Raw genomic sequence first — 65,436 nt, 5'->3', positions numbered from 1 at the left:
CTTCATATTGCATCCAGGAGTCCAGACGTCATTCCTGCCGCTCTCCCAGAGAGTCGGCCGGCGAACGTGCATCCCCTTTGACAACTCTGTTGCCGTGCCTGTGGTCATGCTCTTATTAAAGTCAGCTTTGCAACCCAGTTTGGGGGTTTTTGGTTTTGGTTTTGGAAGCAAGTGGATGACACTGTTGCTGTTTGTGACATCAATTTGAAACGTGGTGTTGGAACTGCAGAGGTATTTGGTTTGTTTTTTTTCACAGCAGTTATGTAAAAGATGAGCGCTGTACCTCATCATCATCATCGGCGCGATCAAAAATACGTGCGTGCGGGCGAACACAGCGGCAACAAATCGTTACATTTCAACAGTTACAGCTTATTGAAACATCTGCGAAGTATCAAGCAACATCGTGAGTGAGCTGGAGTCCCATTTCTGTAAGAGACGAATATCTGCTTCACCTCTCTTTGGTCTCCTTCATGAATAAAGCTGCATTTAACGGTTTAAATGAACTGATAAAAGGTAATCGTTCCTTTTTCTTACCGGTTGGTTTTTGTTTTGTTTTGCTTCCTTGTTGTCTCTGGGTGTCTCTGCTGCCCACCAAGCTTTTACTCAGCTCCACCTTTGCCCCGCGGTCCACCTGTGCACTCTGACCTTTGTCTGTGGAGAAGAAAAGATGTCTTCTGTCATCTAACCCCGAGCTTTGTGTGTGTGTGTGTGTGTGTGTGTGTGTGTGTGTGTGTGTGTGCGCGCGGGGGCTCAGGTTAGTAATGACGTCACAACATCAACTATGTACGCTCTATTTTCATACAGCTGATCGGTGGAGAAGACGAAGAGCGTCACTGAAACCGAAACATTAAAATACGCTTCAAGCGGAATGAAAATATGTGTTTAAAAACAATTTTGAAGGAGACACCTACTTGGCAAGACTGAAAGGGAAATACCCTGACAGCTAAAGCCTGGTCCCGTGGGTCTTAAACCTCTGTGAAGCCTTAAACCTCAGGAGCTCTAAAACTGTCAAGCCGGCAGTGGAGTCAGGCAATGATATGAGAAATATGATCCATCTATGAGTTAGATAAAACCTTGTAAGAATGAAATGTCCTCGATAGAATGTGATACAGGGATTTACAATAGTCTACAATTAGAGATGAAAGCATCGATAACCTGGCGAATGACGTGATGAATAAAAGATGATAGCCCCGACCCCCCCCCCCCCCCAAAAATCCTATGAATTCAGAGACTGTTGGACATTGTTACTGTAATAGCGCTAAGACGGAGGGAGCTACGATTTCATGCTACGTAGCTGGGGGACTCTCTGAGACATCCATCACTTAAAATAAGTCTTACAGGGAGTAAGGCTGGCATCGTCACAGGAACAGCAACAACAACGACAACAAAAAAAGGCAGCATCATCCGCATAGAAAATTAGAGATAATGTCACGATTGCCCAGGCCTACATTTTGTCTCCCGCAGTGTAAATGAGCGTAAAAATGGAGACCTGGTGAACAAAGGTATGTTTTGAGTGTCACTGCTGCCTCTCTTTCACCGCTCACGTATGTCTCCCAGTTTCGGTCCGAAATGCAGACACCCTCTTGACCTTTAAGAGCAGACTAAAGACCTTCCTTTTTGATTAGGCTTATAGTTGGGGCTGCTTAGGCTGGCCCTTAGATATGCTGCTATAGGCTTAGGCTGCTGGGGATCTCCCATGGTGCACCGGGCTTCTCTCTCCTCCTCTCTTCCCTCTCTGTCCTCCTATATGTGTCATACATAAATCACACTCATACGTATTACTAACTCGTCTTCTTCTCCGGAGCCTTCGCGCTCCCCGCTTCCCAGATCCCAGGTGCTGCTGGAGGAGGCTGCAGACCTGAAGAGGCTCCAGCTGCCACCCGTAGCTCCACCTGCTCACGTCCCCGTCTGTCCATCAGTCTCTTCCCTTTCTCTCTCGCTTTATCTCTGTCCCACTCTTTCCTTCTGCATATCTGTCTTCCTCCATTATCTGTCTTTCTCTCTGCCCTGCTCTCCTGCTCTCCTTCCCCCCAACCGGTCAAAGCAGAAGGCCGTCCCCACTGATCCTGGATCTGCTCCACCTTCCTGCCCGTTAAAAGGAAGGTTTTCGTCTCCGCTGTTGCAGGATGTGCTTGCTGATGGAGAATTGTTGGGTGGAGGTTCATTGAAGGAGTGTGGTTCTAGACCTGCTCTACCTGTAAAGAGTCATGAGATAACTCTTGTAGTGATTTGGCGCCATACAAATAAAAGTGACTTGTATTCCATGTTGTTATTATTCATAATTCTTTATCTAGGTTGTCATTGATTATTTTGGATGTATTTATTTAAAAAGGGACAGCAAGAACATTTCAGCTTTTGCATCCATGTAGATATGAGAAGGTTAGCCAGAAGGCTAGTTTTCATCCGTAGCCCGTGAAGGTCGTTCCACCGTACGTAACGCAATACAGCGCACGCCAAAGAGTGGAGAGGGAAACCACACACGGGTGCACGCACCTGGTCAAGCTGTTGGTGACCTGTGGACGGTTCAAGACGCTGGACGCTGACGCTGCGCATCAAATCTCGCATGTCGTGCAACATATTAAAACAACACAATATCGCGCAAAAACATATCCCCAAACCTCTGCTTGTGTATGTGGAGCCTAGAAATGGGTTTCCTGTCAGAGAGCGCAAGTTCGTGTGAGCCGATAAAAGAGATTGTGTTAAATGGGCAGATGATGTCGTCTGATATCGATCGGTATCGATCCCCTGATCGTATCGCGACAGACTTTGTAACAGCTGTGTGTGTGTGTGTGTGTGTGTGTGTGTGTGTGTGTGTGTGTGTGTGTGTGTGTGTGTGTGTGTGTGTGTGGTTGGAGACCTTAACAGGACCTCTTGTCCTCATGGGGTCCAAAGATTAGTTGCTATCCAGAAAAACATCATTTGTGAGGTCATGGTTAAGTTGTGAATTGGTTCACACACGCGCGCGCGTGTGTGTGTGTGTGTGTATGTGTGTGTATGTGTGTGTGTGTATGTGTGTGTGTGCAGATTTTTAAACAGGCAATCATCACTCAGTGAGTAAACAGCTCTGGAGATTGGACTAATGTGTGCTTGGCTGTGGAGGTGAATACTAAAGACAGAGACGGACAGACTGAGACAGTAAAGACAAAGCAGGAACACAAGATGGAGAGTAAATAAACTCCATGCGTGCGCTCACATTAGAAGGCAGCCATCAGAGCTGCATGCATATTTGTGATTAGCCCACATTTGTGATATTTTTATCACCCAAATGCAACTCTTTGATCAAAGCCATGAGTCAGAGGAGGGAGAAACATCCTAAAGGACTTTATTTCTCTGAGTGTGTGTTAGAAACGCCTCCAGGCTTCTCTGGCTGATCTCTTTGGCCGCTTGCTCACACAAACACCCCCCCAGCTACTGGTCAGTGTGTTTGTCTGCTTCTTCATCTTGATTCCTCCTCTCCCTCCTCTTTAAAGGCAAACTTTGAAAGCAAAAAATAGATCAATAGTGGAGAGAAGTGTCAGATCCATAAATAAATCTGCTCTTTGTGCAACTTATTTGAGACCGGCTGGCAGGTATTAATACAATTTCTCGTGAGACAAAGATCGTACGTGTGGACGTGCATGTCTCTGCATATTTTGGGCATTTGATTTTTAAAGAGAAATAATAATAATAATAATAATTTATTATTATTATTATTAACAGTAATAATGATGAATGCTATTTGCAAAGCACAATTTCATCATCACGTCATTAGACGAATAAAAAATATTAAAAGCGTGGGTCTGTCGTGGGTTTTCACCCTGCGGCGTTCCTGACGGCCACGTTTTATTCTGTCTGGAATTCAAATGACGTCACCTGACTCACGACACACTTTATAGGCTCACGCAGTTCAACTGATACAGCTCCTCCAGGTGACACTCAACACTGGAGAAGTGTGTGTGGTAGCTCACATAATGTATGTTGTTGTTGTTGTTGTTGTTGTTAAAGGTGGGCTAAATATAGGCCGTGCTTGAGTGTCACGTCTCCTCTTCATCGCCACTCCATTTCTCTCCTTGGTTGATTTTATGAGGGGGCTCACTGGTAATTATCGACTCTTGTCAAACCTAGTAGACTCAGCAAGACGGCAGGTCACCTGTGAGCCTGATTGAGGTCCTGTGTCCCTCTGTCTCTCGTACACACACACACACACACACACACACACACACACACACACGCATGGATGGAGGCAGCAGCAGGTGAATGCATGGTGTTTCATTACACTTCTGATTTGGTCATTTATCACGTCACAGTGGGGTCACTGTGTGTCTCTGAGACTGTGTGTGTGTGTGTGTGTGTGTGTGTGTGTGTGTGTGTGTGTGTGTGTGTGTGTGTGTGTTGGCATGAACGAGTCAATGTTTTCCGTTGTTTCCTGTTGCTTTATTTATTCCGCTTTGACTGAGTGGACGTGGATACAAATCACAGCATTAATGAAATTACTCAGCATTTAATTACTTTCTTTCTTAAAGGGATAGTTCACAATACAAATCCACTCGTTGTCTTCTCACCTTCATGCTGATGGCAGATCAGGTGACGTTCACTGCTGGAGTTTCACAGGAAAAAGGAGATTCAGATTCAACTCCCAAACAACTGAAGTGAATGGAGACCAATTTTTATACTTGGGGAAAAAAATAAAAACTGAAAAATGCCTCCATACTGCTCATCCACAGTAATCGATGTATCCTGACGTCTGGACACAAGCAGAACAGACACCACGTTTTTATTCTCATTGAGAAAAAAACAAAACAAAAACAGAAAAAAAAGCAGCCACCATGAATGTTTGTCTTGTCCCTTTAACCGAACTTCCTTACATTTAGCAAGTGAACAAACAACGTTTGGCTGCAGTTTCCACTTTAAAGTGTTCGGCTGAAGATTGATGATAGATAAATGAAGAAGCCTGATAAAACTATCAGGGCTCAGTCAGACAAACAAATAAACATTTTAAAACCACAACAAGGTCACATGGTTTTGAAGCAGGTGAAACACCAAGGACTTCATTAAAAGATGTTTGCTCACAAATGTATTTTAATGTATGCACACCTCAGATGAATGTTAAGTGCGTTGCATTAATTCCCTCCCTTCTTGCTACGCTAATGTATGAATGGACTGTGTGTGGAGGTCCCTGTGTGGATATCGTGAGATGGCGATAGGATGTTTGCGCTAACACACACACACACACACACACACACACACACACACACACACACACACACACACACAGATCAAAGCTCTGCTCCAGCCTCAGTTCAGTAACCTCTGTGTTTCTGTGTCTGCTGCTCTATGTGGAAGACAGAAATAATCTCGACAGCAGTCACATGCTTGATGAGCTGCTCCGATATGTGTCGTCGTGATTCTCCTAAAGATCACCAGAGGAAACACACTAAAATGTCCGTTTATACACCCTCACGGTGAGTGCAGCTTCTTATTTAAAGTTGCAGCTTCTCCATCCAGTGACGCTGATGGTGGCTGGAACTTGCCTGAAGAGCTGTTGCTATAGTGCCTCCTAGTGGTTGATCCCAGTCATCACCATTTCCAGAGATATTGAGAATTAAGGATTTTAGGTGCATGAGACACGCAAAAGGCAAATATGATATATATTTTTTTGCTGGAAAAGATGAAAGAGGATGAAACTAAACCAACTAAAACAAGTTCATTATCTTTATCGTGCCGTCATTTCTATTTAGCCAGATATCCTAAGGTTGTTTAGGCTGCAAGGTGCAAAGAAATCAGTACCCCCCCCCCCCCAAAAAAAAACAAAAAACGCACGTGTCCTTGCAGTTAAACCAAGATACGGTCCCCTGAAAGTCCTCTGGTTTTCAGAAATGATTCTGAAGAGACACAACGCGCTTTGATTTAATCACTAATGAACTCCACTGTCATGCAGTCAGCCTAAAGCGATGAGAGCAGTTTTAAAGCTTTTCTGTGGTCGATGTTGAGCTGCCAGACAATCTCACCCGCTCTCCTTTCCTCCTCATCGCGTTGAGGAGTTCTAACTGTCAGTGCCCCTCGTAAAACCGTGTATCTTAATGCCATGAAACTGTGATATTTTTGGAACGATTGCCGCGGCGTTTTTTGCAAAAGTAAGACGGCGAGACGAGCCGCCACTGCTGACGCCGGGTGTCGAAGACTCCAACGCACAGATGTTGAAGTTTTGTAGAAAATGTCATTTAAGTTTGGTCTGATGTCAAACTCCGAAACGCTTCTTATAAAAACCAAATATCCTGTGCAAAGAAAATAAAAAATGAGTTTGGGTGAAAAATCGATGTTGAAAGATGTACCAGTACATTGGGTTTCGGTTCCTTCTCAACACACAACTTAAAACCAACAAATTATCGGCTGCGGTCGGTATTCTACATCACATTCGGGTAACGTGACATCACAACCTACATTCAATCACACATCGACATCTCAAACGCCGGCGTCTGCTGCTCTAATATCTCAACGCTGTGCAAATGCACCTCAGACGGTTGCGTCCGTCTACTAAATCTGTGCATGGTTTTTTTGTGAGGTGTAGCTTTTCGCGTCCGTACGGCAGCGCAGGAACCAAACTTTTTCTTAAGACAGTCATTTATTGAGGCACTTGACACAAGCCATGAAATGTACAAATCAAATACAACAAAGTTAAGGTATATTTCACATTCTTGCATCTGTAAACATGGTAAAGGTTATACATTCTGACAGTTAATTCACATTGTACTGCACCCCTGCACAGCGTACATCGTATGACAGCAGCTACACAGAGTGTACAAAACAGCGACGGAGCACCAAATACAAAAACTATAATCCAACCCCTGTAAACTCTTTCATTTAAAAACAAAAACAAAACAAAACATCATGTTGTAGTTCATGTGCTCACATTTGATCCAGTTATTTCACATAATGTAAGAGGTAAGTAAACAGAAAAGGATGCATCTAAGTCTATTTTGCAGCACAAGAACACTTTTTGACTTAAGAAAACTCATTATTGAACGTATTCATTTTATAAATACAGTATATTAGCAGGCATGTGCACAGTCCAAGAAGGCTTTGGCTCATTTACATGTAAAAGTTTATAGACAGAATACGTGTATATAGATTTTTTAAAACTTGATAATAACCAGTTAAATCACAAAAACAAAAATCATTCAGGGTTTCAGTCGCGGCCCCGGCTCTGGAGGTGCCCGTGCACATGCCTGCTTTGTAGAAACTAAGGCCAAAAAAACAAACGATCTCAGGTGTATGTCGGCGGGTAAGGCTGCTGTTGCGCTACGCTCCGTTAAAAGAATGAGGTTTGAAGGTGAAAGCTACAGGTTTCATACCCTGTCGTCCTCTTGCGCAGTGATTCCACCGCCTGCTGCACTTTTTTTTTGTTTTTTTTTTTGCCCGCATGACGTATGACTGTAGAAACCGGGCCTCTTACCACTTAAATGAACAGTATCGCCTTATAGTCTTAGAACTTTCGGATAGTTTTTAAAGTTTGCAAGTGCAGGCACACAATAAAATCTATGACAAGACAAATTATATCATGGTAGAATGTAAAATATTAAAAATAAGTCTTAAAATGTGTTTCGCTTTCCCATTTGGTGACCTCCAGAAATGAATCCCCGTAGTGGTCCTGAACCTCACGTTGAGAACCGCTGCTCCAGTTGAGCTGACAAAACTAAACATCTGGCTCAGCTGGTGCTCAGGGGTCGATGACAAAAAAGGAATATGCCAAAAAAATACAATGTTCAGGGTATTGAACGAGATTGTGCGCATGTTCCAAATGCTAAATATGTCAAAAACACGGTTGAAGCCTTTGAAGAAGACTGCGCGTGGTGCTGAGCACACGCAGCTGCAGGGTCAAAGCAGCAGCTGAGAAAGTCAAGGTCATGTTTTAATGACCTGAGGAATAGTTAACATTTTTTTACAGCTACATGCACGTGGTTGTCCTCCGTCTACAGGATAACAGCTGTTTTGCGTCTGCTACAGCATTTTAAGCACTCAGATCAGAGTTATTTAATGTAGAAACAAAATAAATGAATTAAAAAAAAAGTTATTTGTAGCGGTGCGTTCAACTCGAGGGCGCTCGTGTTATGGGTGTTGGTAAAATCCTGACTTTGGTTAATCGTAGTTGAGCACAACAACATGCTATAACGACAAACTCTGCAGAGACTCAGCTTGTACAACAGCCCCCATCTCTTCAAGCATGCAATCAGTAGATGTCTGATACTTGAAACATGAGATTTTGTCGACGTATTCCTTTGAAGAGCGGAAGTCGTCTCGTGCTCGGCCTGCTCCGAAGCATCAATCATATCTGGAGCGTCCCAGACTGACTGTTTATCTCTGAGTTATCTATTTATGTCGTGGCCTGGTGGTGAGAACGGGGGCATATTAACACAGAGAAGATAAACACTGCGACTTTTCTTTTTTTAACCCCCCATCTATGCTCCGGGTTGGTTTTTAATCTCAATATTACATCAGCACGTAGGAAAAAAATCTCACTCCACCTTACCTGGATAGACACATCCAGGCCACTCAGATTTAAAACCCTGTCCTGTTCTACCTGTGCAGGTGAAGCCCACTAGCCTGTCCCGTTCTGTGGAGTGAGGCTTTCCCAGGGGCAGATGATCTCTTTGGCTCCCACTCCCCCCCGGGAGGCCGCTCGGTTCTCCTCCTCCTCATCCTCAGATTCTATGGGGTAGATTCGGCACTCGGGAGGAATATCCACTTTGATCTGGAAAAAACTGGTAATGGTTGTAGAAAGAACTGCATGAAACACCAAGCTGGCGTCAGTATTACAGTAGGATAAGATGGTTTTCATTTTGTTAAGCCAGCACATTGGATTAGAGTTAGAGAAAGTATGACTGAAATACACAAACCTTCCCATAATGACTACAGTTAAAAGAAGATGCTCAATTAATTGGCTTCATCAGTTTTTGCTTTGGGGGCAGCTGGAAACATGCACCGATGTCCGTGTCTACAAGAACAATGCTTTGAAAGATGCTAACAGAGTAGCATTAGCATTGTTGAACTTCTGGTTCCCTCGTACGGTGGCTAACACTAGTTTAAGATGAGTTAATGTTTTTAACACCATAAATTACATCAGTAAATACCATACTTGGGAATTTGAAAAATGGCCATTGCTAACACGTGGCTAAATGAGACGACACACCCTTGAATGTTCATGTTTGTTCTTAGCGTAACGTTAGCTTTGTACTTGTAACGATAGCATTTATGCTTCAGAAGTCCATCCATCGTCATCTTCCGCTTATTCCTACACATTAAGTGTCGCAGGGGGGCTGGAGCCTATCCCAGCGTCAACGGGCGAGAGGCGGGGTTCACCCTGGACACCCATCACAGGGCCAACACAGAGAGACGAACAACCATTCACACTCACATTCATACCTACAGTCAATTTAGAGTATTCAATCAGCCTCGTCCCCATTTGCATGTTTTTGGATGGTGGGAGGAAGCCGGAGTACCCAGAAAGAACCCACGCAGACACGGGGAGAACATGGAGACTCCACACAGAAAGATCCCGTGCCCGAGCCGGGACTCGAACCCGGAACCTTCTTGCTGTGAGGCCACAGTGCTGACCACTGCACCACCGTGCACTTGTGGTGATTATCTTTCTGAACAAAATGTGACAGCGTCATCAAATTTTGTTGGCAACAGATCTTATTTTCTGCAGTAATTCAAAATCTAGGAAAAATCCCATTCCAAATTGCCACATTCAGGCTGAAAAAAAAGTAAATGGAGGGAAAATGAGACTTCAGTTTTAGGCGGGTCTGTTGTGCTCATACTCACTTTCCAATCCGCCTGGGTGGAGCCTGGCTGGGTTGATCAGGGCTGATTGGCTGAATGCGGCTACTTGTCCCTGCAGATGAGTGGCATTTAGGTGACAGGCTGGCAAACATGGTGGAGGGAGTACAGCCCCTCTTCAGTAGACGCCGCAGGGAGAGAGCCATTCGTGACTTGGACACATTTCCTATGGCAACTCGAGCCTCAGGGTTCCCCTCGCGCTCCCCTTCAGCTGTTTCCACCCGCCGCTCGGCGGCAGAGTTGCTGTCTAAGGCCACGCTGATGGGGGACGGACAGGCTGGGGTGTGGGCCAGGAAAGGGAGAGAGGACGAGGCAATGGCAGAAGGGGATTCAGTGATGCCGGAGTAGACGGCGAGGTGGGGGACGGGAGTGGTGAAGCGGCACAGCTGTGAGGTTCAAGGGCAGGAGATACAAATCAGCAAGAGAGGGGTCTGAGATGTCTGCAGCAGGAGACACATTTAAAGAACCAGTGTGTTGGATTTAGTGGCACCTAGTGGTGAGATTGTGGAATGCACCTTAATACCTTGCTATTTGCTGTCTAGTGATCTACAGTCCTGGGTCTCTTAGACCAGGGGTTGCCAGTCTTTTCCAACTCATGATGCCCTATGATGTCAGCAGAGAAAAGCTCGGTCTACTCCATTCAAGAAACAAAAACCCAATTTTTTTTGTCGTTGATGGCCCTACTTTCTTGAAGTTGGCGTCATAATATTGTCACTTCTGAATTATTTATTAATTTCAAAATGTGGTAGCCATTCAGACGCACTTCCCGAATACGTGACCAATGCACTTTATGAATGTTTCATCCAGTGTCCAAGTGTTTAGTTATTTGGACTCATTTTTGACTTCGCAACACCAAATTAAAGCCTCAACCACACAACGGAAAAGGCCTTCAGTAGAGTCAGGGATTTGTTTGTCCTCTCTGGGCTGCTGTAGAAACGTGACGACATGGAGGAGTCCATGTCTGTGTATGCTCATTCTAACATGATGCTCATTTTCAGGTGATTACTAACCAAACAAAGGCACAGTTCTGAATATTGTGTTCAAAAATAAGGAAACCCCCTTAATCTTACACACAGTTCCTTTAATTCAGACCCCACACCTATAATAAACTATGTTCTACTGCACATGCATTCAGTGGGAGAGGTAACGATATATTTAATGACGTCTACATTTACCAGGTTTCTCATAATCACTGCTGTTCCTGAAAAGCTGCATGATGCTTTCCAGAAGTAGAATGAATAACGATTAGGACTCAATGAGAGCTTTTTGTCTACTCAAAGAAAAAGTTTCTTGAGGCGATGAGACAGACCTGACATGACCGTCGTGTGGAGATCGCTTACTACGTGAGAAGTGGCAACAAAAAGAGAAAAGTGAATCACGCACTTCTGTAAAGAAACAGAGCTGCCCAGGCCCCCTGAATGAAAAAGCTGGAGGAGGCGAGCGTGTGGCGTGATGTTGCGGGTGAAAACAATGAGTGAACATTCAGGACAAACGGATAAACATGAGATGGTTTGAGGATGTTTTATTAACTCATGACTGATGACACAGAACAGGGACAGTACAGCTGATGCATCATGGGAAACAACAGACAACGAGTCACAGCGTGTAAGGACGGAGGTGAAGTGTAGTTTGCTCTGTACAACCCAGTCACCTCAATCTCCCTCTCATTGCACTAAATATGGACTTTTTTCACCACATATCTGCAATAAACTCCCAGACAGTTGCATTGCTTTTAAAACATGGCTGACCGTGTTTGTGTTTGCCGCTGCTTTTTGGAAAACCTGTTTTGAGGCTTTTGATTAAAATATTGCACTCATGCTTTTTAACCCCAACCCCCCCCCCCCCCATTTTTTTTAAAAATGTAATATCGCTTAGTGTTTCTTTTACATTTCTGTCTCGATGCCTTTTGCGTGAAGCGCTGTTACACGGTTGGTGGAATTTTGGTGCACGAATAAAAGCTTCAAAGATCAAAAACGTTCTGTTCCTTGGGGAAAATGGTCTTTCTGAACAAAACATTTCAAGTATGAAGTTTCCCTCACGATATTGCAGTTCTGTCAGGACCGTCGCGTTATCAGTTGTGCACCTTGTTGTTATCTAAGACTTTAACTTTTGGACTTTCAGTTTGCATTTTTATGGACTCCTTTGTTCAGATATTTCCATTATGTTTGCGTTTAAGATCTTCGCTTCTGTTAGTTCCTGTTTTCAAGAGCGAAGTGTACTTCCTGTCTTTGACAGCTTGCAGCCTTATTGAACCTTCCACCTGCGTCTCGTAGGTTAATCAGTCCTCCTCAGTCACAGCCCTGCTCCCGGTGGCTCTCACCCAATCGGCTCCTTCGCTGCTCTGGTGTTCTCCCACCTGATTCTTGTTGCCTCATTGGTAGAGTTTGTATTTACACCTTGTTTCTCATTTTATGTGTTTCCACATCTTCGCGCCACCGCGTCTGCTTTGTTTTAGTCAGGTCGCGCCTAGAAAGCCGTTCAGAAATGTCGTCGCCTCTTTGTGAAAGGAACCTGTAGCACTGGGACTTCTGTGCTGGCCCACAAAAGCACTTTATTCAGCTGCGTCTGATTTCTTTGGCCCTAAAAGCTTCGAAAAAAATTAGTGCACCTCTCAAAATCAGAGCAAATATAACCATGAAGACTGTGCGGGGAAAATAAAACACTGCAACTAAGATGGATGTACACGAAACATACACAGATCTGTCAAACTTAATCGGGCCTCTGACTTGATTGTCAGTATTGCACACCTCTGTTCTGATCGCTCCACTTTCTCTAGCGGAGAGAAACTAACTTACTGATCATGTTGTAGCAACAAAAGCTCCAGTTTGACGCTAAAGCTGTCAAGAGTTTTGTCTTCTGAATGTTGTATTGGATCTTAATTCTTCAACACTGGCCCATGCACGTGTCTGTAAATCTCTGAATGTGACAAAACCTGCGATATCAGAGATTTACGCCGCTTGTGGGTTGCAGTAAAAAGCTGGAAACACAGCAGGCAGTTGGTTATTTATGGGAAGGAATGCTAGGATTCATCTGGAGCTCTGGACTCTTTCCGGTCCAATTATTTCCTCTCCTTTTGGCCCTTTAGCTTTAGTTTTTCTCTCTCTCTCTCACTTAAGCTGCTAAATGCTCCACAGTGTCACTACACGCTACAATGACAGTTCATGTTATTATAAAAATGACAACTGCCAAATAATTCAGATCAGAACACTGGTGAAATCACGTCTTAGGTGGAGGAGCCACCTCCTTGCCCTGCTTGCTGAGTTTGCTCATGACCTGTGTGATGTCGACGGGGGCGCTGGCGGCCATCTTGGCCCGGTGCTCTTGCTCCTGCTGCCGGAGGACGATGGGACTGAGACTTGGCCGTCGGTTCTTTGCGTTCTGCTCCAACTGGGCATCACTGGGAGGCCATTGGGGTGTAAGAAACAGACAGGAAGGTAAAAGGGAAGGAAGGAGACGTTAAGGTGCCTGGATGAGGGAGTTTCAGCGAGCTATAGAATGTGACTCTGGCGTGCAAATAATGTTCAGTTCAAACGTCATCTATTTTAATCAAAAGCATGAAATGGAAGATGCCTACGTGAACTTTTGCTCCTCAGGACAGATGGCCTTCTTCAGCGTATCCTTAAACACTGGAGATTTCATGTATCGGCCGTAAGAGTCCTGTGATTAAAGTACACAAAAATCATTACTACACTTTGCTTCCACACACACAAGGCCTGTAAATCTGCTAATTGGATTTTGATGAGTAGCTCCTGGTCCAGAATTCACCTCGATTGCACAAAGGAAATCAAACTCCTGTTGCAGAGTTTGGATTGTGGACCGCATGCTAGCCAAAACAAGCTAACAGGCTACAAGGAAGGCTATCTCTGCAGCTGCGTCTGAAGAGATCACTAATCACTGGGTGTTTCTTTTATCCACCGGGATCCAAAGCAAACATCCGCATGTGGAATCGAGTTGTGAGTCTGTGCTGTTTTCACGACGGCAGGATTTGACATTAACTTGTGAATACTGGTGTGGTTACTGGCCTTCTTCATCAGCATGTAGATGTGAGTTTGGGCTGCGTCCAGGACGTATCTGTGTGGGTGTTTCAGGCCGTTCACCGTGATCTCCATCGTCTTCCCATCAATGTTAATCCAGCGGGGAGCTCCACGGGCCAGAAATGTCCTGCGATCGGGAAATTGGCAGAGGAACCACTGGTTATTAAAGTCAAACGAAAAAAGGCAGAGAGATATTTTTCAGAGACAAAATTCATGTCTGCATTTGTAACATGCGGCTAAATTAGTTAAACTCTCCTCAGCCAGAGACATTTATTCGTACTGACGTTCTACACAGAGAAATAACAATTACTTGTAGATCTGTTCGGCTTTCTCTCTCATTGTCGCCGCTGTGCCCCACTTCAGATCCTCACAACTTTCCCAGAATGCCAAGTTTTCCCCTAACATGGTAGATAATGATAAAAAAAAAATGAGCATCTGCACACAGCGCAACACTTTTGCACTCGATGAGGGTCGTTGCAGGGCGACATAAAAACGATCATACCACTGAATTCTTTCTTCAGGAAGAGTCTGAAATCATCTCGCCCTCGAGGGTCTGAGAGCAGCTCCCCGAAGCTGAAGGTCCACCTCTCCACACGCATTTTAGAAGGTGTTTCAACACTGGGCCCGAATAGAAATAACCACAGTTATAGTCAGACACTCCATGATATCACTTAGCTATCCTCCTCAGCTGACTGACTTGGGCATGTTCAAGGTCCAGTACATGACATCATCAGTGAGCCAGGGGTTGCTGGGAAGACAACTGGAGAGGAAAGGGTCGTGGCTGCTGTAGGTGGCACAGTATTTTACCATCCTGCAATGAAGGGGAGAAGGAAATTCGTCAGCTGAATTACAATCCATCCATCCATCCATCGTCATCTTCCACTTAGTCCTTACTAGTAAGGGTCGTGGGGGGGCTGGAGCCTATCCCAGCATCTACGGGCGAGAGGCGGGGTTCACCCTGGACAGGTCGCCAGTCCATCGCAGGGCCACCACATAGAGACAGACAACCATTCACACTCACATTCATACCTACGGTCAATTTAGAGAATCCAATCAGCCTAGTCCCCTCTTGATGTCTTTGGATGATGGGAGGAAGCTGGAGTACCAGAGAGAACCCACGCAATAACAGGGAGAACATGCAGACTCACACAGAAAGATCCCGCGCCCGAGCCGGGACTCGAACCCGGAACCTTCTTGCTGTGAGGCCACAGTGCTGACCACTGCACCACCGTGCAGCCCCTGAATCACAATCACTTCTTTATATCATTATTTGTCTTGTTTTTTTTTAAAGAAGAAATCCATGATGTCAATAAAGGCAGCATTTCTAACATGAGTCACTCACCACCCGCCAAGGACATTGGAAGATGAATGCACTCTCAGCACAAGAATTTACTGGAATGTAAGGCTGTGGGTCAGGAAATTAGCTTGTCAGTGCTCGCAGAGTTCCTTTATATTTTAGCTTATTTTCCTCATGACCCACATTTTCCATCACTAAAGGGCACTTGGAGAGTGCATAACTCCACCAAAGTGATATTACTAATGTTGCTGACAGACGCTTGGAGACTATAAACCTCAGCCGAACCCGTTTCCTACAATGATGAATGGATCTAAGCCAAAATCTCTGGGTTCAGGATGTAAAGATCTCATTCATATTCCACGTCGGAGGGTTGATGATCAGCCATAACGTCCACCCTCCACCATCGACCAGGTCCTGTGACGATCTGCTTCTCAAGTTTATCGGACAACAACGCTGTTTTAAGAAATTTAGAGAGGATTACCACACTACCCACAATCCTGCAGTGAATCGGCTGTGTTTCTGACACTATAGGTGGTGCATAGCGTCACCGTGGAAGTGTTTACTGAACTTTCATGAGTTCCCGTGATTGTTTGAGAGGAAATTGGCAAGAGAAAAATGATTTCTCTTTGTGGTGAGAAACGCTGAATATTTTCATAAATAAATATTAACTGAAATAAGCAACTCGTTCATTAACTGCAAAACTGGTCCAGAAATGAAGGTATTTAAAAGAAACGAAATGTTGGGTCTGATGTGCTGTTTGTAATGCGGGTGGTTTCTTGACTCTTAAGAAGAAGATGATGTACATGCGTTAACGTGCATATGTCTTCAACATTCGCCTTTCTCTCTGTTTTCCTTTCACGTTTTTGCACTGAATCAAATATTTTATGCTCATGTTTCAGCCTGTTTGCTGGCTGGCTTTATTCTAGGCTTTTAAACTCTTTCTATCAGGATTCTGTGAAACATCAATGGAGGAATTCAAGGGGAAATAAACTTCCAGAGCAGCTCTTGAATCGGGCGGTTGCTGTTAAGCTCTGGTTCCAGTTATCTGTCCGAGTTTGCTGGCAGGCTGATGAGATGTCGAAACCTTCGGGGCATCATGTTTAGATCCTGTTTTTCCATCTAACTTCCACCTGTCTGACAGCCAGGGTGTGGTGATGAACATCTATTTTGAGAGGTTATGTGATGCAACCGCCTGTCAGACACAAGCAAGGTAGAAATATGCAGCACAAGCTTACGCGCCAATGGACACCGATGACTTCACTCTGGGCCTCATGATGGACTGCTGGGTAAAGATCATCTACAGGAAGCAGACAATGAGACACGGCAGCTATAAAAATATCACCGTGGCACAACAGGATGAGGGAAAACATTTGGAATGTTGGAGAAGGACTCACAATTCTCTCGTAGAAGTCGGGCGTTTTTGGCTGAGGGAGGAAACGTATCAAATGTTGCATGTCACAGGTCACAGCGCGGGTTTACAAATCTACGTGCTGTTAATTTGCAGAGAGACTCGATGGTTGTGCTGTGTGAATTTGTCTTTTGTGGAACATTTTACGTTTGAGACCATGAGAGTGAATGCATTTTTTGGAAGGCGAGGATAGTTTAACTTTGATGACATTAGTTTTGGGGTTAAAGTTGTGATTGTTGAGGTTTTAGGCGAGAAAGCCTCGACCCGGTTCGAAAAGCGAACCTTCCATCAGTGCGTGACGTCAACACTCATCAGACATGCACGGTTACATGGAGATATTATTGCCTTTTTCTTTCGTGTAACTGTGGAGCAATTTCTTTCAGTTGAATTCCCAGTTTTATTACTACTCGACAGCTTGACTCCCCTCGCCGTCCTTCTTCCTCTGTGTGGCATTTTAAAGTTTTTCCGGGCCTTTTATGATTGTGGTTGTCGGTATCGACTCCAGCATAAATCCCCATAAGAAACCTCAACAAACATCTAAACACACCCAAAACCTCCCAAAAATCTGATTAATATGAAATTAACAGTAATGCAAATATATTTTCAGGCGGTTTAAAAAACTAAACTGAAAATCCAAGAAACGTGTGTGTGTGTGTGTTTGTGTGTGTGTGAGTGAGAGATGGACACAGTGTTCATAACCAGTTTTAAAATCTGGATTCAAACAAAGAGCTGTGGGAAAAGCCTGAAGAGAAGAGAGGAGAAGAGAAGAGGAGAGTTAATTTAGTTAGAATAACGACTGAAACAGCAGAGGGAGAAATGAGCGCCTGTATTTAAATCCTCTTATTGAATATAAGCTGATTGAAAGGAATTATATTCACACACACACACTCACCTGTTACCTCGTCTTCATTGGGATCTATCCGTCGATCCAGTCCATAGTCCATGGCACTCACTGTCCCCGGCTACACACACACACACACACACACACACACACACACCAGCTAAAATACATAATAAACTGTGTGTTTAGTGAAGGACTAATTAATTAAATCAGATGGCTGTTTTATAATATTATTCAATAGCTGCTATTGTGTCCCGTGTTTCCAGATAGCTACAACACGAGGCTCATCACAAGGAAAACGTGATTTTTTTATCAATTCAAACTCTGATGTTATACAAGCGTTGGTAACACTTTACAATAAGGATTCATAAAAGAAGGACTCAGTCGTGCATGAGAGTGAAATACTAGGTGATGATCATAATGATGTACTTTTACTGTACAGTGTTAACAAATTTAGAGTAATCTGTCTCCAACTGGGTTTTTAAAAATCCCAACCCCTCGTTTTAAGTTTACATGTGTTTGAATTTCTCCGTTTCCTCTTTGCGCTTCACGACGAGGAGGAGCCCCCACACAGAACCCGGATCTTACGGGACCCACAACGCCATCCGTCAAAGAGTTGGTTGCCAGTCAGTTTCACCCCGGTGGTGAAACTTTTAGACTCATGATTCAACAGCCACTGCATTGCATTTTCCTCTGCAGCGTGAAATATTAATCAGCCCTGCCCTTTTCTACCGACTGGACATGTAATGGTAATGAGGCATCATGGGTAGCGATAATGAGATACCCTGGGAAGTGTAGAGGTGGAGTGCAATTTATTTTCCCTCCTCTCTGTCTGCTGGCAATCCTTCGATATCTACATGAAGCTGCATCCTGTGTTCTCAGTGCAAATCTGATATGCGTGTGTGTGTGTGTGTGTGTGTGTGTGTGTGTGTGTGTGTGTGTGTAGTCTGACTGCAGCCACTTTCAGGCACACAAACCAGACTTAACACCAGTTGATTGGGGACAAAACCCAAGCTTCCAAATGGTAAAACGCTGATTTTTGGTGGAGTGGTTAAGGGCGGGGCTAGGCGGGTCTGGATCTACCACATGGACAATCTGGGCAGTTGGTGCAGTGTCATAACTCAATACAACAACACATCACTATCACTTTTCATGATACTGTATGATATTCCAGGTCCGAGTCTAGTTAGTTGTTTTTTGTTTTTTCCCAAACCTCCGCTCCTGTAGGTGTCGCTGCACGGCTAATTGCCTCGCCTCACCTCCATGGAGGTGGCACTGCTCCAGTCTGAAGACAGACTCTCATGGCGGACATCATGAGAGCAATGCCTTCCCCTTTAAAAGCCGACAATTGGGTATACTTTGGTTTTAAAGGTAAACCAGGAACGAATGACTTTGATGGTACAAATGTGACATCAGCTGTTGCAACGAGTCGTATTTTCATCTCTATTTTGGATTTTTCAGTAAATGATGTCATGTGTCGTGGTATGCATGTCTCGTCTGTATATCCTGATACGTATCGTAGTGTGAGGCCTAAACCCAGCCTGAGCGCTTCCATGGCAGGAGGGAGAAAAATGTAAGTTGTCACGTCGCACAAAAATAAAATAAACAAGGCTAATTGACCCTTATTAATGAAATATGGAGGTTTACACCTAACAGCATTGCTATCCAATCAGAATAATATACAAGCTGTTCGCGAGAGCTTGAAGTGTCATGATGGTCCGTGATATTTGTCAGTTTGACGGCTGGTTACGTTCGGTTGTACCAAAAAGTGTGTGGGGAGAATGGACGTTGCCAAAGCAACTAGAGGCCAAGTAGAGCTGCCAGAGGAAAGAAAAGAATGGGATGTAGCGCTAGTTAATGGTAGCCCAGAAACATTAGCCTCAGCTAGATGGCTCGGGTGTGTGTGTGTGTGTGTGTGTGTGTGTGTGTGTGTGTGTTCTAACCGGAGGCCGGTGAACCACCCAGTAGGCTCTCTCCTGGCAGTCGAAAACCACGCGGTCCGGTTTCTTCCTTTCCTTTGCGGCCCTGAAAACGCACACGAAATAGTAGCACCTTCCTGATCCGAAAAAACCGAGCGACATCGCTGAGCTTCCCTCACACCAACCTGTACTGCTCTTTAGCTTGCATCACTATGAAATCCCATTTGTGATTCATCCACTTGTGAAGACGGTTATACTGCTCCTGAAGACATCAAATAACACCTCAGCAAATGCCAGCAGAAAACATAAAACGATACTGTCTCCGTCTCATCCTCACCTGCTCGTGCAGCTCCAGGATTCCTTTCTTTCGTATGTTTCTTTTCGCCAGATAGATTGCTTCAGTTGAGAAAAGCAGCATTAGCCAAGTGTCGGTAACAAAGCAGGAGGTCAAATGTACACAGCTATAGGCACTCTCACCATAATCTGTGTCCTCCACGGGCCACTGCTGTGTAGGCCAGAAATACGGAGTCTGGAAGCACAAATGACAGATACAAGTGCTAGATATTGGAAATAAACTGGAAACCAATAACAGTGCTGCAAGAATAAAAAGCAGATTAACAAATGAAGAACAAATTACAGAAATTATGTTCGTTGCCCCCCACCCCCAAATTGCTCTTTACAGTCTTAATTTTACTGACATTCCTCAACTGGTTTGACATCAAACAACCCAAACACGTTGAATTCCTTTTTCTTGAATTCCTTTTACTACCACGACCAAACGGCAACAGCAAGATAATTTGGAAGACAGAAATGCTAACAAAACTTCCGTTGCTTTGTCAAATATAAACTGCATGTGGGTTGTAAAACACCCTGCCAAAAGGATTAGCCTCCTGCTAGCACTGAGGACGCCTGTACCCGGTTAGCATATAGCAAGCCTGCTAATTTAAAGCTTTATAAAGTACACAACACATTTTTGGTGAAACACAACCAACAGATAAGCAAGAAATAACAAATAATGTCACTGCTAACTGTTATTTGCGGATTCAAATGACTTCAGGGAGCAAAGAAGAATTCCTTTGGAGAGTAAGCATTAGCTTGAGTCCAGTCTGGTCTAGCTGTCAATGGTCCTGTTATAATTGTCTTCCCCAAAGCAAAATACCTATAAATCTACTATTCTGACAAAGTGGGCCTTCTGAATGAGTAGAAGTAATGCAACCGAAGGATACAGAAACCTGAGGGGGAGAAACTGTGGGGCTTTTTTAAAAAACAAACAACAGCAAAACAAAAGAGCTGCCATCATTTTGGACTGAACGTGTCAACGGAAACGGCTACAGAACGACAGCCAAAATGGCTGAGAAGAAAGCGCGGCGTCATGATTTGTCTGCAGTACATTCAAGTCACTGCACATTTAAATATCAGCTGTCCGTCAAATTACTTGTGAAAGTACGGGTCTAACCAGTAACGTGCATCCCGAATTTAAAAATGTTGGCCAATGACCTGAAATGTGGCGTTTACCTGGAAGCGATAGAGGGATGCGTCTGGCTTGACCACCAGGCGTTTGTGGTCTTGTAGAGGGTAGATGTATCCTAACGCCACCAGCATAGAGCCAAAACTCCTGGCCTCTAAAGACAACATTCACACACACACGTGCAGCATTTAGGAGCCGCAGCACCATTTCACTTTTTATTAAACTAAATAATTAAGGACTAAACTCCAGGGACAGCCAGCGAACTGCCTCGTCTCTCACCTTGTGTGTCTATTTGGAATCTGTCCGCTAGCCAGGCAATTATATCTTCACCTGAGGAGAAAATATGCAAATGACATCTCCAAAAAGTAAACACTTGAGACAAAAGCAGCCCAGACGGCACAGAAAAACCAACGAGTGCTGTCTGTGTGTGTGAACTGGTAGGTGGGTGTCATCTTCTAATCGCTACACCCTCTCTGATACACCGCTTTTGTATTGACTGTCTAAGAGCTTGGAGAAGGAAGGAAAAGACAGAAAAGGAAAGGAAGGAAGAAAACACCAAGGGGGGAGAGAGGAGTTTCTGCCTGAAACCAGCGCCCACAGATGACGTAGAAGTCTGGGTCCCCTCTCCTCGTCTGCTCCTCCGCCGCCGCCGCCGCCTCGCTCTGTGTCTGTTTTTCTCTGTTACTTGCTATTTTCTTCTCACCCGCTCAATCATCCTCCTCCTTCACCTCCTACTTTTTCCCTCACTTTGACTTCGAGACTGGGGTTGTCATGGAGATGGAATCTGTAGCTCTCAATTTTGAGCCCGGAGCTCTGGTATCCTCCAGTGAGACTACACGGGCACAGTCAGTCAACCAGCTGCTGAATAACATCAGATCTGAACTGTATATGCATTCATCATTGCGCGCGCGTGTGTGTGTGTGTGTGTGTGGGGGGGGGGGGGGGTCTTCTCCTCACCAGTGATAGCATGTGGTATTGTTGTGATTACCAGTCGCTGTGGCTGGGATTTGACTCCTGATTTGGGATCCTGCATCTCCAACAGCACCGTTTCTGCCTGCAAGGAGGGTGAGAAGGAGTTAGTCCATCATCAGCCGATGTGGCGCAGCAGAGGGCAAAGGTCACCATGCCCACCAGTTGCTGTGACAACCACTTGTGAGGGTAGAATTGATTAAGTCAACTAGAAATACAACACTGCAGTTGTTTTGCCCCCGGGATGCGTGCCTGTAGCATCACAAATCATTTCACCTGATCCTTGAGTTCCAGTGGGTGCTTGAACTCTTTGTGAGGAAATCCACTCAAAAAAGTTCTGAAATAATGTTCACGTGAACGTACAGAATCCAGGAAAAGGCCGTTGTTGCAAAAAAAAATAAAATCGATAAACACAATTTAGCATTTCCTGAAGAGAATGTAATGCGAATGTAAAGCTGGAAACTGCTGAAATAAACTGAAACGTGGACATCAAAACTGCTTTTTTAATCAAAAACCGTAAGTCTTGTCACAATCGGGATGACACAAGCTGACAGATGACGGCGGCCTCTGTTTTTCGTTTGTATAAACTGTCTATAAAGGTTGGAAATTGTGGGACGTTGTTAGATTTCAGGGCTGTCTTCTAGCTTGTGATGTAGCAATAAAATCCCATTAGCCAGCCCGTAAAACTCCTGTTGGTATGGCTGTCCTCAGCTTCCGTAGAATCTTTTCAGTTCATCCTCCAGTCCCAGTGGACGTTGGCGCCAAATTTGAAGAAATTCCCTAAAGATGTTCTCCAGCTTTCACGCGAACAAGAAAGGGACAAATATGCACGTGAGGTGGTAGCCTTGACCTTTGACCCGCAAAATCTTTTCAGTGTCATCCTTTTCATCCCAGTTTATGCCTGACTGACCTCAAACTGCTTTAAAAACTCAGTCAGCGGTACCATCGTCGTTAAAGTGCGGCTGATTTAGAGATTGTAATTAAAAAAAAAAAACAAAACCCTCAACATTCCGATTGATCTTTTTTAATGCACGAGCTGACACTGCAGCTGCAAACTCTGCAGAAACCTTACTGCTGCTACCGACCATGGCGGAAGGTGAGCTGAGGAGGCGTTGGATTCCCTGATTGTGTATGTTTGGCCTGTGTGGGAGGTTTGCGGTGGTGACTCACGGCCCTACACTGTTTCTTAGTTAATAAATCATCAGATGCCACCGTTCCCATGTCTCAGGTGTGTACCGGAAAGCAAGAAATCATACAGCTTATTAGTTATGTGTGTGTGTGTCTTTTTGTGTGTGTGTGTGTGTGTGTGTGTGTGTGTGTGTGTGTGTGCAGCCAATTCCTGAGCCCGTTTGAAGTGGCTTTGTGCTTTGAAGTCATCCTGGAGAGGCTATAAGCCCCAAGCAGAGCTGGACCAGAGCAGGCTTTCACAGACCAAAACACAAAGTTCTCGTGTAAATGAGTTCTCTGTCAGTGTTCTGAAAGCTGGAGATGAGAGGTCCTCAAGTGGTTTCAGGTTCTGGACCCCCTTGTTGACTCCAGATAAACCATGGACGCTCACTTTTAAGAGATTTTGCTAATCAGGGACCCTCACAAATTGAGAGTGGCCGTCTAGCAACCGAAGAGTCGCTGGTTCGATCCTCACTCCCCCCGGTGACCATGTTCAAGTGTCCTTGAGCGAGATAATGAACCCCTGATTGCTCCTGATGACCCTGCGATGGACTGGTGACCCGTCCAGGGTGAACCCCGCCTCTCACCAAATGTCAGCTGGGATAGGCTCCAGCCGCCCCCGCGACCCTTCACGGATAAGAGATATAGAAGATGGATGGATGGATGGATGGATGGATGTGTGGATACACGCTGAGATTTTGGTCGATGTTCAGACGCTCTTCATAGGTATTTAAAAACAAGAAACTTGATCCAGTATCACTGATGTTACACTTAACTAGATTGATTCATATATAATTATAATACAATTTTGTGGCATCTTTTATTGATGTTTCAAGTTTCCCACCAATTCTTTTGTAACTCAGTAACCACGTAAGCGTGAATCCGGCTGTATCTTTAATCGTTTTTGCTCGTCATGCTAATCCTGAATTTGGTCAAAAACATGGACTGATCAGAAGTAAATTAGCAAGGAAATGACGCCAATGCCCACAAAATGGCCGAGAGAATACCAGATTTTTTTTTTAAATAAGAGGAAAACTGTGTTTCTATTTAATTAATTTAAATACCAAGGTAATTACCTGTTTGAAGGTTAGTAAAAGATGGATGTTACTTTGCCAGTTCTTTAATAATTCATTATCATTTTCATGATTTGCTTATCATCTCCTTCATGGAAACATGACCACGAGTAAAGCAGAGCCAGAGACTTCAAATGTAGTGATAAAACAGCAAAAAGTTAAAAGAAAATGACCAGGAAAACAATACCATTAGTTTAAATGTTTGTTTTTTTTTCTTTTACAAGACTTTCATTAAAATTAAATTAAACTATTTCTAATTTTGCTGAGGATCGCTGGAAGACCATCATGGACCTCCAGTGGTCCCTGGACTCCACTTCGAGAACTCACTCTCTCGGTTCCTGTCACGCCATTGACAAGAGAACGTTCTTCAGGATCACATCTTACACAACTTTATCATTTCCACCCAGTAATTAAAAGCAGCTCCTGACATGAATGAGTGTGAGATGATGAATCAAGCTCCACTTGTTGTCCACACACACACACACACACACACACACACACACACACACACACACACTGTCTGGATTAACTTCTTTAGGAGGCTGGTCGGTGTGGATGGAAGCACTGATACTGATCCAGGCTTAATGCTTATTAAACCGAATGACCTTATTACAGTGAAAAGGTTGCAACATAGCAGTTTAATGAGAAACACACTAAAACCAATTTACCTCAGATATTCTGCATTTTAATGTCTTGTTGCATGTGTCTCTACATGCTTCTGCAGTGTGTGGTGGTTTTTTTTTTTTTTTATTTCACAGATTGGGTGATTGATATTCAAATGCACTGACTGAAGCAAAATGGTACTTGTGCTCATTTACAAAGATGTATAACAAAAAGAAATTGAACAAAATAGGGATGAGGAAACCAGGCTCCACTGAAGAGCTGTGGGGGATACGGATGGTTTTTGAGGGCTAAAATTGGTTTTAATTGCAGACGCCGACACAGACAGGGTTTACGAGGTTACAGCAGACCACCACAGTGCGTTGCGTTTAGGTAATCCATAGCACTGACCTATGTATCGGTGCGTCTGCAGGTATTGCAGCTTGAGCGGGACTGTAACGTATACAAGGAATCGCATACCTTTTTAAGACAAGCCATCCGTGGTCGATATCTCTGTCCATGATCCCGGAGGGTGTTTCTAATTGTCATGATGCCAGATGCTGTCCACTCCCTCACACAACCAATGCAACTGTCGCCTGTGAGCCCTGTGTCGTGTAGGGATGCTGGAGGGAAAGCGGAATGATCGATAGGGATGCTGCGTTCAAATGCTCAGTATCCGCTGGTACTTAGAAACTCTGAATGTATGGTTGTCGCCGGTAGTCTCGCTTGAATTAAAAAAAAAAAAAAGAAAATATGATAAATGTAATGTTATGGATATTTTATTTCAAGGAAAATATCTATAATATCAACGAGTGTAAAATCATATTATATAATTCGTCTTTCAAATCGTGACTGACAGAAGAGCGGGGTCACAATCATTTTATCGATCTGTGCGTTGATTTTTTAAAACTTTTATTTCCGAGGGTGCGTGGAGGCAACATACCTACAGCCCAGAAAGGGACTGACCAATCACGGCGCGACCTTTTTCTGCCCAGTCAATTGTTACGCAATGACCAGAATGAGCCACCAGAGGGAGACATGGCACCGCCGATCGATGCGATGCACCGCTGCATTTTATTTCAACTGAATTCAAGAACCAAACGTTTATTTTTGTACGTTAAAACTTCCAAAGAGTGTTACACACGCCGAATGAACTCGGCCTTTGTCGTTTCCATGTTTCGGGTGACAACGTTAAGACTGCCGTATTTCTTTTTGAAGCTAGGTGTCAACTGACATGTGCTAACACCATAAAAGTATTCATCGAGGTCTGTGAATACAAAGATGGGGGTTTTGCCGGATTACACGATAAGCTAAACACGAAGTGACCTCAGATGTATTGTAAACAGTCAACAGCAGTACTTCCTGAGTTTAGGGAAGGGGCTTGGTCCCGTGCCTGCGCCCCGCGACCGCGCACCAAATTAGCATCGATGAAGTTTGAGCGAACATGGCGGACTTCCTGCCGACCAGGTCCGTGTTAAAAGTTTGCCTGCCCGTTTGCCTGCTGAACAGCGGCGAGGTAGAACAGGTTAGGAAGTCCAAGGAGATCGACAGATGCCTCTCCCGGGAGAAAACGTACGTGAAACGGCTGGTAAAGATCCTGCTGCTGGGCGCTGGCGAGAGCGGCAAGTCTACTTTCCTCAAACAAATGCGGATCATCCACGGGCAGGATTTCGACCAGCAAGCCAGGGAGGACTTCAGAGCCACGATTTACAGCAACGTTATCAAAGGTAACCTCTCCGGTTCTCTACGAGTGAGGGGATATGCGTTTGTTTTTTTGTTTGTGTGTGTGTTGTTTTACAGCGGGCTGAAAGGCCCCCGGAGAGGCGTACGAGAGGGATGGGAAAGTTTCCACATCTGTTTCAGGGGCTGCGTGAGAGGACACGAGCTGTAACCTACATCTGCCATCGACACACCCAACACCAACCGTGATTACATCTCACATGGAGCCCTTTTGATTCCCCGTAGACACACTTGACCTCTTTTTTTTTTGTTTTTAGTTTTTAAATGCGACTTTCGCAGTGCGTGCGTCGACCAGCTACAGGCGAGTTGCCCAGCTGCTAATCCTCGAGATGAGGCTAATGGAGGGCTAGCTGCTGTACTGTAGTGAGGCTTGTTCTTTTTCAACTTCAGTCGTGCGCTTACAGACGTGTGGGCAGGCAATTAAAATAAAAAGTGACATTTTAACTATAATTTCAAGCCATAAAAAAAACCATCTAATTTACAGGCTTGAATCAGCAGCCGGGGTGATCATGCAGTGATAAAGTCACAGTAGCAGGTTTTTAACAGGGTTCTTGGCGAATGTGCTCTACCGTGTCCACCAGCCAGGGGAATATGATTCAATATTGAATGCAGGATTTTGTTTCTGCTGATTGCTGTGATTATAACATCCAGCAGGTTTGTTGGGGTGTTCTTTTTTTTTTAATAAAAAAAAAGGAAAAGTCATGAAATTCGTAAATGGGGCAGCTTCCAGGCTTTAATCTGTGTTTCTGTTGTATAAAATCATGTTGCTTGTCATTCCTTTTTTAGTGGAGGGTTTTTTTTTTCAGGTTGAATTTCATGCGGGAGCAGACATCTCAGGGAATGTATGGTCGTGAAATTTCCCTCTGTGGTGTTGAAATGATTTGGTAAGAGCGTGCATGAACCTTGGAACCTGTCAGGTTTGAAGACAACAGTTCAAAGTCTTGAAAAGTTTGGAAAATGTCTGAGTTTTGCTGGGCTGTGTCACCCGGGTTCAGAGGAGGGGTTTCAGTTCGGGTGCATGCCTGAGAGGTGCCCCATGTTCGGTGTAACGCTGTGTTTCAGCTCTGGATGGACCAGCGTTGTTTTTAAAGGTTGATATCAGTTAATAGGAAGAGCCCATGACTGGTACTTGTTACCGACGTTTAGTGGCAGTAAATCTTCACTTTTAGTCCCGAAATTTACAGCAGGTCACATTTCAACTCAAGGCTGGTTTAGATTAATGCCTTTTAATTTTGTTTTTAACTCTGGAACAAAAGAAGCAGCATGAATTATTCATCCAAGGTGTCTATACTGCTTATCTGTGAAGGTTTGCTTGAGGGGGGTGGAGCCTATCCCAGAGGCGAGGTTCACCCTGGACGGGTCACCAGTCTGTCACAGGGCCATCAGGAGTAATTAGGGGTTCAGTATCTTGCTCAAGGACACTTGGACATGGCCACCGGGGGAAGTGAGGATCAAACCAGCGACCCTTATGTTGCTCAACGCCCACTCTCCCTCCAGCCACGGCGCCCCTATGTTGATAAAATAACTCCTAAAAGGTTTTTTTGGACGAACATTAAAGTGTCGACAGACGCCAGTAGCTGTGCGTGGGAAGTGAAACTGTCAACCATGACGCTAAAGCCTTTTAGAAATTCTCGTATTGCTTGAATGACTCCCTGGACGTCTGAATGAATTCTGCACTAAACACTTCCCCTCATCTCCTGGCCAGGTATCCGTGTGTTAGTGGACGCTCGGGAGAAGCTGCACATCCCCTGGGGGGACCCTGACAACCAGCCTCATGGGGACAAGCTGATGGCGTTTGACACCCACTCAGCTAAGATGGTCAGTGGGCAGCTGGAGACCTCCGTCTTCCTGCGGTACCTTCCCTCCATCAAAGCTCTGTGGGCGGACTCGGGTATACAGAACGCTTACGATCGTCGCAGAGAGTTTCAGCTGGTACGTGGATGCGCTTACACACACACACACACACACACAGAAGAATCTTTACTGAATGATTTTTGTCCTGGTAATCCTCATCGTGTTACGCCCAAATCTCCTCTGGAGTTTGCTTCTTCCTGTCTGTCCTCTGTCCCTGTACCTCTCGCTCTGGTTCTTGTTTCTCTGAGTGGTCAGACATGTGATTTAGTCAGCTTCCTGTTTACGCCTCCCTCCGTGTCTCTTGGCTGTCAGCATGCACATTTTAACACACTGACATTTACCCCAGAATCGAGCCGTGTTCACACGTGCCTCCCTGGGCATTGTGCTGCCTCCATAGTGTTTAAATTTTCATACGTGCTGTCTGGTCATGTGACATGTTTAGGGCGTCCCATTGAAAACAGGAAACACTTTTCCAAGGTGTTTTCAGCAATGAGACTGAAGTGTAAATTCAACGGTTGCACAAGCCCGCGCTGCTGCTCTCAATGGTGTTTTGTTGGCCGGTCGTGCACTCGGTGTGTTGCCGTGAGCCGGTTGTGCAGACAGCCGGGGGAATAAGAGTGATCAGAGCTGGAATGTTGATCTGTAGTTAAACAGCTTTATGCTTACAAACAGAGCCCCCGCGCCCCCACCCACCCACCTGGCCTTATTTGCACACAAACATTAAGTGTCACACACCTCAAGTTACACAAGGACACATAAATTGTGTGTGTAAAGAGCTGAGCTGGGTTATGTGGCTCTGCTGTGGATTTCATATCCAGAAAGTGATAAGCGTTTCTGTGCATTTGTGGAACAAATACAGTTGAAAAAGTGTGTGACTCATTGTTCTATGGTTAACCACAGACACCCCCCCCCCTTTTTCCTTTTTTTTATTCCCCGTCTGAGCTTTCGTCATCTCCCTCTGTTCTGTTTGATGTGGCGTGCAGGTGGTAAGAGAGGTCAGAGCAGTCGTGGTCATCAGTAAATATCAGTCGCCTGATCTGCGCCGGACTGTCCACGCTGCGACGCAAGCGCCTCCTTCTCTCTTGAGGTGGTTCTCCTCCGTTCCTCGCCACGTTCCTCTCCTCCACATTTTCTGTGTTGCCTTCGCACTCGCACACGTCCTACATGGAAGAACGTAGAGAAACACTGTTGGAAAAAGACACAGTAAAATGCAGCCCAACAACATGAAGACAATAGTTGTTGTTTTTTAACGCGATCTTTGTCTTCACCTGCCGTTAATGCTGCGTTAGCGCCGTTACCTCACCAATATTATACACAGGAAATCACGCGTTTTGGAACACTGAAGAAACGTCAACAGATTATTACGTGAACATTACGTGGACCGAGCTTGCAGAACGAAGGTGATGTAGCAACAGTTTAGACTGGAACACCTGGCTAGTAAAACACGCGCAGTATCGAGGCGAAATCTAGCTTGGAGGGGCAGCCGTTGAAGTAGAAACAGAATCCTGCGACGTTTATCTGTTGATCTTTCTCAACCTGAGCCAGGTCACGCAAGCGTGGTCGACCCCGTCCTCACGGCTTCAGGTGCGTAGACGACTTTTAAACGCCACTGTTTCCCGGTGGTGAAGGTGACGATTATTCTGGCCCTTACACGGGGAAAAAAAAAAAAAACGAAGAAGAAATATACTAAGATAAAAAGAATGTTTGTTGTAATTCATGTTGGTGCTGGAACTTTTTGTAAATTCAACACAACAATTAATGATTGTTCGGTGATGGTGCTTCCAGGAGAGGTGACTCCAAAAGCAGGTTCAGGTTGTATCACTTGAACCATTATTGTTGTTGTTGTTGTTATTCCTCTGGATCCATGTCGGGCTTTAGATGTATTATATAAACTGTATTCATTTACTTTCATAGGCTCAGTGTGTAGAAATACTTCACGTTTGTGGCTCCTAGCCTGACACATCAGAAGGTTTTGCTGCTTTCTTAAATTTGTTGTTTTTAGGGTTTTGGTTTAATATCAAAAGTCAGTCAGTCTTCTTCTTGAAATGTGTTCAAGACCCATTTGGCCCGTTTTAACATCACCGTTTTACCTCCGTTTCACTGTCACAAGCACGTGACAACGTTTCAGCGTTGTCTCATTGAAGCTACTTTCTAAACACAATGCTGTGGGTCTTGTCTTGGTACAGCAGTGCATGTCACACGTGACCTAACGTCAGAGAAAAGTTTTCATATCGTGCACTTGAACATTTGCGTGGATTCGTTCCGTCGCCGGCTTAGAACACACGGGAACACATCGATAGCAGTACTTTGTTAATGTTCTCCATTTGAGGACTCGTCTGTGGAGCCTCACTACGAGCTGTGAGTTGGACTTAAACAGACCCCCGAGGGCGCCGGCGTCAAACCCAGCAGCAGCAGGAGAGTTGCTGTGTTGGAGGCGCTTCAGTCCGCCGGCTCTCGTTACAGACGACTCATTTGCGTCTCTGGCGTCATTCTGTTTGTCACTGTGGCCTCAGCCATTTGCATGACAACTGACACGTGCCCTCAAGCTTCCTGGTAACTATCATCAAAAACACGAACACGCCACAATCCCACGTGGCTCGTCTTCTCGCTCGACGCCGTGTAAAGGAGGTGTGCCCCGACGGTTGGTGATATTTAAAGAACAGGCTCGCCACTGTGTTTGTGTTCTAATGTCATGAATTATTCCTCCTTAAGCGGCATGGAAGACACAATCCACATTTTGAAAAACATCAGCTGCCAACCTGGTTACTCCTCCCTCCACCTGCACTCTACTGCATTACTCCACCTGTGCTTCCTGCGACGTGCCAGCTCCTGCTGCCCATGTAGTATCTGACTTCGACCCCTTGCACACTGCACACACCCGTGCAGGCACAGGTTTTTCTGGCCTGGGGAAACCCGCCTGTAAAACTGATTGATCCTGTTCTCACTATGAGGAGATGGCGTTTCCTATCTGTGTTTAGTTGTTTCTTTCTCCCCCCGAGCGCTTCACATTCAACATCCTGATCGTAGTTACCTGCTGTAACAGAAGTGATTGGTGTCAGAACTGCGCCCGAGCGTCGAGTCTTGGGCTTGTGCATCATCTGCAGTAGCTGCGGTGAAAGCACCACGAGGGACAGCGGAGGGAGGTGCTGGAAGTCGGCCGCAAATTTCCGCGCCCACCCTCATTTTCTGCCCCCATCAGAGCCAAGCCGATAAATGCCCCTGTCCACTGCCGGATCATGTGACCGAACGCATGTCGGTAAAGCTGTTCCCACCGCAGAGGAAAAACCCAGGTGTTGTTGAGGGTTTGATTGGCCAGTGGGATGGGGCTACGCTGTCACCTGTGCTGCTGCGCCCTACCATTGCTGCTGCTCTCCTGCCTCGGACGGGAACAAATAACCCTCCCCCAGCCTGTCACCTCTGAACGAGCTGAGCCCAGTCACAAGCTAACCAGTGACATTGCTGTGTAATGTCATGTTTCAGTTTTGCTTTTACAGCATAAGTGTGTATTTTAGTTGTCAGGGATCAGAAGAAGCTCAGAGATTCTTCTTGTTTCGCTTCCCCTTTTTTTTCCTTTTTTTTTTTATTACCCGACTGATACTTGATGATTTCGAAAGCATCAGATTTGAGCGTCTTCACTGGGGCAAAGTCATCTGTGTGGTCAGAATTCGAACATTGTCTGTTTGCCTGTCTCAACCACAGCGGAAGGCCATTCTGCTCCTCCCTGGTGTAACCTCAGACTTGCACACGTTTTCTATCGGCGCACACAGGTTTTTCAGGTCAGGTTGGTATTTTTCAAAAAAAGATCATAAGGTGCAGACAGAAGCTGACACGAGGGGAAACGAGAGGCATGCAGCAAAGACGCGCCGAATTAAAGCCCAGTCTGACTCAGAAAATTAGAATATGAGGGCAAGAGAGCAGGTTTGTGGTGTCGTTGGTGTCAAGAGCCTGGAAGAACAACCTCCACCCAAGTGCTGTGTGGTTCAGGAGAGACGCTGAGGGGGAGAAAAGATGACAAGCAAAATCTGTTGTCTTTTGGGTTTTTTTGGACATTTTTGGTTGAGAACAGGATACACACACACACACACACACACACACACACTGATAAAGGAATGCTTCTCAGTCTTGGCAGCCGCATGTCCGGGCTTGCAATAATTGCACGCAAGCAGCACCAGAACGATGGAGAAAAAAACACCCCCTTACACACACACGCACACACACACACACTCTCAGACCTCACTGCACATCTGCACACATCAAAGACAAACTTAGTGCACACACACGTGATCATTGTAATATGTGATACTTTGCATCCTGCTCCATCTACTCAGGGCAGACGCCGCGATCAGGTGGAAGTTTGGATCAAGATAAAAACCAGATATTTGTTCTGAAACCTCACAATGAGGAAATGCCGCCCGGTGTCACAGAGCAGCATCAAGATTTGAGTTGGATTCGGTTTGTTTGTTTGTTTGTTTGGGTTTTTTTTTTTTTTTTGTGGCGGTGATCAAAGTGAGGGGGGAGGAATGCATTATTGTCCCTGATCACTGCAACCGTGTGGCAGCTGAAGGGGGACTTTGTCTCGGACCGGCTCTCTTTCTCCACAGCAGCCATAAATCCACGATGTGTTGAACGTGTGTGTACAGTTTTGCAGTTCTGTCGAATTTCACTTGCGAGCACTAACTGGAGCTTGTCCTCTGTCCTGTCGCAGGGTGAGTCAGTGAAGTATTTCTTGGATAATCTGGATAAGCTTGGCGAGCCGGTAAGTTGTTTCTGCTTGCACTGATTGTTAGAATCGGGCCCGCAGATGTTATAGTTCATATTGCGACATGTCTAGACAACGTGAGGGCGAAGCGGCGCTCATTAACTGACCGCTTTCACATCAGAAAGCTGTCGTAGCGGATGTGGAAAGTTGGGTTCACAGGAAACCAGCGGATATTATGTTAGATTTAAAAATAAAATCCTGTATTTTCATCAGATTAAACCTTTTTTTTTCCTGGAGGATATGTTGACTTTATTTTTGAAAGAGTAACAGGTACGGTTTATCATCTGACATTTACAATCATCTTTATATAAAATGACATTTATGAAATACAGCTAAAAAAAATTTCAGTAAAAAAAAAAACTTAAGCAAGTTGACAAATAACTTTTTAGAGTAGAAAATTCCCAACATCAGGATGTGAAGGTTCCATCATTTATTAAAAAAAAATAAATAAATAAATGTAGTGAAATTCCAGTTTAATACCAGGTTTCATGTCTCCTTGGCAAGGAAAAGCACATCTGTCATATGTTTTATTTTTTTGTCAATTTAAAGTCCAGGTTCAAAGTGTGTATTTACAAGCCAAATTGTAGGTATCGTGAATTTAAGATGTTTTCCAAGCGGGTGATGACAGCGTTGCTGTTGTTAAAGTCTGAATCCTGCAGGTCGTGCTGGTGTTAACTGTTCGTCTCGGAGCGTCAACACACGCTTCCTTCCAAACGCCAGTGGAAATTTCCTCCCTCACAGCTTCCGAGCTCCCCCTTTAGATTCCGAGTGTATAAAATAAGGATGTTAAACCTTCAACGCCTCCCAAAGTGTGTTTGTCTTTTATTTCTCGCCAAAGGTGAATGTGGGAGCCGATTTTGCTTTGTTAGGAACGAACAAAAAGGGCTTCCTTGAACTTTCCTGTGATTTCCACACGCATAAATGTGTCATCGTAAACTTTTGTAAGCCCTTTTCCTGATTGGAGAGAGAGAAAGTCAAACGTTCCCATATTGGATTAAAACAAGATGGTGTGCATCAAACATGCCTGTAATTTTGATTTTAATTTTTTAATCTAAAAATATTAATTCTTTCCTGGAATGCTGGAGGAGAGTTTTAATTAGACAGCTACTGATTCTATGCTCAAGAAACGCTCTGCTATCACTTGGTTCTGGTTTCTTTTCTTCCTCTACATGTTCAGTTCCTCCATTTCTGTAGAGAAAGTACAGATTCAGAGGCCATGGCGTGGTCCTGAGGTGTGTGTCATCAAACATGAGTGGACATTGGTGGTGTGGACATCAAGCGGTTGTGTGTATCTGTCTCTGCACCAGAACTATCTCCCCAGCCAGCAGGACATCCTTCTGGCCCGAAAACCAACCAAGGGAATCCACGAGTATGACTTCGAGATCAAGAACGTCCCCTTCAAGATGGTGGACGTGGGGGGTCAGAGGTCAGAGCGGAGGCGCTGGTTTGAGTGTTTTGACTCCGTCACCTCCATCCTCTTCATCGTCTCCTCCTCCGAATACGACCAGGTGAAAACTGGCCAGCCGTGCCGAGCGATAGCCATCTCATTTCCACACACACGCACACACACAATACCAGCTGATAAGTGGCACATTAATCAGGTTGTTCTAGCAGATAGTGTTTGGTGACTTTTTGATAATAAGCCTGCTTGTGTCTATTTGTCCACTCTTCATTCCGTGGACTTTCTCTGTGTAAATAAGCACAATAACCGCCGCCGGTTCACCAGATTACACATCATCTTTATAAGACGCCGTGACACGCAGCGCTTCCTCTCTCGAGGGGTGAACATGTAATATTCAAACAGGGTTTTTTTGCTGTCTTTGAAAAGAAGCTGTGACGTCAGGCAAACTCGGGTTATGCCGTCTCAAATAGATCAGCGTGTTTTGAGTTTCTGGCGCCGCACCCAGCTGGTGAAACGACGGCGCTACGTTGTCCTCTGATGCGCCTGTCTTCGCTCAGCCTGCACACTCAGGGCGGCTTCCTCCAGCTGGGGTTTCTCCTTCCATCCCAGACAACAATTCCAGCGTGTTTGAGCGATCCGATCATGGCTGGACAGGCCGAAAGCATCCAGGAACATGCGGAGGGGCGCGCTGTGACCTCATCCGTGTTGACGTGAGCCCACTTGGTGCTCAAATCTCGTTAACTGGGTTTCTACTGACAGCCTTGACAATTTTGAAAAGCCGGATAGGAACCGATGCACTCGGAGCTGTCCACATGTTATCAGGTCATCTAAGACAGCGGGTCCCACACGAGTAGGCCTCTCCCGTTGGCCTGCTACTCAAAGGAAGTATAACAACGATGAAGCAGGTCTATCATGGTGCCTCTTCAGTTCAGGCACGGTATGATTCACTCCTGGTCACGGCGGATGGATTCGTCTGTGCCTTCGGGGCTGGTTTTGGCTAGGCTAGCACTGCTAACGTTAATGCTGGCTCTGTCAGAACCGTACTGGAGGCCCCGGAGCAGATGGTTTTATCAGGACTCTGTTTTCAAATGATTTACTGCATCCTGCAACAGTCTCTGATGCTCCCATTGGTGTTGGGGGAGGGTGTTTCTACCATCTATCCATATTTGAGTAACTTGGGCAGCATATCGATGCTAAAAGTCCCATTCTGCCTAAGCCAGTAGGACGTGGACATGCTGTGGTTGTATCCCATCAACAGGCCAGATTCAGGGGGTTGCGCCCCCCCTAACATAACTGTGTGGACCCCTGGGGAAACCCCAGTTTGGAAACATGGATCTAAGACACAATGCTAGTACAATAATACTGTAGTAATACTAGAAGTAGCACAAGTAATTGACTTCTCCACTCTGTTGTCTCCGTCAGGTGTTGATGGAAGACCGGCAGACCAACCGGCTGCGTGAATCCCTCAACATCTTTGAGACCATCGTCAACAACCGCGTCTTCATCAACGTTTCAATCATCCTCTTCCTCAACAAGACAGACCTGCTGGAGGAGAAAGTGAAGAGCGTCCCGCTCAAGGACTATTTCCCCGACTACACCGGCCCCGAGCACAGCCTGCCGGACGTCCAGGCGTTTATGGTGGAGTGTTTCCGGGCCAAGAGACGCGATGCCACTCAGAAACCGCTGTACCACCACTTCACCACAGCCATCAACACGGAGAACATCAGGCTGGTGTTCCGGGACGTCAAGGACACCATTCTCCATGACAACCTCAAACAGCTGATGCTCCAATGACCCCTGTCAACCTGTGAAAGTAGAGGACCTGAATGGGGACAAACCACCCCCTCGCTCCTGAAGAGGACTTGGGAGAGACCAGTCTCAGAAGACATAACTCAGCATTCTTCATCAGCTGTTTTTATATTAGTTTTTACTGTCCTCTTTTGAAGAGTTCTTGTTCGTTCATGGTTTGGTAGGGGAACAAGTCAGTAGTGCAGATGGTTTGTGGTTACCAAGAGACAAGTGGCTGGTTTAGGAAGTTGGATAAGATCTGATGCTTGCAGCTTTGTCTGGAGACTCTCGCCTCTGGTCTGAGAGCTGCGCTCGAGCTCAAGACACGCTGGGCTTTCCGCTCACGAGTTGCCCGTGCTGGCACTGATGCTGGTGTTCGGCTACGGAGACCAGCAAAACTTTCTCAACCGGATATACGTCTTAACAAAGAAATGGCTAGAAAATAACCACCTGCTAAGTGAAAGGGTCAGTTGTATCACGACCGTCTGCGCCCACACATCCTGCTGGCATTGTGAGAGTTTTTTGCCGGTCTGTGTCCGAGCGCCGGGCTCATCAAGTTTAAATTCACTCCATTATATGTGTTGCACTGCTGCTTTGTGAGTACCTGTAGTTTATAGACGATACGGCAGCACAGCCCCTCCCTCCTCCATCCCCAGATGCTCCTTTATCCCAGCTCAAGGCCCAGAAGCTTCCTCCTGGGACAAGGACCGATTCCTAAACGATGAAAATGTTCAGAACGGTTGGGAGTGGAAACTGACGCCAGCGCTGGCACCTTGTCCGTCGAGCCAAGTGTGAATGAACCTGCGACGCCATTCCACAAAGCGTCTTCATAGAGACCAAATTACCGTTTCTCTCCTGCTCTTGTGCCAGGGTATCTAGAGATTCCAAGTTGATCTCAGTGTCCTCAAAACGTTTCTGTGCCAGTTGTCATGTCTTCGGTCATTCACGGGGTAAAATGACCTTCACCGGCATGTTTGGCAGGTGTGCCAACAAGTGAACCTGCAGTCCACTGTTTTCTCAGGGTTGAATCCGAAACCGGCATTAATGATGGTGTCACTGTTGGTGAAGTAAACCGATTAACATTCATCAAGGTGGCAAAGGGTCGAGACTCATCCAGGCAATTTCTGGGCGCCGTCTTCGTTTCTCTGCCAAATCACCACGCGCTTCCTACGAACCGTTCACGTCAGCAGTGTGTTGTTGTTCTGCAAGTATAAATCCTGTGATCCTCACTCGGCTTTCAATCCTGGCTTTGTATATACTGTAATCTGTTGCCGTGTAAATAATATTCAGGTTTATCTCCGTATATGTAAATGGTTGTAGAAATGGCATATTTTTTTTCCCCACTCTGAATGTGTTTCAAATCACTGCTTTTCCAATGAAGATGCCTTAGATGTATTTTTGTGTAATTTTTTTTTTCCACCACCAAATTCATTCCTGTGTCAATCTTCATGCCACTCTAACCTTATCAATAAAATATACTTTTCTAATGAAAGAATTTTGTTTTATTGCTACATCTTGGAAAAAAATAACAGCCGCTTAAAACAAAAATACACTTTGTTGCAAAGATTACAACAGAAGAACTGTTTTTTTTGTTCAAGCACCGATATTAATTCAGATGTATGTATTACATCAATTCAGATATGTACAGGGGTAAAGGGTCTTTACTTAAAAATGTTGGTAGCTATCATCCCAATATTAATAAATACAAAAATTAATCTTAGTCTTTGGCCTGTAAACCCTGCTACATCATAAAAACATCATACATGGGCAAAGTTACAGGATGGAACTGAAAGTTCTGCATTCATCAACGAAGTGGACTCTGTTTTGTTTATTTGTTTTTTCCAAACAAAAACTGGTTTGAGCTTGCACGAGGTAACGTAGAGACTGAAACCACATCTGCTCCTGAAAAATCCCCCACAAATCGGTTTCCTGTTGGCCCAGGTGCTTTAAACGACTAACCTGCTAATGCTCTCAAATTAGATCACAATCGCGACTCTCAAGCAAACACGCAGCTCACTCAAATGTAAAGGATTTTAGCTCCAGATAAATCTCCGAAATTGCCGCGTCCGTTCCGATAAAGACGACAAACGCGAAGCCGGAAGTAAGCGGCAGAGACACATCCCGACTCGCCGGAGACCGTGAAGGCGGCGGGCCGCACCCACTGACAACTGCACATGTTGGACGTTAATGAACCGCCAGAGACAACTGAATAATAAGTAATCCTTTATTTGTGTTGTTTTTGAACCCCATCATTAACATATCAGGTATTAATTTTATTTATGTGATTGTAATTTACACACAGGCTCTTAACGCGTCACCTAAAGGGTCTTTCCTTGTTCAAGAAGCTAGTACGACCGCTGCGACCGTTGGCCCCCGTTTGACGGGGCTTCAACCTGACAACAGAGCCTGAAATGGACTTATTAGTGACACAAGAGCGACTTCACTCTTTCCCCGTATACAACAACCCACTCTACCTAATTTAATTTTTATTTGTCTTTGCTTTCCAGACGCGTCCACCATGAGCTCCGGCGGTAAGTGTCACAAAATAGTTCCGTCATCAGAGCGAGACGTCACGTCACGCACACATCCCCTCACACACACACACACACACACACACACACACAGAATAACGGTGCAGTTATAACAAATTTTAACCCCTAATGGACGGTTGATGTTGTGTATGTAACGTATGAAGTGAAATGGACACAGCTAAGCAGGCATCATCCATGATGTTGGTTCACTAATTCTCTCAGTTACTTACTTGTGAGCATATAAGGTCTCACTGTCCTGAATGCATTGCAGTGTGTAACCATATTAAATCAGATACTTCAACTTGGGAGGTTTTTTTTTTCCCTCCCCCCACAGAGGTGTGTCCATTCTGTGGGAAAACCTACAAAAGACTGAAGAGCCACCTGTCCCACTGCAAGGCAGCTGCCACTTCTAAAACGCCTTCAACTGGACACGATGCCAGTCAAACGCCAGGTCAGGTGATCTCAGGCCTGTCCAAAACAAAAGGGAGGAAGTCAGCAGCTGTAACAACGGGGCCCCTTGCGACAAGGAAGGTGTCGGCGGCGTCATTAGGACTGTTACCGCCGGAGGAGAGCGTTACGTCACAGCCAGCATCAACAAAGAAGAAGAAACCAAAGCTGTCTGAGCAAAACAAAACAACCAGCTTGCTCTCCTCTGCCAACCCTCCCCTCATCTCCACCCCGTCCTCATCTCCCTCTAAGCTGAAAAAGACGAGTCTACATGCTTCGATAGAAGCCGCAAAGTCCGACCAGGTTTCGGAGGGATCGACTCCACAGGGCCGGCTCTCAGATTTAACTCTACAAAGTCCAGAAACAGGTCCCCGAAGATCCAGTCTAAACAAAAACACAGTGAAAGGAACTGTCCTTCCCAAAGGTGTCTCTCAGAAGTCACCCGCTAAAACTAAAAATACCTCTCCGCACTTGAAGGTCAGTGAAAATGGTGCCAAAGATGGTCACACAGAGGATTTTTCTGGGGATGAGTTGTCATGGAACACAGGAAGTAGCGGTCATCAGCCGAAAATCACACTCCAGGACGTTAGGGCCACATTGGCCCGATCCACAAAAGGCAGGCCACGCCTCCTGGGCCTGATTGAAGCTGCTCAGGACCTAAATGGCAAAACCAGTCCAGTTATAGCAGGAGATCAGAAAGATGGTAGACTGGACAAGACTGAAACTCTGGGGGACCAGCCGACCAGCACTAATTCACAACAGAGGGTTCCGACGCTTGTTCAGACAAAGCAGCCCGAACAAGCGTCTTCAGTCCCCCCGAAATGGGACGATTCCCTTGAGTCCAAACGAACCTCCCCCGCAACACTGCTGTCGTCCCCGGCGAGCCAGACCTCCCTCCAGCACAGGGGCAGCACTCACGGGGGTCCGATGGGGGGCCGTCAGTCCTGTCCTCTCCCTCCTCTTCCTGTGAGGGTGGAAAGAGCTGATGGTGAAGTGATGAAGGAACGCCAGCTCGGGAAAGAGAACGCTGCCGGTCAGTATTCACTGGTGAAAAGCAGGTTCTGGTGACGAAGCACCGACCATCTGCCATCATACCTTTTTATTAGTTTTCTGTCACAAATAAGATGTGACCTCATCACTACGCGTCCTGCAAACTAGATCTGTTGCATTCTTGTGTCACTTCAGATTAAGTGCTCACTACCACGTTTGACCAGAGGGGTCGCCAAAGTCAACCCAAACTGAAAGTGTGCAGAGCTGCTTCAGACCGTTATTTGACGTTTGAGTTTGTTTTCACCTGCATTTTTTCATTTGAATTTTAAAGGGAGATTTTGTAAAAACAAAAACAAAAAAAAACTTACATCTGAGGGAGGTCTTCTAAAGAAAGCTTTGGCTATGTTTACATTCTTAATGAATTTACATTGTTATAATTAATAAGAAAATATTTCATTCATGTTCCTGTGTGCATGCTACAAGCCGAGTCCCGCTAACGAGAGAAGATGCACATCAATATTCGCTTTCAGAATTTGACCTGAAACCATTTCCATCGTGGCGTCGGCGGTGTGTTCTGAGTCTTTTCTGCTCAGTCAAGTTAGTAACACCAGATGGACGCTGGAGCTGCGTTGTGAAGCAGACTGAATGCCGTTAAGCGTTCTCTAACGCTGCAAAATCTCTGGTTGGGCTTCATCGTGGGATCAAGGTGTAAAGATGTCTCCAGCGCAGCTAAAATTGAAATATCCCACTTGTTTTAAATTGACAGCTCCCAGCATGAATTTCTACTGGTGAAGGAAATGCGTTTTAGCTGTCACTCCATGTGAATGTCCTTTGAAACACTTTATGGTCTGTGTCTGGAATCGGAAGTGAGCCAGTACCCAGGATCACGTCTCGCTATCAGCAGCTTGACTGACTGTCATGAATCGCAGGTGATCTGGCGCAGCAGAGGCTTGGCCAGGTGAGACTGAGGGAGCTACATGAGTGGCTGGCCAGCAGGACGACCACCCAACCCAAAGACGTGGTGGAAAGCATACGAAGAGGTCAGCACGCGCACCTGTCACAGAACACACCTGCTCCTGGATCAGTGCACTGAAAGTACCCTTTGGGGAAACACGCTCACTGACATTCTTACAGAGACCCGTAGAACCAGCTAGCCTGGAGAGCCTGCTGGTCTGGTCAAGTCACAATGACCATTCATGGTTCTGCGGGTTGTCTATTGAGGCGTCACTTCTGCCAAACAAATAGAACACCAGTGACGTGAGCTGGTTGGTGTGTCATGTGACTAAATGGATCCAGGCTGGCTGTTCCCACGTTTCCACTCGTAAATCTTACATTCAGTATTTCCTGAAATGCCCAGTTCTGGTTTGGTGTCTCCTACAGGCTGGTGGTGGTACAACAGGAAGTATATTAGCGTGATGAGTCGCGTGGGTGGAGTTAGCATGTTGCTGGTGGGATACTTTGTCGTCAGCTACATCTGGGGGTACCCTCGCATCAGTAAGTCGTGTGGATCAATCCCACTGTTTTTCTGTGTATGTGGTTACATGTTTTCTTTTTTAATTCCAGAGAAAGAGCGATGGAGGAAGTACCACTAAGCTCAAGAGGAAGATGTTGGGAGAGACCAGACTGTAACCAGACTGGTGGGCGGCATGGCTCAGGGGTAGAATGGCCGTCTAGCAACCGAAGGGTCGCTGGTCGCTGGTTCAATCCCCGACCCCGGTGACCATGTCGAAGTGTCCTTGGGCAAGATACTGAACCCATAATTGCTCCTGATGAGTAGGTTGGCGCCTTGCATGGCAGCCTCCACCATCAGTGTGTGAGTGTGTGTGTGAACGGGTGAATGAGATGACACTGTAAAGCGCTTTGAGTGCCGCTAAGGTAGAAAAGCGCTATATAAAATTGAGTCCATTTACCATTTAAGAAGGGAACCGGGGGGGGGGGGGCGCATTACATCAGCGATGGTTCCTGGACGCCTGTGCAGGATCTGCTTTATGATATTTGAGGCCTTATATGAATAAGATGTAGCCGGCCTGGCCAAATACTGAGCACATCAAGTACATCCAGCCCGTAATGAGTCATTTATGAGTTTCTGACTCTTTGAAAGTTGGACAAATCATGGCTCTGCATACAGCGCGCGCTTTATCACACACTTTAATGGTGTTCCACGTTATTTCCTTTGAAGGAAAAGGAGCAAGGGACATTCTTTCCCTGGAAAAGGCTAAAAAAAAAAAAAACACCCAAATTATATGGCTTTTTGATTCTTGAAACTGATGTGGCTTTTGTTTTTTTTTTGAGTCAAACTTTCAGTTTCTTTTCTGGACAAATCTAAGAATAGAGCACCGCCACCATCCCGGGTTGATATCAGTTTAGTGTCTCCGTGCGTTTTGTGTCGTCTTAAGTGATGTCAAACTGAGTTATTTATTCATTTTGGACTCTGGGGGATTCTTACGGTTTTCCCCAAACTACTATATTTATCATAAATCAGAAATATTTGATTTATATGATGTCCTTCTATTAAGTTATGTAATTAAGGAAGAGGGGGGGGGGAGGAACTTTCTTTCCTTTCTTTCTTCTCTCATCATCGAGCCGTTCCATTTGAACGCGTCCGAGTTTAGAAACTTCAGTAGTCTGTTACGTTGACTTGAGAACTGCAACAATCCCACAGCGAGTGTCCCAAAGGCTCCACTAGGTGTCACTGTCGCTCAAACCAGAGCTGCCCTGGGGTTGAATGTTTGCTATGCAGAGTTTTCTCTGCTGCTTTTGTGCCGATGCCTCGGTGCTGGAATCTGTAAGAGGATTAAAGTGAGCCAGCTGATTTTTAACTTGATAAAGTCTGGCAGCCCAAATGTAGATAAACATGAAAATTCTAAATGTCTCATGCAACTGTGAAAAGATCCTATCTGTGAAGCAGAGGGTTACAAATCTTGTTTTTCTTCTGCAATGCCTCACACCCCCCCTCCCGTCGCATGATGTTATTATGCACGCTTAGTTCCTCGGCACCAGTTTGAACACTCACAGAATAGTAATGGAGGGACACTGAAGGAGGCTCTCAGCCGGACTGGACCAGTTCGTTATTATTCAAAATGAATTTATTGTTGACTCTCCTTGCTGCTGTAGTGAACACACATTAGCTACAAATGAAGAAATGACAGTATGTTGTTGTTGGGGTTGGGTTTTTTTGAGGGGGGGGGGGGGGGGGGGACTACTTTTCCTGACATCACTTCTTAGCCAACACAATAAAAAAATTATTTCACGTTTTGTTTTACATTCTTTCTTCTTTTTTGTTGTTTTTCCTCCATACAAAAATTATAAATATTTTGTGTTTCACTTTTCATTTTTATACAAAACAAACTATACAAATCAAGTGAGACCAAACCAATGGACAGGCAGAGGAAACAAAACAGGAGAAAGAAGCACAGTAGGCCCTTGCACACTGATATGCATCCAGACTAACAATGTTTTGCCTGCGCTGGGCTCCAAAACTGTTGTCTTGCGGGTAGAAACGCAGCAGTCGCAATACGTGACGTTTGTGGGTGTTTACAAAGCAGCGAGCCCAGTTTCAGTCTCACCATTGTGCACTGGTTGAGATACATAAGAAGATATCGACACACCGGCAAGGCTGCAACGGCCACTGGCACTCACACATGCCAGGGAAAGAAAAAAAAAAAACATGTTCTCAAACACACCGTATAAAAAGGCCTTCAATCTGCTCCCGTTGCCCATCAGCTGGCATATTTGACAGATACGCTCACAGGAGAGAGTTGTCATCCAGAATCAACCCCAGTAACCGTTCAGGCCACCCTTTGGTCCTCCAGTAGAGAATTTGGCCAAAACAAACCCCACCCACCCCCCAACTTTCTGTGGTACATTGTTGTGAAGATTTCTTAAGTTCCACAAACATAGACACGAGTGCCACGTTTAACTTTAATTCTTAACCATGATGAAATATCAAAGAAGGCTGACTTCTGTCTCAACAACAATGACAATAGGAAACAAGACAAAGTCAATTTAAGCGCATTAAACTGTTTCTTTCCAACGGCCAAATAAAACCCCATGTTGATTCTGGACAGTACAACACTCGGATTAATTTTGGTTGCGCTGCTAAGAAAGGAAAGTACAGAGCTCCCCCTAATGTCAGCAGAGAAAATCTTGACCGACGGTTTATAACCTGGATTTAAAATCCATTGAGGTGAATTTGGTATCTGCTCAAAGATTTATAATCCGTAAATTACATGGTTAACTATTACAAAAAAAAAAAAAGTTGCATTAAATCTACCCTGAAATCAAGGTAAACTGGCCTTGTTTGGCAGAGGGGGTTGCCAAGAAAGCAGTACTTTGCAGTAAATTGTTACGTATGGACACTGTTGCAGCTCCACGCATCAGAGGGCTTCATCAGCGCAGACTTGCACGTCTCTCATTTTAGTCCGTTGATGACAGGGGCTCCGAAGAAAAGAGCAGAAAAAGTCACAAATATTTGAAAATAGAAACTGTTACATGAGACGAAAACACAGCTTGAGAAGCTGAGACAACAGTTGATTATGGCAGTCAAAACAAGCTACATGAAAGCAGGTAAACCAGTGTGTGTGTGGTCGGATGAGCACAAACACACTCGACAGACATACCAAGGTGGTAAAGCATCGATATGAATGATGTACAACGCAAAAGGCAGACAGATGTGTACAATCCCCTCTGGCATCGTTTCAAAATAAGTTTAGCGCAAAGCCGGGGTGGGAACAAATACCAACAAAAGAGAAATATCAAACATTTGTAACGTTACCTCCTCAATCTGAGGATTTAGCTCCCCTGACACAAACGCGGTAAAACGTGGTTGAAACTGGAGAGAACAAAATCGAGGGATTTGCCACGCGTCTGTGTAGGGGCTCGCATACCTTTAAGGTACAAAAGAAAAGGCTAAAAAACAAAACAAAACATGACGTTAGCACAAGAAAACCAGCGTGGCGGCGCACAGTAACACTTCTACTGACTAGTTTGACTGCTTTCTAGTGTGATTCAGAGGCTATGCTTGTTGCAGGCGCAAACATTTTGGTTCATTCCAAATATTCACATTCTGTTTAGCCTAGTGAACACTGCATATTGACAAAAGCCTCATAGGTGTGTATATATCTATATATAGATATAGATACACACACCTATAGTTCTGAAATAAACCACGGTACATTTAGTGCAATTTTTCTAAGTGTATATGTGAGCTTCACTGTAAGGAAGTTTACATCCTGTGACTTTGAATGTTTGTAATGCAGGAAGGAAATTCTACAATAGAAATTCTTCATGTAAACACTTCAAAAATAAAAATTAAAAAAAAAAAAAAAAACGAAACAAAAGAATTAGGCACAGAGTCATTATTTTGTCCCTCATCCCTGTTCTTCAGCGTAGGTAGTCGGGGAATTCACTGGCACAAAATTGGAATTGTTTGTGTGTGAAGAGGAATTTTCTTGCGTTCCGGTCACTTCCCCCTGTAAAGTGTGTTTAAATATACCAACCAAGAACATCGTCCTCTATCAGTCCATTGCATTGCACACAATCCCGGATCTTTATAGGTATTTCTAAGTGCCTGTCTTCAAATTAACAGGGTCATGCCTCGAAAAAATGACAAACTTGAAACATGCTACATGGCCGAGATGGTACCACAAAGAGCAGACCTGAAAAAAGAGTAACCCCCCTCCCCCCAACCGGGGAATACAAGTTTACTGCAAAATAAATACAAAAGATATCTGAACATGGAGCGACATGTCGACGGTCTTAACATTCCAGGATGCTGTTGACTGCCGCCTCTAGAGCAGAGTCTGTATCGAGGTGAGGGGGTGACGAGAGCTGAGGGGTGTTGGGGGTCTGGATGGGATGGGAGGACAGGTGTTGAGACGCCCGGTAGTGCGTCTGTCCACCTGATGTTGCTGCAAAAGGTGAGTTACCTTGGGGGGAACTGTTGGCGGGGGCGAGGGTGTTGTTGCTGGCGCCGCTAGGCTCGTAATGTTGCTGAGATCTCTTCAGTTCCAAGATGCTCTTGTTTTCTAAGGGTGGAGGGCGGAGTCTATCTGCTGCGCCTGATGCTACAGCCCCACCCCCTCCTGGGTCTCCATACCCAGGCTGCGTGTCTGTCCTGTATGGCGGCTGTGTCGAGCCTCTGTCTGACTGATTCCAGCTGTAGCTGGACGACTGAGATGGGAGAGGATGTTGGAAACGTTTCGATTTCACTCCACAGCAGAAATCCTCCAAAAAGGCATCTAGAAAAGCAGAGAAGACGAGATGGGTTGAAGAAAACCTGAGAAACCGATATAAATAATTGATGACATCACACCCACGTTGTTTTACCTGGATCCACTAGTACCATGCGTTTGTCTTGTGTCAGGGTCCCGCGCTCCTCTTGGTTAAAGGTCCTATCGATCATCACCATCTCCGATGACGGACTGGAATGCTGCAGGGCCAGGAGAGACAAGCTTTTATACACCTGGAGACATGAAATGTGTGTGTATGACGGAGTTCACTGGTGTGTGTGTGTGTGTGTGTGTGTGTGCCTACCTCAGCCTCCACCATCAGTAGTCGTCTGTATTTGTTTACCATGGCCTGGGTCCTCTTCAGCACCTGAGTGGCTACTAGTTCAAATTCCTCATCCACTGTGAACAACGAGACAAACCACAATTGCAGTAAACGGGACTTTCTCTCTAAAACTTCATTTTACTTTCACAAACGCAGGCCGAGCCTCAGGATGTCAGTTTCATTTGAGGATGGATCGGCTGACGGCTCAAGAACAGGAATGCCTCCAGGATGCGGAGGCATAACTGGAGGGCACCGTGAGGGCGATATGACATCTTTTAATCCGGCTCCAGATTAATTCTGAAATCAAACTGACTGATGCCGGAGGTCGATCCTCCTACCGCATTTCATCAAATTCCACCTTCAACTTTTCAAGTTATACTGCTAACAACCGACTCCGGTGATCACGTGACCTCCCTGGCAGCTATAAGGGACATGTGCAGCATTTCTGTTTGCAAAAACTGAAGTCATTATTGTTTCTAACGGGCAGGAGCCAGAGATGCACTTCCCGTACCTCCAGACGCTTCTGTTCCAGGCAAACCAAATCACCCAGATTGATGGGATCAATGCATCTCAGTGGGCTTTTTGTGAAATCTTCCAACATCATGTTACATGACTGACGACGCTGTTACAGCGCGTAGAGGACGTCGGCAGATGATGCACCCGGAAAACATTCACACTGCTAAAAGAATGTGGCCGTATGCGGCCCAGACAACCGCCCACCGTGGCTGAGCAATCAGATCTGAATGTATCAGGGGGGCCATCATGACTGCACTTGGTTGTCCACTTTGATTACTCATGTCGGAACTGAACGGGGCCTCAGAATATTCAGGAGCGTACCCTGGGAGAACTCATCCTGGCTGGGTGGAGCTCCTTGGAACACGTGGTAGGAGAGGAGTCTTTGCAGCGCATCGTTGATTGAAGTGAACTGATGTCGATCTGGCGTCTGAACTCCCGCGTGATCGCTCCTTAGCTGTTGCAGAATCCTGAAAGGTTGATTTGATGGATGATGTCAAGCCTGTCAAAAACGCAGCTGCACTTCACAAATACTAGAAATCTCTCACACAAATAACTCACATTCCTCCTTTTGTCAGTGGTGGTGGGGCAGGCCTCTTCTGTGCACCAACCTAAAAAGCACAACAGCACAAATATCGTCTCCAGCATCCAATCCACCTGAAACTACGCAGGGAGACCAGGCAGGAATAGGTCATGTACCTGAGAGTTTAGGCTTGAATCTTGCATCGTGGTTTTCATCGCTGAGACAGATCATTCAACAACAAACAACCTCATTAGGATAAAAATAGAATAAAAATGCTGTAGAATTAAAAGATTAAATCATAATATATCTGTTACCGTGGATACTGCTGAGCTGCACCTGTCTGTCCTGTATGCGGGGTTTGTTTTTTTTTAAATAAAAATGACAGTGAGTCAGTCAAACAGGAGTTTCAAGGAGAGATAAAGAGCAGAACAAGAGTGAAGTGTTACAGACTTACCTGCTCCTGTGTCCCTGATCCAGGTAAAGGGGATAACGAAGTACAGTTCTGAGTTTGAGTCACAAGGAGGCGCTGCACAGGGCTAGCTGACACCTGGCTTTGACTGCTGATCCCCGCGGTCGACGGGCCTACCAGAGTCAGCCGCCCGGGAGCGCACGATGTTTGTACAGGTGTGGTGCTAGCACAAGAAACTCTCGTCCATGTTTGAGTTACACCCCCTCCGACCTGACTGGCGCTGACGACACCCTGGTTCAGAATTAACTGTCCCGCTGGTTGTGCAGTGAAATTCTGCCCTGCAACAATCTGCACAGCGTTCTGAGTGGTAATTAGGGAGTTGGGGTCAGTGGGGCCATTGTGGATGGTGCTGGCCTGAGTAAGCGCCAAAGAGCCGGGCAGCAAGAACTGTCCAGGTGGTACATTCGTCTGGGCCTGCACTTGTTGCTGCTCCAGTGATGGCTGCACTACAATGGAGCCGTTGGCAGTGTACTGTCCTCCAGGACTAGCAGTGTTAGCATTAACTATATTAGCAATGGTGGAGGCAGTCGGTTGAAGGCTATAGACAGTCTGAGTGCCAGCCTGGTGGGGTTTGGGCTGGATAGGTCTGACAAGAGTCTGGGTCCCTCCTGGGCCTCTCTGGATGATAATGTTTTGAAGGGGGATGTTTTTGAAAGGTAAGCCAACTTGGCCTATCTGCCCTTGTGAGGGGGCAAACACTTGCCCACCGGTAGCTGCCCCTGCTGTAGCTACAGGCCCCCCTGGCCTCAGCACAATCTGAGGAGTTCTTTCCAAACTACTGAGAGTCATCACTCCACTACTTCCCCCAAACGAGCCCAACACTTGGATGTGCTGGGTGGAGCCATTGGGGAGCTGGGACACTCCTTGCAGGAACTGACCAGCAGGTAAAGCAGCTGTTGCTGTAGTGACCACACCCACTCCCCCTCCATAACCCCCAGAGACCAGCTGGGAGGGGAAGGGGACAGGAGCCTGGACAAGAGTGGGAGCAGGCTGGGAGTCTAGCAAGGCCTCCTGGGCCAGCGTCTGTTCAGTGATGTCGGCCTCCAAGAGAGACTTTTGGAGGATGTCAAAGGGCTGATCTTCTCCCCCAAGATCCACCCCTCCAGGGGAGCTCCCGGCCCCCAATTCATCCTCGATAAATGAAAGGCTGCTGGAGAGCTGGAGGCCTTCCCCGGCTGAATCCTCGCCAAACTCACCCATTGAAGAAGCGCCATCCTTGAGGCCAATGTTGGTGCTAGCCTAAATGAGGCATTTAGAGATAGAGAGAGGAAACTGTTAGCATGTGAGCTGCATGTAAAGCAGTGTTCCCAGGGGGCTTGAGTCTTGGGGCTCGAGTCTTGGGCCCTGGTCAGGCCTGGCAGGCACCAACAACCCTCTCAGGTGATCTGATCCCCAGCGGACAAGAGGCATTAAGATCTCATTGCTCAGACCACATTCAGGGGTGGTCTGGGCAGGGTTTCCTTTCCCTCAAGACACATGGAGACACATCCTAACGTCAAGCTGTGAACCTTGAACCATCCGGTTGGGATCGGTGGTGCAGAATGTAGTGATCGTCTGACTTCAACTTGAAGTTAATTTAACCTTAATGGTGAGTATTACCAATAAAAAGCCAGAGGAAACCCTCATCCATGATCAGAAATAAAAACGATGACCACATATACGGTGTACTCACAGTGTCACTAGGGAAGAAGGATGAATCTGACCCATAAGCTGCATTTGCTACATCATCCTCCTCAATCTGCAGAGAGAGAGTATACATTTGAACCATCCCGAGGGACAACGAGGGGACACGACGACTGTAGATGCGCGTCAGTCTGCTGTCTTAATAGGGACTGAACATTCTCAAATTGGCAGGTATATACAGTATGAAAAGAGTCACTCACGGACTTGCTGTTGCTGCCATGGAGATAGTCATTCAATGCATCCACATCTCTGAAAAAGGTAGGAGAGGGTTTTTTTTTGTTGTTGTTTGTTTTTCCCCAAACCTGTCAAATTCTACTCTCGACTGCAAAGTTTGGCATTCATCTAAATTAATTACAAGAAATATTCAACTATGAACCCCTCTGAATGAGCCTTAACATTTACATTATTCATCTCCCCCTTTAGATACAGTTGTACCTACAGTATGTATGGCTTTAATCAAAGGGTTATCAATACTGCACTTTAAATTCAAGATTCATAAGTTTGTTTGTTTTGTTTTTTTTTACCCTAAAATATCCAGAAGACGGCGATCGTCCTCATCATCCATGACACCTTAAGGAGCATAAGAGAGTACAGAATGAGGCATGAACTGGGACAAGATCAGAAGTTTAAACTATTGTTTTTATTCTGAGGTATATGCCTGTGTGTGTGTGTGTGTGTGTGTGTGTGTGTGTGTGTGTTGTGAGAACTAAGTATGTTTTGTTACAACAGTAAGGACATCTCACTCACTGTTTTCTAGCAGGAAGCATGGATTCAGTCATTTAATACCCTACGTTTCCACTAACAGGATGGGCTGCAGGGTGAGAGAACGCAGTTGTGATATTACAATATCATACATGTGAGAAACAGGGTGTTGAAGAGTGAGACAGGTGAGATACAAAAACAGGTATGTTTGAGAAATGAGAGGAAGTGTGTGTGTGTGTGTGTGTGTGTGTGCGTGCGTGCGGGGGGGGGGGGGCATATATGTTATTCAGTGCTGTGGGAGATCAGTGTAGCAGTAAGGGCATGGTGGCCTTCATATACATATCTCTGACAGACACTGACACTGACACACACCCCCCCCCCCCTCACTTTCCTCTGCTGTTCCCACATTGGTTGTCTCATGTCTGCACAGTGAAAATGGGCATTTGAGTGTAAATAACTCCACCCTGCTCCAAATAACCTTGAATGGCAGTTTGAGTTTCAACACTGAATGGGGTGTTGGCTTTATGTTGTTTCAGCCAGAAAAAAAAAGAAACGTTTGGTGCTAACTTTGTGTGTCTGTATACAAGTGTATATATACACATTTTAAAAAGGGGAAACAGGCAATTCGTCACCTTTTTGATGCAGGATAGTTATAATTTGTGTGTCTGCTTCCCCTGTTGTTTACCCTTATTTTCTGTGCTTTATGTGCCTGAGGTGATTCACAACAATATCAGAGAGGTACTTAAAAAGGGCGTCTTTTCCTCAAAAGTTCTGTTACACCGAGTCTAAGGCATGAGGGACTTGCAGGCGCAACTCGTTTAACTGCAGTGCTACAAAATGGCTGTTATACGGCAATAGGTCGTCTTTACAGCAGAGCCACGTCCAGCCTCCATCTTTGGTTCAGAGAGAACAAAGAACGGCGTCGAAGTAAATAAGAAGCTGCTTTTAAATGTACAATTTTTAATCAGACGCCTTGCTTTAACAAACTATACTACAGGGAGACATTTGTTTTTTTGTTCAAATACATGACAAACAATAAGCCACTTTCCCACAAGTCAGTAGTCCTTTTACAAGTAGACACGATAACGTGGATGTAACGTTCGCCACACGAAGCTACACGATTCACGACGATTATTTTAATTACGGGGCAAGTTTACGACAAAATGAATGTGGAAACAGCCTTGTTCTGTCTCCCAGTAATCCAGATAAACTACTTGAGTTTAGCCAACACTGCCGACGTGAAGTTACTGGTTAAAAATCCACCATTCAAGGCGACACATTCGCCGACGCTCGGGCGTTAGCTGCTGTTAGAAACGGCGGTAGCACCGTCGCCTGAGACAGTTGGAAAGGAGCGTTCAAGTTGGCTTCGAAACGAATAATTTGCAAGAATCGAGTCAATAAAACCATGTTATGTTTAAATTTTAATCACTTTAGTTCCATTTTTTGTCTTTTTTTATTAATATCTGAAATCCTGCCACCAGATCCGCCCTAGCATAAGCGCCTCAGCGAGCGAGCCATGCTAGTCGCCCCCTGTTGTAAATCCCACAAAAGGGGGGCTGTTGTGGTGCCGCTGCCGGTTTTCAGAAAGCGAGCTAATGCACAGCCGGCAACTTTTATTTCCAAAAATAGACTGAATCGACAGAATGATAATCGCATTCGAGTAGCACAGAAAAAAAACGCCCGTCCAGCCCGTGGCTGACCGTCGCTGACGTGCTTTCTTTCTCTGTTGGGGAGGCTTTCATTTGTCCTCGATGTGGCTCATCTGCCAGCACGAAAACGTCACATTTGTCTCGATAAGCCGAACCGAAGCGTTTCCACCGCTGGAGTTTCTCCCTCTTTTTTGTTTGTTTGTTTGTTCGAACCCGCGCGCTAGCCGGGTCGTTCTCCACCAAAGGACGATCCGCGACATTTTAACCATAAACATCGGCCTGTTCTGGGTTAGCTAGCCACGATGCCGACGACGACGCCTGTTTTGAACCCGTCGGTTGCAATTCGGCGAAATGTTAAGGGACCACACCGCGTCGAGCCATAAATATTTATCCCGATTAGCATAACATAAAGACGACTCAAAGAGGCAAACCCTTTACTCCTGTCTCACTCCTGTTGAAACCCAATATCTCCATTTGGCAACTTTTAATTTGCTCCCCCCTCCTTCTCCTCCTCCTCCTTCTCCCTCTCCCACTCATGTATTTTTCTCACTGTCCCTCTTCTGTCTCGGATAGATTTTTCTCTGCGCTCAAATTCTCTTCCCTCCCTGAAGGAAGAGAGGAAGGAGGCTGTGTGTGTTTTTTCCTTGAAATTTTTATCACAAAATTATAATACACTCAAAGGGAAACTCACCGTCATGAAAAAGCAGTGCCTTGTCAACGGGGTTTCCTCGCCATCACCGCACGGGTTGTTGGGGTAGTGCACACAACTAGCAGGCAATTCATACCATCAGTTCACAACGGTGTTGTACCAATCCGCATATTTGAGCAGAAAATGCAGATTAAAAGACCATAAAGATATACGTATTTTCATTTTAACCGACATTTTTTTTTATTACAGTTGTATATTTGCCGCCCTCTATACAGCAGATATTAAAGTTTACCACTGCCAACGGTAGAGGGCGGGCCTCTAAATGCGTGAGCCACACCTTGACGTAGTTCAGGTATGACAATTAACTCTGGAGCCGTTGCCTCATAATCGATGTATTTCAGACGCAGATGAAAATTGATTTTGTGTCATGCAATGTAGACCGCATAGACTTTGTTATGTTACACATAAACAGCAAATATAAAAGCCACTGCTCTATAATGGAGGACAGAAAGTGTTTTTTTTAATACAGTAGTGTGTTAATAATAAGCAAATATTTCTTACACCAATGTACAAAAGTCACCCTCCTTTTGTTTTTTACTATTCTCAGAAGAAATGTCTGTTTATTTAAATTCATCAGAATAGGTTAAATCTAGAAAAGCTTGTTTATGACATGAGCATTTCTCAGATTTTTCATTCAACTGAGACCCAATGAGAAGACAAGATAGATTTAGTTTAGTCACGATTTTTATTGATTTATTTTACTGTCTCGGATTTCTTTTCAGATTTCAGTGGGGAAAAAAAGTTATCTCTTAAAAACTAACTTCCCCTGCTTTTCCTTTACCTTTTACCCAGGTGTTATGCTCGCCTCTATCGCTATGCTTAAACATTTTTATCATGTTGAATAGTTTGTGCTTTTAGTTGTAGTTATTTATTGGTAATAACATCGCTGATTTATTGCCACGTCACCTGATGTCTCAGCCAGACCCAGGAGATAATGAATTAAGGCCAGTCGCTGAGTCACTCACTGGGGCAACACCACCCATGAAGCATCGTGATTGGATGATAACAGTGATGATGCAACGTGTAGTCGGACGAAGCTCTCCGGTTGATGATGGCCGGACCGGGTGGTCGCGATAGTTTTGATGCTCTGACATCATCCTGCCATCAGAGACCAAGCAGATTAAAATCAGATCAAAGTCAAAATTCTATCATTAAAGTCAGAGATCAAAGTAGGAACCCCGCAGAACAATGAGACCAAAGTCATCCAGTAGACACAGAGAGCCTGTGACGCCGCACAGACCTGAGCCCCTCGTATTCCACTGAGCCTGGAAAAACAAACAAACAAAACAAACAAAAAAAACTCTTCTCTCGTGTCTCCAGCAACGTACACCGTGGTGCGCAGACCGCAGGACCCTGGGGGCTCTCACGCTGCATAACCATCATGATTTGCACCAAACACGACAACGCATTTGCTTGTGAGCAGAATTTGGAGTTTACTGAGGAAACATTCACATTGTGGTGTTTTGTTCCCGAAAAAGCAGATCCAACCATCTTCTGTGGCCTTCCACATATCCACACGTGTTTTAATAGTTCTGTTAGAAATGGGCTCTAAAGTCAGCTCTTAATTGTGTAGAAACCATTTGTGGGGGAACTTCGTGTGATGAAGGAATTCATCGGACACAAGAAACAGGCTGGAGACTCAGAGACGGCTCACACTGGACACTTTAATGGACGTCCACTCCCAGCCTCAGGTCAAGGCCCTGGGGTCAGACCAGCTCTGGACCTTACAGATGAATTCCCAGGATGAGACCAAGACAGTTTTAAAGCAAAGGATACCAGATAAAATTCCTTATCTCTATTTATAAAGAAACCTTTTCTATGTGTTTTTTTTTAAGTACCTAAGCAAATATGGAACTACCTCTCTAAGAAAAAAAATAAAAATTCATTAATTCCGCATAAAAAAGGGAAGACCACAGATTTAATAGCATGACAAAAAGTATAAAACATTTATCACACATGGTTATTTAACAGTTGAAATAGCTTAATGTACAGAAATTTTCACCTGTGGTAGATATTTTAAAAAGTGCAAAAACTAGATGTTTGATAGAATAAATGAACCAGTTTAAATCAAGAGTGTCAAAGAGTTTAAATTTAATGTTTCTAAATGTTATCACCTTCTTAAAATAATTGTTTAAGTATTTTTGACTTTTTTTTGTTGCTTTAATCAACTCACTATGATGTTTTGTCTCCAGTTTTTGTGTTTTCTGAGAAGTACAAATTCACAGCGGTCCGTTACCACTCAGATACTGAAGGGGGCGATACGCAGCTTTAACCTTTTTTTTTTCACACGAAGAAAAACAAGTGACGTTGCACTTCCGCAATTACTTCCTAAAGCGCAACATCATGGATCCAACGACTGTAGATGATCCTGTTTGCAGTGCCGGTAGTTTGAACATACAGGAGCGACTTCAGAAACGTCACCTGGCGAGGATAAAAGATGCCGAGCGGAGAAAAGAAGCCAAAGAGAGCCACTCCGTCGCCGAGGAGAAGAGTGAGTATTTCTGCTCTACTTTCAACAGCGAGCAGGGGAACATCGAGGAGCTGCTGTCGAGCTGCTCCGGGGCAGACCGACCTGTGGTCATCCAGAAGCTGGAGGAAGCGACGGCTAGAACGGCGCAGCTGCAGAAGTTCCTCAACGACAGCATGGTGTTTCTAACGAAGTACGACCTGAGTCAAGCCCAGGCTGCCCTCCAGAAGCTGCAGACCTCCATTGCTGAGATAAGAGAGGAGGCTCTGCCCAAAAAGAAGTTTGCTTTCCGAGCTCGAACTAAGGCAGCAGATAAAGTCTCAGCACCAGCAGTGTCAGAACCACCTGTACCCGATGCTGCCACACCTGAGATCTCAAAGACAGATGGAGTAGTCGCTTCAGAACAGTGCGGCTTCTCGAACATGAGCGACATGTTTCTGACAAAGACGGCAGAGGAGATCCAGAAACAGGATGTGCTGCTGACCCACTTGTCCAACTGCAAGGTCCGTCTGTTGGGTTCCCCCAGCACACTGCACCTGAAGCACATCGACAGCTGCGAGATCCTGTGCGGGCCGGTGTCCAGCTCAGTGTTCGTGGCTCATTGTAGGAACAGCACACTGGCTTTCCCCTGCCAGCAGATGCGGACCCACAACACCACCGACACGCAGGTGTATCTGCACGTCACCAGCCGAGCCATCATAGAGGACTGTCATGGAGTCAGCTTCGCCCCCTTCTCCTGGTCTTATCCCACCCTGGAGGAGGACTTTCATGTGTCTGGCCTTGACAAGGACCGCAACAACTGGAACCAGGTGGATGATTTCAACTGGCTTGCTGCAGGAACACCTTCTCCCAACTGGACTCTCATTCCAGAGGCAGACAGGAGGACCAACTGGAACTCTTAGGAGCGAAAATATAAAACCACCAGTTCAACAGCTCTCAGCCTGCATATGTAACCTTGGAGATTTGCTGGGTGTTATCGTTGTACGAATGTTCAATGCACTGAAACATGAAAAATTAAAATAAGTCGATGTTTCACAGACCTTTGGTCCTCTTTCATAAAGCTTTAATGGTTATTTTCAGCATTCTGTCGTCAAATGTCTGTCAGTCGAGACGAGAAGGTATCAGATCCACCTGGACTAAGCTGATGCAGGATGATGCGCCAGCCCTGGAATAAATCCTCACTTCATGAGGAGTTTTTGTATCATTAGTGTTGATTCGTTTCATCTAATAGAGGGTTGTATGACACAGGTTTTTCAAAATATTTTGTCCATCTTATTAACGTAAGAGCTGGTAAAATATTTGAAACAGCTCAATGTAACTCATAATAAGCATTAAAGGAAATTAAGTCCCTCAAACAATAAGATGCAAACATTGCAGTCCTCTTATTGAGTGTAAGTGATAAATAAGCCAGTTTATGAGTGAAACCTGAACAAATGTAAATTGTCTCAGAATGTTACACTATCATAATTCAACAGCACTCAACAGGAAAAAAATGTTCATTTTAGTGGACTGGAGTGACAAATTTGCAAGTTTTTTTTGTTCCACTGGCGTTTTTTTTAAAGCAAAACATCTCAAAATATTACAGGATGCAACTAAAACTTCCATCCATCCATCGTCATCTTCCGCTTATTCCTTACTAGTAAGGGTCGCGGGGGGGTGGAGCCTATCCCAGCATCTACGGGCGAGAGGCAGGGTTCCCCCTGGACAGGTCACCAGTCCATCACAGGACCAACACATAGAGACAGACAACCATTCACACTCACATTCACACCTACGGTCAATTTAGAGTATCAATCAGCCTAGTCCCCTCTTGATGTCTTTGGACTGTGGGAGGAAGCCGGAGTACCAGAGAGAACCCACACAGGAACAGGGAGAACATGGAGACTCCACACAGAAAGATCCTGTGCTGGAGCCGGGTCTCGAACCCGGAACCTTCTTGCTGTGAGGCCACAGTGCTGACCACTGCACCACCGTGCAACCCGCAACTAAAACTTAATTTTCAAAAAGAGGACATTACATTTTTACTTCCGCCTATGCCTTTGGCAGCCTTTTTGCTTCCAGAACTTAGTTTCTCTTTTTGTGTTTGTTGCTGTCTTTTTTTTTTTTTTTGAATAATCTGTTGGGAGACCACAAAACTGGATATGTTAACATAAATAAGATCCAGAATTTTTTAAGTGCACTATGTAAGGTGGGGAAAGAACATGCTGGTCTGCCGTGCCTTAATCACCAAGAGGTCATGCAGACGGCGAGCAGAGTTCTTAAAAAGATGAGAGTGACACTTTTAGGGTGAGGAGACTGGGAGCTGAAAGCTCTGCCTCCCGTTTGAAGACTCTGCTCACCACAAGAGAGCCTGAACTCTGGGTACACCCTCTCGGGTATACGAGGTCTTGGGAGTCATGGCAGTACCTCGCAATTAAATTCTATTCTGGATTTTTACAGGGTGCAAATGCAGAGACGCCAAAAATGGGTAAAACATGATCTCTTTTACTGGTTCATGTCACTTCAAAGCGTTCCGGATCAGCTGGAGTCTTGATAGAGCCGCCTGATAGCAGGTGTTTTCCATAATTCATAATTCCTCTGCATGTTGATAAGACAGGAAGTGCCTGAGTTTGTAATGTAGGTGACAAAAGACGGTCCCAGAAGTTTGTTTTCACCCGGAGCTCAAAGACGTTTCATGAGGTTGCTGATGGTCCCGCAGTCCACAGCAAAGCCGTCTAAACACACACTGTGACACTGGGTGATGGGCTTCAGAGTTTCTAGGATGTGCAACACAAAGACCTCACCTTGACTTGGGGCGCACCGGCTGAGGGATCATTGGCCGATACAGATATTTGAAAGGTTGATAGTAACAGTTTTTTCCTGCTTTTTTGTTTTCTCAAGCTGTTTATTTTTAGAAGTTTATTTTTACTCCCCATTTCTTGCCACGGGCAACAGATTGCAGACGGACGCAGATCAACAAGGTTAATATCGGCTAATACGGCAACACGGCAGATATATCGGGGCACCTCTAACAAAACAAATGGCATGTGATGATGTTGTGCACACAACTGCCAATCAACTGAGCAGTAAACAAAACTGCAGCCAGTTAAAAAGACATTAGACGAAATCCGATTCTATTCAGGGAAAGGCCGGGCTTTGCCCCGCGTAAGTATCTGGCTCATGTCTGTGCCAGACGCATGGTCGATTTTTAGCTGTCATCACAGATTCAAAGTTTCATTATTTAAATGTGGTCAATCCTGTGGCATGATGGTTGTTTACTTCTTTTTTTTTTACTTCTGCATGAGTCTGTGACGATACATCTGTATAGTCTCACTGTTGTGCTAATACCTGTTGCTGTCAATGAATTCTTCAAAGGTACAATCCCACCTAAAGGGTTGACAAGTCGGCCTGAAAGCTCTTTTGTTTCTGTGAATGGATTGTTGGAGCTTGACTCCACCGGTGAAGACATCCGGTTTGTGTTGAACCTGTGGACCCTGAACTGTGAATGGGTACGCTCCATTATTGGCTTCACTTTCATGTCCACGGTCTCTGTCAGCCGGGAGCTGAACAGTTCCTGGTGTGTTCGATCAAGGCAATCGGGACCACGTGAATGCTCAAACCAATTATTGCCCCTGGCAGCAGCTTACGATCAGGCTCATCTTGTGTCGAGGGATTTCTCTAAATTGGATCATGCTGCTTACAGGGGCTTAGCATGACGCACTGCAACTTTGAGTTTAATCATGAGGATCCTCGGCAATCCTCCACCTCTCCTGGAGAACTGAACATCACGATTAGCCTCACCTGTGAGTTGAGGAAGAAAAATCCGTGAAAGTTTGGGGGAAAAAAAGGACATTGGAGGTTACAGCCACAATGGGAGAGGAGATAGTTTTGAAGAAATAAAGACCTGTGCTCCTCCAGGGTGCTCCTGGGTCCTTCCTCTGTTTTTCTTTGCTGTGGGATGGATTACAGGCTGAGCTGACTCTCCTCTCCTGTTGGACCAGCCAGAGGAGACGCCGCAAACAGGACTGACGCTTGGAGTGTTTGACAGCTGAACTAAGGGGCCCTCTTAAACCCAGGAGCTCCTGCTTTTCTAACTTATCGTTTGATTTACAGGTGAGGACACATCTCAGATTTAGCAATGGCTTTGATGAAGGTCAAGTTTGATCTAAAAAAGCGAGTGAAGCTCGCCCAGTCCGTCTGGTTCATGTACTGGTTCGCTGTAATGGCCGGTGTGCTGGTCTTAAGCATGGGCCTGTTTTTTAAGATTGAGCTGCGGAAGCGCTCAGAACTTATGGACAACAACGAGAGCCACTTCTTACCCAACTTGCTTATATTTATGGGTCTAGTAGCCTGTGGCATCAACGCCCTTGGAGGAAAAATCTGCTATGACTCATTGGACCCTACCAAGTTTGTCAAATGGAAGCCCATGATAAAGACCTTCTTGGTGGTCTGCATGGGATTCAACGCCCTGCTTGTCCTGACGGCTCTTCTGTGTTTCGTGATGCGGATCCCTCTGCAGTTCACTCTGGCTGAGGGGCTGAGGAACGGCATGAGGTACTACAAGGACACAGACACACCGGGACGCTGCTACATGAAGAGGACCCTGGACCTGATGCAGATGGAGTTCCGCTGCTGCGGAAACGACAACTACAGAGATTGGTTTGAAATCCAGTGGGTTAGCAACCGCTACTTGGACTTCAGCGCAAAGGAGGTCAAAGAGTAAGTGACTTCATGAGCTTTTCAAACCTTAAAAAGTGGAAAATATTGCAGTGTTGCGTGAACTTGAGATTGTCATTGAGCCTGGGTGTATCAAGGTCACTGGGGTGGGGTCTTTCAGAGGTTACCTACGCAACCCTGGAGTTCAGTGTAAGTGGATTTCAGTCAAAGGTAGGTCAAGGAAGGTGCATTATTCACTTTCATCCTTGAAGGATTAACATCATAGAAATGGTGACAGCAGGGGGTTGCATAGGGGACATGGTGGTGGCAGGGGTGGGGGAAGAGGTTACTAGGCAGGTCTATGGACAAGGTGGCGGGGGGGGGGGACTTTGGTGATTAAGGACAGAAAAAGATATGTAGGGTCAAACAGGTATGAGTAGGATTAAAAGAACATTTGCCTGGCCTCTCTGTGACAACTTGTGCTTCACACCATGCTTTTGCACAACAAGTATGTTTACCTGTTGGCGATGTGTGAAAACGCAAAAGCTGTTTTATACTTTGGCATCGTTAGTGTTTTAATCTCCAGGATTAAAGTTCCCTGTCCTTCAGGAATAAGTGTCCTGTCCAATCAGCAGACGACCTGGCAGCACTCCGGGAACCCAACTAAACAATTTGACAGTTTTAAAATGAGCTTAAATTACTGGCCGGCCAGTTACATTAATACTGAGCGAGAGGGAAGAAGTTTAACTTGACAAAACATTTATGATGCCCTCACAGATTAAACAGCAGGGCAAAGGGCCGTGATAGTACAGTCAGACGTTGCTCATGAAATACGGTTCTCTTTTCATCCCAAATCTGAAATATCATAACAACCGTCTTTAAAAAGCTTCCACCCCCCACGTTTAGAGTGAAGTATTTCCTGTTTGTCGTGTAGTTTTGACTGAAGTATTATCTCGAAGCTAGATTAGGTGTTTCCTGACACACGGGTCCATATCTGACACCTTCAGATCTTTGTGATCCGATCACGCTTGTCTTTCCAGTGACCTACAACTATCAATCACAGCTGAGATCCACTCTGCTGATTTTCATCGGTTGCCTGCATTTTCTTCATCAGTACCTAAGATGCGAAACATATTTATCTATATTTCTATACACATTTTAAGGGATAAAATCCAGATAAGTAGCAAACTGCTATTGATGCTTGACATGTCAGATTGTGTAATGACCAGTGTGACGGGTCGATTACGGTTGATGTTTCTTGCTCCTAGTACTTAATAATGTTTGAGAATTGTTGTTGAGAGCTGAGGGTAGCATTTGTGGTACTTTACTGGATGCATCATACGATCCGAAAAAGTGATTTAATTTTGATTTTTCCAGTAACTGAAGTGAATATCCTACAGCAATAAATAGCACGCCCAATAGTTATTTTGGTTGAAAAGATGTCAAACATGGATATGCTAAATATGCATCAACTAATTTTAGCCCCCAACACGCCACAAATATAGTCTTGCCATATTAACATATTTTCTGTGCTGATAATATGCTTGTTTGATGAACGTCAGCAGAGTTATGAAAAAACTACTGGGCTGATTTTTATGAATCTCCATGGAGCGATGCAGCGTGGGCCAAGGATGAGAAATTGATTTCTGAAGAAATAAAATGGCCTTTAAGAAGAAAATCAGGCGTATTTAGAGTGTAGGAACTGAGTAACATGTTGGATTTAGTGCAGATGAAGACGCAAGTCGGGGGGAGGGGTTCATTTTCATAGAAGATGATTTTACTTACATCAATATAAACACTGAGTCAGAAACCTGCTGCTGCAGACAATGAAATGTTTAACAGTTTTGGAGAAAAAGCCAGACACAATAGGAGGGTGGGCTGCACTTTGGCCTGGCCTGGAACTGCCCTTCCAGTTACTAAGCAAGTTCCTGACCCTTAGCCCCCACACACACACACACACACACACACCTTCACCTCCAAACCATAATAACATAACATGACACTAACATGACACTCTGCCTGATCTTCTTAGCCGCATCGGGAGCAACGTGGACGGCCAGTATCTGATGGATGGAGTCCCGTTCAGCTGCTGTAACCCCAGCTCCCCCAGACCCTGCATCCAGTTCCAGATGACCAACAACTCTGCTCACTACAGCTACGACCACTACACCGAGGAGCTCAACGTTTGGAAGCGTGGTTGCCGTGACGCCCTGCTGTCCTACTATGGAGGCATGATGAACACCATCGGAGCGCTGGTGCTACTGATCACTATGCTGGAGGTCAGGGTCACGGCTGTATGGACACCAATGTCCACATAAATATGATAAAATCCTAAATGACTTTGTCAAAATGAAGTTGCTCTCTACATTCTTTCAACACAGAAAAATAAATTCTTCCTGACATAGTTTTTGTAGATGAGATCTCAGTTGCCTCGTGTGTAATACTTACATTCCTACGCATCTTTAATGGTGGAAATATTCTTTAATTTTAAAATGTGAGCTACTGGGCCGACCAGAGTTTGTGAGTCGGAGGCTACATAGTGGCCTCTGTAAATGGAAGAGGCACGACTGACTTCCTGTTTAATTCCAGCATGACAGAATTATGCTTCTACTGTACCTGCACGTCTAAGACTCAGACGTAAGGTGAGCCTTTTGTTCCTGGCGCATAGTACTGCAGAATCCGAGTGGGAACATTTTTGTGTAAGAAGATGTAAAAGATTAAACTACCTGTTCAACTGTTATCCAGTGAATCTGGAAAAGTGAAGCCGAGTGAGGACATTTGTGGCTTGATCTCAATAAGTGAGGTGATGAAGTCTTGACCCAGTTGGCGTTCCTGTCATCAGCATCCTCCTTCCCTTTTCTTACCTACTTTCCACTCCTGTCCCTCGCTATCAGCAATATCCACTTACAGCAACTCCTTCCAAAACAACTCTTATCCACTTTACCTAAATATAATTCCTCCTGCCCTACTGTCAGGTTACCACCCCTGGCATGTTTGTGAGTTCAGCTTAGCTCCAGCATCTCACCTGCTACAACCCAACCCTGTAGCAGCCAAACGCAGCACCTAACCTCTCGTCAACTCTCTCCTCGGCCCAAGCAGCCGACATCTGTTGTTGTTGGTGTTGTGAAAGCCAAAGAATCTGTTGGACATTACACACACACACACACACACACACACACACACACACACACACACATACACACACACACACACACACACAAGGCGTCAAAGTCAAAGGATTCCTGGCTCATAAACTGGTTCTAGTTCCATTATGAGACAGTTTTTTTGTCCCAGAAATCTGGCAGACAAAACCTTGCTCCATAAACCTGGATTTGGGCGACATAGCGTCGGGCGTTCAGACGCCCCGTCGGAGGAATCCCCAGGTTTAATAGTGGTTATGCAAGCAATTCTATCCTGGCACAGACAGCAGGGAGCTGAGAAGGGTTAGTCCCACTTCCTGGAGCTTGAACTCAATTTCGTCTGAGAAAAAAAAAAACTGAGTTCAAGCACTCATTTTTTTCTGATGTTACATAAGACATTCCATTTTTTTTTTACATCGATTACACAAACAATAGTCTTGACAGTGTTTTGGTTTCATCTTTTATTTTTGCTTTTTTTCAGCGATAGAATGTTTTACACGGGCGTCTTTGTGGCTGTGGTCGTGTTAATTAACGCAGCACCAGATTTGCGTCCAGCTTTGTTGCATATGGAAGGCAGAAACAATATCTTTATTCGATTATTAAGTGGAATTAAAACATGAGTGGGTTTGTGTACGGCAATTGTTTTGTTAACAAATTGTTGGAATTTTGGAGCTCAGCTGTTTATTTTTTCAAAGAGAGTTTTCACGTCAAATTTTTAATCATTTCAAATTTTGCTTGCCCTGTTTTTTGGGGGGGGGGGGGGGTTTGGTCCTCTCTCCATGATATACTCGGAGCAGGGAGGAGGACGCAGTGGTTTGTAGAGGCTCCGGTTTATCTGACGTGGCTCCCTGTCCTCTGCAGGTCGCAGTGACTGTGGGCCTGCAGTACGTCGACAGCTCCCTGTCCACCCTGGCAAACCCAGAGGACCCAGAGAGTGAGAGTGAGGGCTGGATCCTGGAGAAGACGGTGAAGGAGACGTTCACTGACATCATGGCCAAAATGAAGGCCATGGGCAAAGGCAGTAAGGTGGAGGAGGGGGATGAGGCAGCGGTTGCAACAGTCAGCTGAGCGAACCCCTCCTGCAAATACGAACAATCCCGCCTGGTGAGGAGGAAGGGGACGTGTGAGATTACTACTCTTTTCTACCAGCACTGATTAGAAACAACCTAAACGCAGATTTAAATGGACTCCTTACAAATGAACACTAAAATTACTGTAAATTCATTCATGAAGAGAAAAAATTAGAAATTATTGGCTATGGTTTCAATTTTGGTTTTCCCAAACTAAACTAAACCGTGCGATGCTGCGTCTTTGCATCACGGTTGATTTTTTCTTATTTTGGTTTCAGACTCTCTGGATTTGGATCTGTTTTGCAACCCCCCCCCCCCAAAAAAAACACAAAATAATAATAACTCAATCAAATGTGATATGTATTGATAACTATCGAAGGATTCGCATTCAAAAGTAAATGTGTATTTTTCATTTGTATTGTTGTCGGATAGTTTGGCGGTCAGGCTCTCAAGATGGGGATGGTGGTTGCTATGCAACCCCCCCTCTCACTGAAACTGAAGGTGCAGATGGAGAAACTTTACAGGCCAAGAAGAGCAGTATTTTATTTTGTTGACCTGTCTGTAGTACTTTTGGTTGTAGTGGATACTGTATATAGGCAAAGCAAAGAAATTAAAACCCCACACTCATTTCTTTTTATACTCCAGTCCACCTTTTTCCACAACAGCTATGCTCCAGGGATGAAGTAAACTTATGAATCGAGATGAATAATGCATGAATGTGGAGGCACGTGGTTGAAGGGTGAGGCGTGGGAATGTGGAGGTGAGACATGGAGAGAGACAGGGGCAACTCCAACCTGGTGGAGGATGTACTGTAATTGGCAGCTGAAACGTGGCGCCTGACCCCTGCACTGTCATCTCAGATCCTCTGCGATGTTTCAGTCTCTGTATATTAACTCCTGTATATTCTAACGACTTTGTTTTCTTTGTACATAGTGTAGAAATGATACAAATTACCTTTTTTAAAAAATAATTTATTTAAATCCATGTAAAAATTTGTTTTTCCATATAAATTTCGGGGGCACCGGATGTAGAAAAACAGATTATCTGAATTTACATGAATAAAGGATTTTAGTGAGGAGAACGGAGTGTGAAATACTGGTGTGTTGTTGATGTCCTGACTTTGAGTCCCTCAGACCTGAGATCAGGACGCCAGGCATGCTGAGTGCCTCAGGCTTCCTGATTAAGTTAATAGGATAAGGGCAATTATAGTATTACTGCTTT

The 65,436-nt window shown here is 45.2% G+C and overlaps 6 protein-coding genes across 12 annotated transcripts; 4 read left to right on the top strand and 2 right to left on the bottom strand.

Moving 5' to 3' along the window:
• Window positions 1-6,589: 6,589 nt before the first annotated feature.
• Window positions 6,590-25,231, bottom strand: rgs9b (regulator of G protein signaling 9b). The gene is made up of 19 exons (XM_086195657.1): window positions 25,073-25,231; window positions 21,741-21,837; window positions 21,063-21,113; window positions 20,831-20,937; window positions 19,793-19,844; window positions 19,653-19,711; window positions 19,501-19,577; window positions 19,340-19,421; window positions 17,455-17,517; window positions 16,542-16,571; window positions 16,383-16,444; window positions 14,548-14,661; window positions 14,353-14,468; window positions 14,161-14,248; window positions 13,839-13,977; window positions 13,391-13,473; window positions 13,090-13,213; window positions 9,802-10,202; window positions 6,590-8,738 (listed from the first exon to the last, which is right to left on the bottom strand). The coding sequence occupies exons 1-19, from the start codon at window positions 25,139-25,141 to the stop codon at window positions 8,576-8,578; spliced, it is 1,977 nt and encodes a 658-aa protein (XP_086051783.1). The 5' UTR covers window positions 25,142-25,231; the 3' UTR covers window positions 6,590-8,575.
• A 467-nt stretch (window positions 25,232-25,698) lies between these two features.
• Window positions 25,699-37,624, top strand: LOC147239884 (guanine nucleotide-binding protein subunit alpha-13-like). The gene is made up of 5 exons (XM_086195658.1): window positions 25,699-26,319; window positions 28,038-28,264; window positions 32,892-32,942; window positions 34,253-34,453; window positions 35,770-37,624. Exons 1-5 carry the CDS (start codon window positions 26,037-26,039, stop codon window positions 36,139-36,141), a joined length of 1,134 nt encoding a protein of 377 aa, XP_086051784.1. The 5' UTR covers window positions 25,699-26,036; the 3' UTR covers window positions 36,142-37,624.
• A 487-nt stretch (window positions 37,625-38,111) lies between these two features.
• LOC147239883 (uncharacterized) lies at window positions 38,112-42,037 on the top strand. Of its 4 annotated transcripts, none has more exons than XM_086194717.1 (6): window positions 38,112-38,399; window positions 38,643-38,666; window positions 39,001-40,146; window positions 41,033-41,143; window positions 41,484-41,597; window positions 41,667-42,037. In XM_086194717.1, the coding sequence occupies exons 2-6, from the start codon at window positions 38,654-38,656 to the stop codon at window positions 41,693-41,695; spliced, it is 1,413 nt and encodes a 470-aa protein (XP_086050843.1). In that variant the 5' UTR covers window positions 38,112-38,399; window positions 38,643-38,653; the 3' UTR covers window positions 41,696-42,037. The 4 variants fall into 4 exon arrangements, with proteins under 4 accessions (XP_086050843.1, XP_086050844.1, XP_086050842.1 ...); XM_086194716.1 differs by having other exon boundaries at window positions 38,113-38,351; XM_086194715.1 differs by having other exon boundaries at window positions 38,113-38,351; window positions 38,438-38,666.
• A 1,146-nt stretch (window positions 42,038-43,183) lies between these two features.
• Window positions 43,184-53,148, bottom strand: bicral (BICRA like chromatin remodeling complex associated protein). 4 transcript variants are annotated; one of them, XM_086194710.1, is made up of 13 exons: window positions 52,886-53,148; window positions 50,591-50,654; window positions 50,368-50,413; window positions 50,044-50,092; window positions 49,833-49,898; window positions 48,146-49,399; window positions 48,006-48,036; window positions 47,868-47,908; window positions 47,730-47,779; window positions 47,493-47,638; window positions 46,638-46,732; window positions 46,431-46,533; window positions 43,184-46,342 (listed from the first exon to the last, which is right to left on the bottom strand). In XM_086194710.1, exons 3-13 carry the CDS (start codon window positions 50,406-50,408, stop codon window positions 45,861-45,863), a joined length of 2,358 nt encoding a protein of 785 aa, XP_086050836.1. In that variant the 5' UTR covers window positions 50,409-50,413; window positions 50,591-50,654; window positions 52,886-53,148; the 3' UTR covers window positions 43,184-45,860. The 4 variants fall into 4 exon arrangements, with proteins under 4 accessions (XP_086050836.1, XP_086050840.1, XP_086050837.1 ...); XM_086194714.1 differs by lacking the exon at window positions 52,886-53,148 and adding an exon at window positions 52,745-52,822; XM_086194711.1 differs by lacking the exon at window positions 52,886-53,148 and adding an exon at window positions 51,178-52,718.
• A 1,666-nt stretch (window positions 53,149-54,814) lies between these two features.
• On the top strand, window positions 54,815-56,592 carry tbcc (tubulin folding cofactor C). Its single transcript, XM_086194719.1, has one exon. The coding sequence runs from the start codon at window positions 55,247-55,249 to the stop codon at window positions 56,270-56,272; it is 1,026 nt and encodes a 341-aa protein (XP_086050845.1). The 5' UTR covers window positions 54,815-55,246; the 3' UTR covers window positions 56,273-56,592.
• A 2,514-nt stretch (window positions 56,593-59,106) lies between these two features.
• Window positions 59,107-65,293, top strand: prph2a (peripherin 2a (retinal degeneration, slow)). Its single transcript, XM_086195902.1, has 3 exons — window positions 59,107-60,068; window positions 62,038-62,284; window positions 64,007-65,293. The coding sequence occupies exons 1-3, from the start codon at window positions 59,488-59,490 to the stop codon at window positions 64,211-64,213; spliced, it is 1,035 nt and encodes a 344-aa protein (XP_086052028.1). The 5' UTR covers window positions 59,107-59,487; the 3' UTR covers window positions 64,214-65,293.
• Window positions 65,294-65,436: the final 143 nt, after the last annotated feature.

Source organism: Aulostomus chinensis, chromosome 23, assembly GCF_037954235.1.
Source record: "Aulostomus chinensis isolate RoL2024-O1b breed Wild chromosome 23, RoL_Achi_v1.0, whole genome shotgun sequence".
Classification (NCBI taxonomy): domain Eukaryota; kingdom Metazoa; phylum Chordata; class Actinopteri; order Syngnathiformes; family Aulostomidae; genus Aulostomus; species Aulostomus chinensis.
Note: the sequence above shows the minus strand (reverse complement) of the source record. Positions and strands in the feature narration are given on the sequence as shown.

What these genes read in the sequence shown, in the direction of transcription:
- LOC147239883 (XM_086194717.1), top strand. An exon ending in CGGGAAAGAGAACGCTGCCG is followed by an intron (nt 40,147 to 41,032) that starts GTCAGTATTCAC and finishes CATGAATCGCAG; the next exon opens with GTGATCTGGCGCAGCAGAGG. An exon ending in CTGGGGGTACCCTCGCATCA is followed by an intron (nt 41,598 to 41,666) that starts GTAAGTCGTGTG and finishes TTTTAATTCCAG; the next exon opens with AGAAAGAGCGATGGAGGAAG.
- rgs9b (XM_086195657.1), bottom strand. Translation starts at nt 25,141, where the DNA reads ATGACAATTAGAAACACCCTCCGGGATCATGGACAGAGATATCGACCA. An exon ending in GGGTGGTTCACCGGCCTCCG is followed by an intron (nt 17,518 to 19,339) that starts GTTAGAACACAC and finishes GTGTGTGTGTAG; the next exon opens with CCGGGGACAGTGAGTGCCAT. An exon ending in CCGACTTCTACGAGAGAATT is followed by an intron (nt 16,445 to 16,541) that starts GTGAGTCCTTCT and finishes TGCTTCCTGTAG; the next exon opens with ATGATCTTTACCCAGCAGTC.
- bicral (XM_086194710.1), bottom strand. Translation starts at nt 50,408, where the DNA reads ATGGATGATGAGGACGATCGCCGTCTTCTGGATATTTTAGG. An exon ending in CCTTCTTCCCTAGTGACACT is followed by an intron (nt 49,400 to 49,832) that starts GTGAGTACACCG and finishes TGCCTCATTTAG; the next exon opens with GCTAGCACCAACATTGGCCT. An exon ending in CCACTGACAAAAGGAGGAAT is followed by an intron (nt 47,639 to 47,729) that starts GTGAGTTATTTG and finishes TCAACCTTTCAG; the next exon opens with GATTCTGCAACAGCTAAGGA.
- tbcc (XM_086194719.1), top strand. Translation starts at nt 55,247, where the DNA reads ATGGATCCAACGACTGTAGATGATCCTGTTTGCAGTGCCGGTAGTTTG.
- LOC147239884 (XM_086195658.1), top strand. Translation starts at nt 26,037, where the DNA reads ATGGCGGACTTCCTGCCGACCAGGTCCGTGTTAAAAGTTTGCCTGCCC. An exon ending in TTACAGCAACGTTATCAAAG is followed by an intron (nt 26,320 to 28,037) that starts GTAACCTCTCCG and finishes TCTCCTGGCCAG; the next exon opens with GTATCCGTGTGTTAGTGGAC. An exon ending in CCTCCTCCGAATACGACCAG is followed by an intron (nt 34,454 to 35,769) that starts GTGAAAACTGGC and finishes TGTCTCCGTCAG; the next exon opens with GTGTTGATGGAAGACCGGCA.
- prph2a (XM_086195902.1), top strand. Translation starts at nt 59,488, where the DNA reads ATGGCTTTGATGAAGGTCAAGTTTGATCTAAAAAAGCGAGTGAAGCTC. An exon ending in AGCGCAAAGGAGGTCAAAGA is followed by an intron (nt 60,069 to 62,037) that starts GTAAGTGACTTC and finishes TGATCTTCTTAG; the next exon opens with CCGCATCGGGAGCAACGTGG. An exon ending in TACTGATCACTATGCTGGAG is followed by an intron (nt 62,285 to 64,006) that starts GTCAGGGTCACG and finishes TGTCCTCTGCAG; the next exon opens with GTCGCAGTGACTGTGGGCCT.